Genomic DNA, 72,089 nt, shown 5'->3' on the forward strand with positions numbered 1-72,089 from the left:
GTTTTGCTTTCTCTCTCCTTTCCATTCCCTGAACCTGACTACAAAGTGAGGCTGCGTAGCAGTATCAGAAATATCAGAAATATTCAACAACTACGCTATATGAGATTTAAGGTCAGACTTAAAGGGTAAGGAAGTTAAAATAACTTTATAAAGAACATCCATTCTTTCTAACATAGTCAGATAATGTTGACAGAGGGTTTTTAGTTAATTCATAACTGCCATTATGGAGAGGCAGAGAAGAAAGGGTTTATGAAGATAGTATAGAGTAGTACTGTCATCTGGTGGTGGAGTTCTGTACGTCAAGCTGTCTGATGCCTGATCCTTTACCAACACAAAGCCCTGGGCTCTGAGGCACAGTGTGTAAAGCGGGAAGGATTGGATATGTACAGCATAGGAAAGGATTGGATGTGTACAAAATATATGCCCAGGGGATATTAGCCAGGGGTTAATTTGAGATTGGGCAGGTTATAAACTGTAATTCTCTGCCATTGCCTTCATCATAACCAAAACCACACAAAGAATTGATGTGTAGAGCAAATGAAAGGCAAATATGATTATTCCCCGCCATTCCTCCCTCCCTCCATCCTTCCATCCCTTCCTGTGCCTGCTGGGTAGTAATACAGAGCTGTCAGCCATGAGACGAACGGTGTGTGTGTGTGTGTGTGTGTGTGTGTGTGTGTGTGTGTGTGTGTGTGTGTGTGTGTGTGTGTGTGTGTGTGTGTGTGTGTGTGTGTGTGTGTGTGTGTGTGTGTGTGTGGAGGGGGTGGGGGCAAGGGGATTGTCTGAGATGAGATATGTGACCAGCATTTTAAAACACAGGTTTGTCTGCTACAGGAACCAGAATCACACACACACACACACACACACAGAAACACACAAACACACACAGAAACACACAAACACACACAGAAACACACACACCGTACAATGTTGTTTCAACCTGACATGGTTTTCTACTTCATTATAGAGTTGATAGAGAGATTTTGCCATGTTGATTTCAGACACCATCTTCTCCCTCCCACAAACACAGAATGGAGTAGGACAGGCATCAGAGTAAACAGGGTTGGGAAGTAACGGATTACATGTAACTGATTTTTTTACAATTATTAGTAATCCGTTACTTTACCAGCAAAAATATTGTATTCAGATTACAGACAATTTTGAAAAAACTAGATGATTGCTTCTAGGATTATTTTTAAATTCAGAAGGGCCGTTTGTTGAAAACAAATATATATGACACCTTTTTTTCAATGACATTCAAATTAGCATTGAAAAAAGTTTACATTTGTTCCCCGTGAGTCAGAGACCACTATGGTGACAAACCAATGCATTTGATGGATTGCGAAAAGAGCAGGAATAGGCTTCTCTTTGTGGGCTGCAGTCCAAGCCATGTCTTCCAACGGTGCGACTGCTGTCGGCATCCAAGTAGTATACATCCAATTTGAATAAACACCTGGGAGGTTAGGACGACAACAGCAGTGGATTAGCCTACTGACAATACGGATATCCCTTATTATTGATATCCACATTGCGCATTGACATGAATCACACTGCTGCTCTCTCATTTAGCTATTTGCGCCTTACAGATTGTGGTTGTTGTGGATGGCTGTTCACAGATGTATATGTGTATTTAAACCCAATAATGGTTGAATTTAAGAAGTTTACATTGCCTATCAATCATTGTTTTTGCGACCAGTGGACAGACAGTGAAAAGTGCGCTCTTGCAAGAGCTGCATATTGTGGATCCCAGTCTTCAGTATGGAATAACAGTTTGAGGGAGTCCTCTCTTCTAAACTCATCCATATTGTGCTCCACGTACAATCTAATTCATGCTGATTAAAAGAAAAAATCTCCACAGGCCTAATGAACACATCCTCAAACTTGCACACTTTTGATAGATTTAAACAGTTGCATATTTTCAAGATATCAAAGTGTCACCAACTAAAAGTTAAACAATAGGCCTAGAGCAAATGCAGCATATGACCTTCCTTTTTCACATGCAAATAGCACTTTTTGGTAGTGCTCAAAGCATGTCATTCCGTGACACCAGCATTTATTTTTTTACTCGAAGCAATGAGCCCAACCAGTCCTACACTACAACAAAATGAACAACAGTGTAGGCTAATAAACCGTTTGTTTTTGGATTACGTTTAGCTAAAATAATTAGGCTAATCTATATTGCCATACTTTCCAAGTCCTATTCTTGAAAATTAAATTAATTGGAATGACTGGAAATCTGACAGATATTGTTTTTAATGTAAAGGAATAGTCTAATCGTTGTATTATCTGTACTGAAGTAGAAAGCAATGGGTAAGAAGAAGCCTACATAACCCATAAAGTAAAATGCCAGCTATGTGAACTCTAGCATTGATTTGATTGGTCACATTCATTGTGGTCTTCTTCTAATGCCTCTTAAAGGGAAAGTAATCTAAAAGTAACGGATTGTAATCAGATTACGCTACTGAGTTTGGATAACCCAGAAGTTACTTACTGAAACTGTAATGGATTACATTTGGAAAGTAAGCTACGCAAGACTGAGTGTAAACATAACACACTAAAACATTCAGTATGGGTAGGGTTTATATGGAGGCACATTTATTCCTACACTATTTTTGTGTTTTCTCTTTTTCTTTTAGATGAGGGAGCAAAATGAGCTTTCACTCAACTCACATCAACAAACAGAGCATAACCCAGATCAATCCAGCCATGGACACACACCACATATCCCAGACCAATAGAACATTTATAGGAACAGTCGGGGGAAAGGTCATGGAAAAAAATGAAATATGGAACCTATCTATATCATTAATTAATAACAAATACCTCACATACTTTCTCATCCTCTCAGACCATATTGACACCGTGGCCATCTAGTGATTACAGAATGTATATTTCTAAACAAGCCACATGGGGGAGCCAGTACCCTTCATTTCTCTGCTGCGGGACAATGTGGTTTCTGGGTTAGTTCTATTAAGTCTGTATTTTTTCAGAACTATGTCCATGTTCATGCAAAAACAGACTAAAGCAGAGGCTACAATTCAATGACAATACTGTTCTGTTATAATCACAATACACAGCTTACATTGTCTAACATGTATACACCATTTGACAGTCTAAAGAAGTTCAATAAGATTCATTTGACAAATACAACTGAATTTAAACACCAAATTTGACAGTTTTCATGCACTATCATATCATGACAGTAATCTCAAAAGACTAAAAGCCACTGCAGAGTTGATTAAGAACTAAATATATAGTTAGTTATATTATTGACATACATTATGCTCCAGTAAAGCACCACACCACAAGCAACATGGCAACACGTGAACATCATGTGTTACAGACACAGTCCTAATCGCTTTGAGAAACACATACTGTATATAATGTACACGTTGATTAGCAAATCTCTCACTCCATCTTCAATGATGAGCCTATGGAAGGCTTAAATACATACTGTCATTTACACCATGATAACAGAGGCTCAGAGACTAGGAATAATCGAATGATTTATAGATGCTTCAATTTACACAGATTACTTAATTTCTAGACTACCGAACTGGAGTGAAAACCTATGGCACTAAATAGGGCAAACTCAAGTTTTGACACTACCATTGAATGCATGATTTACGAGTTACGCATGGAATGTATATCTCAAATGAGTATTTTGCCCATCGAACAGACTTTCTGTAGTTTTTTGTAGTTGTTATTCGCTGGTTGGGTGCTGTACACTCAGGGGGAGGGTTCCGGGTACGTCTTTGTGGAAGGCGGAGCCAGCAGGAAGGAGGGGCTTGAAGTTGACTTGATAATCTATGGACCCTGAGGAGGAGACGGGATAGGAGTGTCTGGAGACGCTGTGAAGAGAGAAGAGGGAGGGAAAGGGGGGAGATGGGGGGAGAGAGATAGGGAGAGGGGGAGAGAGAGAGGGAGAGGGGGAGACAGAGATGGAGGGGGGAGAGAGAGAGAGAGAGAGATGAGCCACACCAGAGGGACAGAGAGAGCGAGAGAGAGATAGAGAGAGATGAGCCACACCAGAGAGAGAGAGAGAGAGAGAGAGTGTGAGAGAGAGAGAGAGAGAGCGAGAGAGAGAGAGAGAGAGAGAGAGAGAGAGAGAGAGACAGAGAGACAGAGAGACAGAGAGGAGCCACACCAGAGGGACAGAGAGGGTAATATGGAGCAGTCATGGTTGCTTGCCAGTGAATTCCCATGAATCTTGCCTATCTGAGGAACAACTTCATGCATGTGTGTGTGTGTGTGTGTGTGTATCTTACCTATCTGAGAAGTGTGTGTAGCAGGCATGGGGCTGATGACCAGTGTGTGTCCAGTCAAAGGGTCCTGGGCTAACTGGGTGTGGCCTGGTTGGTGCAGGTGGGCGGGCTCTGATGCCAGACCTGGATACAGGCAGACAAACCAGCCAATCAGGACGCATGAGAATATATTTACCATTAAATGTGCACTCTACTACTCACCTCCAAGTAGCGTCATAACATCTATATTACTTAACAATATTATTAATGTGATGTTATCATACAGCCACCTCCCAGCAGCATCTCCTGCAGTAGGTTGTCTATCTTGGCCAGACCACAGAGTTTAACAAGCTGCAGTTGTTCTATCATCTGCCAGGTGATGGACTGTAGAGTAGGAAGCAGTAGCAGCAGCTCTCCAAACCTCCCTCTGGAGTCATACTGACGGTCGTTAATATAGTCCTCTAGACTCATCTGGACCTGCAGACGCATCGCCTTGATCTTACACGGATCCCGCAGAGACTTGGCATCTGGAGAGAAGATGAGATGGACGGATGAAGGGATGGATGGAGAGGGAGAAAATGTATTGATGAATGATATGAAATGAATGTGTGAAGACTTTTGGTGTCCGGGTGGAACAAAAGGAACAGAGAACAGTCACATGTCAATGATTAACAAAACTACCATTCAAAGTAACTTTATTCAGTTGAGTAAATAAAGCTATTGTGTAGTGTGTGTGGTGTGTGTGGTGTCAGTGATGTGTATGAGTGTGTGTGGTGTGTGTGGGTGTGTGTGGTGGGTATGTGTGTGTGTGTGTGTGGTGTGTAAAAGTGTGAAAATACAGTATGGAAGGTTGTCTGGTTCGGGAAACATTCAAGTGCTTTACCAGGGTCAAAGAAGACGAGTGCCTTGAGAGCAGCGTACTCATGGTCATCTATCTGGATGTCCTGGAAGGGCAGGACCAGCTCACCTAGAATACGGTTAGCTACACGACCAATCTCTGGCTCTGCACTACTACCATGGATCACACACCCATTACCTGGAGAGGGAGAGAGGGGAGGGATCCATGTATGTTATGGGAGGGGGGTTGAGTGTGTGTTATGGGAGGGGGGTTGAGTGTGTGTTATGGGAGGAGGGTTGAGTGTGTGTTATGGGGGGGGGGGTTGAGTGTGTGTTATGGGAGGGGGTTGAGTGTGTGTTATGGGAGGGGGGTTGAGTGTGTGTTATGGGGGGATTGAGTGTGTGTTATGGGAGGGGGGTTGAGTGTGTGTTATGGGAGGAGGGTTGAGTGTGTGTTATGGGGGGGTTGAGTGTGTGTTATGGGAGGGGTGAGTGTGTGTTATGGGAGGGGGGTTGAGTGTGTGTTATGGGGGGGGTTGAGTGTGTGTTATGGGAGGGGTTGAGTGTGTGTTATGGGAGGGGTTGAGTGTGTGTTATGGGAGGGGGGTTGAGTGTGTGTTATGGGGGGGGGTTGAGTGTGTGTTATGGGAGGAGGGTTGAGTGTGTGTTATGGGGGGGTTGAGTGTGTGTTATGGGAGGGGGGTTGAGTGTGTGTTATGGGGGGGGGGTTGAGTGTGTGTTATGGGGGGGTTGAGTGTGTGTTATGGGAGGGGTTGAGTGTGTGTTATGGGAGGGGGGTTGAGTGTGTGTTATGGGGGGGTTGAGTGTGTGTTATGGGAGGGGGGTTGAGTGTGTGTTATGGGGGGGGGTTGAGTGTGTGTTATGGGGGGGTTGAGTGTGTGTTATGGGAGGGGTTGAGTGTGTGTTATGGGAGGGGGGTTGAGTGTGTGTTATGGGGGGGTTGAGTGTGTGTTATGGGAGGGGGGTTGAGTGTGTGTTATGGGGGGGGGTTGAGTGTGTGTTATGGGAGGGGGGTTGAGTGTGTGTTATGGGGGGGGGGGTTGAGTGTGTGTTATGGGGGGGTTGAGTGTGTGTTATGGGAGGGGTTGAGTGTGTGTTATGGGAGGGGGGTTGAGTGTGTGTTATGGGGGGGTTGAGTGTGTGTTATGGGAGGGGGGTTGAGTGTGTGTTATGGGGGGGGTTGAGTGTGTGTTATGGGAGGGGGGTTGAGTGTGTGTTTTCCATGTGTTATGAGGGATGTACTATTTGTGTGTGGCTGTTAGTGATTAGATTAATTTATTTTATTTGGTTCACTGCTAGTCTTTCTAGGGTCCGACATAACGAAAAAAACATTACAGACAAAAACCTATACAATTTACATACAGTTCATTTAAAAAAATAAATGTAGTGTGTGTGTGTGTGTGTGTGTGTGTGTGCATCTATCAGTTACACATACTGCACATGTCAGTACATACACACAAGAAGAAGGTCACATGTCAGTACATACACACAACAAGTAGGTCACATGGGGTAGAGGCGTTGTGCCGTGAGGTGTTGCTTTATCTGTTTTTTGAAGCCAGGTTTGCTGTTCACTTGTGCTATATGAAATGGAAGGGAGTTCCATGCAATCATGGCTCTGTATAATACCGTACGTTTCCTTGACCTGGGGACTGTGACAAGACCCTTGGTGGCATGTCTGTTGGGATAAGTCTGTGTGTGTCAGTGCTGTGTGTAAGTTGACTATACAAACAATTTGGAATTTCCAACACTTTAATGTATATAATATATGTATGTTTCTTATAAAAAGTAGAAGTGACACAGTCAGTCTCTCCTCAACTCTCAGCCAAGAGAGACTGGCATGTGTAGTATTAATATTTACCCTCTAATTACAATGAAGAGCAAGACGTACCACTCTGTTCTGGGCCAGCTGCAGCTTAACTAGGTCTTTCTTTGCAGCACTTGAGCACAAGACTGGACAATAATCAAGATAAGATAATACTAGAGCCTGCAGGACTTGCTTTGTGGAGTGTGGTGTCAAAAAAGCAGAGCATCTCTTTATTACGGACAGACCTCTCCCCATCTTTATAACCATTGAATCTGTTTTGACCATGACAGTTTACAATCTAAGGTAACACCAAGTAATTTAGTCTCCTCAACTTGTTCAACAGTCACACCATTCATTACCAGATTCAGCTGAGGTCTAGAACTTAGGGAATGATTTGTACCAAATTCAATACTCTTAGTTTTAGAGATGTTCAGGACCAGTTATGGTCAATAATATCAGACTGCACTGAAATCTAACAGTACAGCTCCCACAATCTCCTTATTATCAATTTCTTTCAACCAATCATCGGTCATTTGTGTCATTGCAGTACATGTTGATGCCCTTCTCTATAAGCATGCTGAAACATTTGTGTCAGTGCAGTACATTTAGTCTGTTATTAATGTGTACAATGTGTGTCTGTTAGTACCTGCGTTGTGTGTATGTACCACTACTTACTAACTCATTATTTGGATAGTTTTACCATCTACAAATCATCTGTAGGGTCAATCCAAGTAAAGTGTCGTCCATGTATTTATCTCTGATAAGAAGTGCTTAAGTCAGAGGCCTCCATAGATAAGCCTTGGTCAATGATTATCAGGGTATATAACAGTCTTGCAGGGCAACGACCTGTTAGACTTAAAACAAGCTTGGCAAAGGAGTATGGCAGGTTTTGACTGGGTGTTACTGAGGCATGAAGGAGAGGTGATTGGTCAGTTCTTACCAAGGAGCAGGAAGTCCTTATAAGGCATTGACCTCTTGGCGACCCCAAGTAGAAGGTGTTCCCCTGCATGAGCTCTGAGCAGACTCACCTGGACAAACACACACACACGCACAAAACAAAACACACACACACAAAATAAAACACACACACACACGCGAAACAAAACACACACACAGCATGAGAAACAATGACATGAGTGACCAAACACCGACTACAAACATCTCAGCCTCATTTGACTCTAAACCATTAGCTACGGACTGAAGCCAGAAACATTACTTTGTGTTTGTGGAAGGTCACAGGCACATTCAAAAGGCTTTAGTTGAGTTGTGGCAAAACAACCACTGTTTTGTTTCAGTCCAGTTCCAGTCACTACTTGGTAGTCGTGTAGTTGGCCTAGCCTGGTCAGGTTGTGTACCTGGTCGTCCAGGGGCAGCTCTCCGAAGGCAGGAATGTACTTGGCCCATTCCACCAACACAAGCAGCTGTTGTCTCATGGAGTCACAGACATCCCCCACACCGGCTGACTTCTGTTCTGACACATCTACTGCACCCCTGGGACTGGACACACTGATCTAGAGAGAGAAGGAAGTGAGCTGTCATACAGATGAATGGAGACTCTCATGATGATATTAACCACCTTCTACATGATTACTTAGAGCAATTGTATTTGTCCTGTATTTGTGTGTGTGTGTGTGTGTGTGTGTGTGTGTGTGTGTGTGTGTGTGTGTGTGTGTGTGTGTGTGTGTGTGTGTGTGTTACATGTTGAGACAGGGACTCCGCCTGGGCAAGAACAGTGATAGGTAGGAGATCCTGATTGTCCTGAATGCTTCTTCTGGAGCTGATTCGATCTCTTTCATTCTGAACCGCTGAAATACACACACACACATACATCAGATGAGATATATCACTATGACATTTCTGTGTTAACATTTCCCACAGCTAGGGTGGAAGACTAACAACCGCATGGATCTGGATAGATTCAAGTCCCCCTGAATTTGCTGATACCATCCTAGCAAAAGAGCTGTGTAGAGAGGTGAAGTCAAACGTTAACCAATAGCAGCCTTGAACAACATGTCTGAAAGTCACATGATTTGGATGTCATTAAACTCTATGCCAAGGTTATAGGGCCCATAAACACACACACACACACACACACACACACACACACACACACACACACACACACACACACACACACACACACACACACACACACACACACACACACACACACAATCCAACTCTGATACACCTCATAAACACAACGTTCTCTGAATAATTACTTCTGGTTTATTGAAGAGTTAGTTTCAGCCTCCCAGACTCCCAGGGGTAGCTTCAGCCTCCCAGGCACCCAGTATCCATAGCTTCAGCCTCCCAGGCACCCAGCTTCCATAGTTTCAGCTTCTTAGCCTCCCAGAGCTAGTTTCAGACTCACAGATTCAAATACTTAGTTTCAATCTCCCAGCATCAATAGTTTCAGCCACTGAGCCTCCAATACTTAGTTTAAGACTCCCAACCAAGCAGCATCCGTATATTCCGTCTCCCAGCCACCCAACATCCATAGTTTCAGCCTCCCAGCATCCATAGTTTCAGCCACCCGGTATACATAGTTTCAGCCTCCCAGCATCCATAGTTTCAGCCTCCCAGCCACCCAGTATCCATCGTTTTAGCCTCCCAGCATCCATAGTTTCAGCCTCCCAGCCACCCAGTATCCATCGTTTTAGCCTCCCAGCATCCATAGTTTCAGCCACCCGGTATCCATAGTTTCAGCCTCCCAGCCACCCGGTATACATAGTTTCAGCCTCCCAGCCACCCGGTATACATAGTTTCAGCCTCCCAGCCACCCGGTATACATAGTTTCAGCCTCCCAGCCACCCGGTATACATAGTTTCAGCCTCCCAGCCACCCAGTATCCATCGTTTTAGCCTCCCAGCCACCCTGCATACGTAGTTTCAATATCCCAGCCACCCAGCATACATAGTTTCAGCCTCTCAGCAACCCAGTATACCAAGTTTCAGCCTCCCAGCCACCCATCATCCATAGTTTCAGCCTCCCAGCCACCCTGCATACATAGTTTCAACATCCCAGCCACCCAGCATACATAGTTTCAGCCTCTCAGCAACCCAGTATACCAAGTATCAGCCTCCCAGCCACCCATCATCCATATTTTCAGTCTCACAGTACCCAACATTTTAACCTCCCAGCCACCCAGCATCCATATTTTATACCTCTCAGCAACCCAGTATCCATAGTTCAGCCTCTCAGCCAACCAGAATCTATAGTTTCAGCCTCCCAGCCACCTTGTATCCAAAGTTTCAGCTCCCAGCCAACCAGAATCAAAGTTTCAGCCTCCCAGCCACCTTGTATCCAAGGTTTCAGCTCCCAGCCACCCAGAATCACTACATTCAGCCACCCAGCATTCAATTGTTTCAGCCTCCCATCCACCCAGTATCCTTAGTTTCAACCTCCCAGCCACACAATTTCCATAGTTTCAGCCTCCCAGCCACCCAGCATCAATCGTTTCAACCTCCCAGCCACCCAGCATCCATAGTTTCAGCCTTCCAGCCAGCCAGCATTAATAGTTTCAGCCATTTTAAACCTCCCAGCCACCCGGTATTCATAGTCTCAGCCTCCCAGCCACCCAGTTTCCATAGTGTCAACATACCAGCCACCCAGTATACCAAGTTTCGGCCTCCCAGCCTCCCAGCATCCGTATTTTATACCTCCCAGCCACCCAGTATCCATCGTTTTAGCCTCCCAGTCAACAGCATCCACAGTTTCAACATCCCAGCCACCCAGTATCCATCGTTTTAGCCTCCCAGTCAACAGCATCCACAGTCTCAACATCCCAGCCATCCAGCATCCATAGTTTCAACATCCCAGCCTTCCAGTATCCATAGTTTAAGCCTCCCAGCCACAAAGCATCCATAGTTTCAGCCTCTCAGCAACCCAATATCCATAGTTCAGCATCCCAGCGACCCCTTATCCATAGTTTCATCCTCCCAGCCACTCAAAATCCATCGTTTTTTAGCCTCCCAGCAACTCAGCATCCATAGTTTCAACATCCCAGCCACCCAGTATCCATAGTTTCAGCCTCTCAGCAACCCAATGTCCATTGTTTTAGCCTCCCAGCCACTCAGCATCCATATTTTATACCTCCGAGCTACCAAGCATCAATAGTTTCAGCCTCTCAGCAACCCAGTTTCCATAGTTTCAGCCACCCAGTTTCCATAGTTTTAGCCTCCCAGCCTTCCAGCATCCATAGTTTCAGCCTCCCAGCCACCAAGCATCCATAGTTTCAAACTCCTATCCACCCAGCATTCATATTGTCAGCCTCCCAGTTTCCATTGTTTTAGCCTCCCAGCCTCCCACCACATGGCAGGTAGCCTAGTGGTTAGAGCGTTGAACTAGTAACCGAAAGGTTGCAAAATCAAATCCACGAGCTGACAAGGTAAAAATGTGTCTTTCTGCCCCTGAACAAGGCAGTTAACCCACTGTTCCTAGGCCACCATTGAAAATAAGAATTTGTTCTTAACTGACTTGCCTAGTTAAATAAAGACACATTTTCTTTTAAATAGTTTCAGCCACCCAGCATTCATAGTTTCAGCCACCCACCATTCATACACTGGTTTCTCCTTTAAAAGTTGCAGCACACCTTGCAAGCTGCGTGTCACGTCCTGACCAGTAAAAGGGGTTATTTGTTTTTGTAGTTTGGTCAGGGTGTGGCAGGGGGTGTTTGTTTTGTGTGTTTCGGGGTTTTGATGTATGTTCTATATTTTCTATTTCTATGTTTATTCTAGGTTTCTCTTTCTATGTTGTGTTTTTTTCAATGACCTCCAATTAGAGGCAGCTGGTGGTTGCTGTCTCTAATTGGAGGCCATATTTAGTGTGTTCGTTTTCACTTGTGTTTGTGGGTGGTTGTTTCCGGTTTAGTCTGTGCACCTTACTGGACTGTTATCGTCGTTATTTTGTTTAAGTGTGTTTACCTTCAATAAGTACGAAGATGAGCAATATACCCGCTGCATATTGGTCCAATTATTTCTCCTCTTCAGACGATGAAGATTATGACACTGCTGCAGCATTCTGTGGCACGTTATTTTATTTGTAAGCCATTTTTCTGTTAATGCAAGTTAGGGCTAGTTTTACCACCAGAGGGCATATTTTAGAAGTATTTGATAGTCTTCCATATTGGCATTACAAGATAATCTAAAACCTTTTTTGTAATAACATAGTATATGGGATTGATTTTAAGAAATTTGGCTTAATTCATTTGATTAATATTATGGTGTTTCTATTCCAAGAAAAATGAAAAATTAAACCCTCAGTGTTTCCATTAGGATGGAATGAAAAATATGGCGCTGTACAACATGACGGTAGGCTACAGCATTAGAGGATTGGAGGATTCTAAATTTATATCTAAGGGGCATAATATTTCCACACCCTAATTGTAGTGTAACCAAACTTTCAGTTGAGCGTACTTGCTCTTTGCCTTCTCTACTTATCTACTGGAAGTTGATTCTGTTGCTATTCAACCTCTTGCTAGCTAGTTAGAATAACAAATGACTAGTTAGACATTTTTCAACTTTGGGTGTGTTCTTAAATTCAATCTGGAGTGCCTGCGCTAATAAATTCAAAGCATTGTCAGATTGTCAGTTTGTAAATTCAGACCGTTTCGCTCTCGGAGCGCACACTGGACATTCGGGCCGAGGAGTAGGGTTGATTTGAGCGTTCTGGCCTTACAACGGCAGTTAAGCACCCAAGCTAACGTTGGCTAGCTTGCTAGCTACTTCCAGACACAAATGAGACCACTCTGACCATTTTACTTGCCCTAGCAGAGCTGGATAGGCAATTTTCTTGTTAACCAAAGTGTTGGTGACTGTAACTGTACTGCTGGAAACAATTTAATTGCACTTTTTTGCCGACATTTACTGACACCGAACGTTTTTATTCAACGGGTGTTGAGCGCTCATGAATTCATTATTCTGAGCTCTGGTACACTCAGATGAGAGTGCTCTGAAATTGGAGTAGATAGCCAGAGCGAAATTTCGAAAGCACCCGAATGACCATTGAGAACGCACAACGACTATACCATTTAGCTATGCTAAGAATGACGGGAATAATCAAGTCAATTAAAGTTGGGTAGTTAGATTGCCTGTAGTTAATATACTGGCAAGTTTGATGTATAACTACTAACGTTAGGTAGATAGCTAACATACCTGTCACGCTCTGACCTAGGAGAGCTGTGTTTTCTCTGTTTAGTTAGGTCAAGGTGTGATAAGTGGGTGGGCATTCTATGTTTTTGTTTTCTATGTTTTGGCCGGGTATGGTTTCCAATCAGAGGCAGCTGTCTATCGTTGTCTCTGATTGGAAGCCATACTTAGGCAGCCTGTTTTTCCATTTGTTTTTGTGGGTAGTTGTTTTCTGTTTCGTTAATGTAACCTGACAGAACTGTTGGCTGTCGATTTGTTTCTTTTGTCAAAGTGTTCGTTTTCATTAAAATACAATTATGAGCACTCAACACGCTGCACCTTGGTCCCCTTCATATGACAACCGTTACAATACCGGTACATACTGCTGTAATGATATGCTATGTGGTTCGTTACTTTTGGTGCACAGTCGATAGCGCACTGGACTTCGGGCAAGAAGTTTGAGGGTTCGAAACCTGCTCCCTGTTTGTTTCATTTGAAGTCGTGCACAATTATCAGTTTATTATTTGGTTTATATTGCCCATTCATTGTCAGTTAGAGACACAGTAGTGCATTGGGACCCAAAAGCATGATCAGTGCTCTAACTCCCCCTTGGTCGGCAAATCTGGTTATTCACAGGCAAATTGTTATATGCTACGGGGGTACATTTGTGTCAATCAAAAATAATTGTTCTGAAAGCAAAAACGAGGCTTCAAAGTAAAAACTATTTTGCAATCAAATATTTGTAATAGAGCGCAAAACTTTATGCATTTTATTCCCCAAAAATACTTAGAGAACAAAAATGTATTTGAAAACAAAACTCCAATTTAATTTCGCTATCAACCGGTTTGAGAGTCAGTTTGGCTACAACAATACTGTTCAGCCTTTCTTTCCAACACAACGGAAGTCATAGCGGACACCTACAAAGGACTGTGTGATGATGGCATCTCAGGTAAGCAGCACTGGGCGGTCTTCTGTCTAACTTCTACATAGCTAGTAGTCAGCTCCTACGATTCAGTGTTGGTTCATAACATTCTACTATATTGCCTAGATACATACATACATACATACATACATACATACATACATACATACATACATACATACATACATACATACATACATACATACATACATACCGTAGAATGATAAATCATGCAATTATTATTCTCAGATTAACCAAACACATTTAGCTACGAAAGCCTGTTCTCGCCATTTTCAGTTGAACTCATCTAACTTTCTTTCATGGCAACTCATAAGCAGGCTATGTCCTATTTGTTTCAGAGTCAATATATAATCATATTTCATGACAGTGTAACGGTTAGCGTTTTTTACAGAAGGATGAAAGAACAAAATGTCTGTCATGAAATGCTAATCTGATACATCAGATGAAGAGTTAGACCAGAAAGTCAGCGCCATTAAGGCAAGGATGCCCCATGCGGGCTTTAGAATGGTCAAATGAAGTCTCAGAGCAATGGGCCATCGTGTACAATGGCAAAGAGTTTAGGGAGTCTTTGCAGCGTGTAGACGGTGCAGGTATCATTGCCAGAATGATCCAGCTTCGTTGCATTGCTTGGCAAAAATACTCTGTTCCTTCTCCCCTGTCTCTCGTCCACATTGATACAAATCATAAATTGATAAGGTACTAAGATGTATAATGTCTCCATCAAATCTAAGAAGTTAGTTTAAAAATGTGTCAAAAAATGTGTCATTTTTGGGTCAAAAATTTAGATATTGCCAGATGTATGTTCACTGTCCGAGGAACAGGCTGTGGAAGCTTTATTGCTGGCAAAAGTGTCCATAACCAGAGGTAATTAAACTGTTCTGTGTTCTTTTTCTCTCTTCCTCTCTGCCTGTCTTGTTGTACATGGAATCTGTCTCACATTGATTAATTAAAAAACCCTTAAGATGTCAGCTGCTAATTTTCAGATTTACACCACATAAACACTCAGCCATTTTCACTGGACTTTCAAGCTCCTGTTGCTGCCAAGTCATGATTTCCCTGGTGAGTCTCAAGTGGTGAGACACATAGCCCTCTATATTTAAATGTTTCACATACACTCAGATAGGTGTCTGTGTTACATACAGTCAGTAACCACTCACAGAGGCACACACAACTTGCATTTCTATAACCTCGGACCCACCTCGGTGTTTAGTATTCATGGAGGAAGACCACAGAACCACAGAGATTAGCCCCCCCCCCCCCAAAAAAACTTTTCTTTCTCTCTGTTAGAGTGGAACACTTATGGAGAGATGTTTGGAGTGCTGTGACATTTCAGTACTACAACTTGCTGCACAGTTTGGAGGAAGAAGGCTACCTTGACCTGTCGAATTCTATCCCCCTCTTCTGTGTGGGATATGTGTTCCTACCTCATCTGCGGGCAGATCTGCAGCATTTCACGGAGAGTTGGAATTATCACCCTTTAAGTACAGAGGTGAACCTGACACCTCACCAGCTGTTGTCTTAGCACTACACAACTGATTCAAATGATCAGGTCATCATCAAGCTTCAAGTGGTATTTATGTATTCATTTGTGATCTGATAATGTAAAAGTCTAATAATGATATTATCTTCTATTGTTTGTCCTCATGTGTCTGTTTTTCAGCATAAAGTACTCTGTAGCCACTTAGTGTGGACACCAGGTGAGACTACACACACACAGATTCCTGTTGAACACTGTCTCTTTAACTACCTTATTTTCTCAATAACAGTCTCTCTCCTTCACTTCATCCCTCTGCCCCTTCTCCCTAAATCCTCTAGGTTATATCAGCTGTGTTGGTGAACCCCTCCCGCATCTGAACTGGCTGACACAGAGGGCACAGCATGATCATAGGTGAGAGGTCCCATTGTCGGGTCAACATGAAGTATAATTAAAGATATGCTTTACATTGAAATACAGAGAGATGTAGTAGTCCCAGAGTTAATGATCCAAGGTCAGTTTTGCATTTCACCTCCTGATGATTATGATGACTGACTGTGCTAGAAAAAAAAACAAAGCTTAATCATGCTCTCTCTCTATCCATCAGTCTCTCTTCTAGGGGTATGTTTTGTTGTGAGAGAGGAAGCCAGTCCCATCATTGCCACCTCACCCGCACTTAAGATAACTTTCGGGCCGACTGGGAGCCGAAGGCTGGTTAGAAGACACCACTAGAGGCACTATTATGTAATCGTGATGAACTGAGAGAATATTAGGGTAGTACTGTAATTCATTAATCATATGCTGTCTTCCCTGCTCCTCTGTTTTACCTCTCTCCCCACCTCCTCTTTCTTCCTCTTTTGTTTATAATGCACACCATATGTGCATTGAAGTACAGATTGAACTTGTATTTATAATATAATATTACAATTATAATATTTATAATGCATGTATTATATATTTATAACATCTGGATAAAGAACTTCTCTCAATAAAGCGTTTCACATTCTCCACTGGTTGAAATTAAGTATCTCATTGAAATACTATCCTGTGTCCTCAGATTAATGCAGATGAAGGGAGTTAGATATGTATAGGAAGTGTAGTGTACTGTTTTTATCTGTATATATGAATTACAAATCAGCCTTTACTTAAATCATGTTTCTAGTCTTTTGCATAGTTACAATGTGGAATCATTGATGTCCCAGGAGCAGGAGTGGTAAACACTGTTTTAGTGTATAATTGTAATACATACATGCAGACACAGCATCATTCAAAGAATGGAGTTTGATACAGCTGGTATTAGATATGACTGAAAAAGAATGTCTCACAGAGATTCATTCCTGAACCGCACCTTTATTTGCCAAGGAAGAGTACATGATCAGTGAATATATTCAATGTACAGGCTACAATGTGGGGATCTCATGCGTGGTAATAACTACAGTACATGTATATAGGACTTGAATCCTTGGCACAATAAACTTATTATATTCTACTCAATCCATAGGCTTCATTAATGTCAATCAGACTTGAAGTCGATACATCAACTATGATAGCTGAGGTTCATAAGTTCTGAACTAATATTCATACCAAATGTTTTAGGGTCCATAAACAGATCGGCTACATACTGTAGCTCGCTACACATCCATAGGCATAGAGTTATTTTTATCCTCCACTACACAATAAGAAACTAAATAGTTAGCTAGCTATGTTATTTCAGCTGCATTGCATGGCAAATATAAGCAAGGCAAGCTTACACAATTGTACATTCAATTTGCAGTAAATGCTTTAGTTAGCTAGATTCTTTACAGCCACTATTTTACAAGATGACAGCCTGGTTTGCTGGTTTTCTCAGGAGTCCCTAAAACATTAAACAACACAAATTACAATTTCATACTCATGTCATAACACTAGCTAGCTAGGTGGCTAATGTTAGCAAGTCAGCTAACTTGCTAAATAGCGATTTTCGTAAATTAACTTCATGACCAAAAAATATGCACAATCATTTGCACAATATGCACAATCATCATATTCCTCTCAATTCTAAATTTTTTGCTTGACTTGTTATGACATTATAATTACTTACATTTGCATCCATGGTAATGTTTTGTCAGCCATCTTCACTGAAGAAAGTCACCAGCGACGGATGGCTCGCATCAAATTCGTCATTGGAACCACTTGATATGATTGGTCATATGAAAGCCTTGGGACCCAAATGCATAATGAGTGCTCTAACTCCCCCTTGCGTTGGTCTGGAGCAATGAAGCAGTGACGCTGGATACCTCTAAGTGGATACCTCTAAGTGGATACCTCTAAGTGGATACCTCTAAGTGGATACCTCTAAGTGGATACCTCTAAGTGGATACCTCTAAGTGGATACCTCTAAGTGTAAGCTCACAACTTTTAAAGGAGGAACCACTGTAGTTTCAGCCTCCCAGCCACCCAGTAAACATAGTTTCAGCCTCCCAGTATCCATCGTTTCAGCCTCCCAGCCACCCGGTATACATAGTTTCAGCCACCCAGCATCCATAGTTTCAGCCTCCTAGCCTCCCAGTATCCATAGTCTCAGCCACCCAGCATCCGTATATTCCGCCTCCCAGCCACCCAACATCCATAGTTTCAGTTTGTGAGTACAGAGTTAGTGCTGGGCTGGAACAAAAGTCTGTATATTGATGGTATTGTATTGATATTCAGTAGTACTGGTTTGATGTGGCCAACCTTCTTTCTTCATGCCAGCTCTGAAACACTGGTGGAGCCTGCAGAACCGACACTGGTTCCTCTTGTCCTTGTCGACCACACACTGACGGTTAAACCTGGAGACACACAGACAGATACACATACAGGATCCCTGTCAATATTTGAACTCTATGGGCCTTCCTTGTAGTTCTGTTCATTCCAGCACCACCAACTAGTGACTTCTCTACCTGCAGCAGCGTAATGATTACTGTGACGTTAACATCTCATATTATGTCTGATGTTATCGTAGACATAGGCTCTGGTGGATGCAGCTGTAGGCTGAACACACACACCTACCTGCAGGAGTAGATGTGGTTCTTGCGTATGGAGCGTCTGAAGAAACCTTTACATCCGTCACAGCTGGAGGCGCCATAGTGTTTCCCTGTAGCTTTGTCTCCACAGATAGCACAGTTACCGTTCACTACATCTGCCTGGGACAGGCCCGGCTCCGCTGGCATACTGTCTAGAACACACATTACCAAAAGACTGGGTTAGCCTGCTGAGCTTAAGTCTAGGTGTTAGTGCAGGGGAGCTAATGCACGTTTTATGGTCACAGTAAAGGTTGCACGCACAGACGCTCTCACCAGACACACACATCCTTCTGGCATCAGAAAAACCTCTTCAGTTCAAATAGAGAAATCAGTAATTAGTTTTGTGCATGGGAAATCAAGGCGTCTAGACAGAGGAAGAGAAGGACAGAGACTCTGTAGCTTTGTGCTAGCTGACTGCTATCTGCCTATTACAGTATGGTGGACAGTGGGAACTAGTTTGATTCGGACAGCTTTCATCTGGTTTATTTGTTGAAATTGTGGTGTTGAGGTTGTGCCTAGTGGTTACTTTTTTTATTCTTCTTGTTTTATATGTAATGTAATTTTTTCTTCCTGTTTGTGTGAAAATGTTTGTACTCAGGGTACTACTGGGAATGACACTCTGGTCTCAATTGGGCTACCCTAAATAAATAAAAGTTAATACAAGATCTGAGATACATGTGAAAGACAGCAATAATTTTAAACCACACTCCAAAGCCATGTTATCTAGGTTTTTTGTATCTACATGGCATCAGATAGGAAGTCAAGAGAAGGGACCTCAAAACTCTAGAATCAGGCCAAGTCACAACCCCTGCAGACCCAGGCTGAGAACAAGAACCAGTGTTTTTAGACAAAGACCCAGGCCACATGTGATTTGAAGTGGTCTCAAGACCAGAACCATCAGATCACATAACAACAAAGACAACAAACACAGGAATATATCTAATCTAAAGTAATCTGTGCAGTCATATCTCAACTCACACCAGACATTTTCCTGCATACACCAACCATGTCCAAGTTGGAAGAATACATCTTGACAATGCCAAAGAGAATAAAGTAAATGTTTGACCAACTGCCCTTTAATATTCCTTTAATCAGTCGTGTTGAGATGACATCAGTCGATGTCCCAACTTCTTCTCATACTGTAGGCCCACAATAAACCTGTCTTTACGACACACTGCAGATTCCTATCAAAACAGACCTCTTATCATTCATGGATTATGAATGAATGGATAATACAATATTCAACAGTTTTTTTAAATTGCATTAGGGATTGTGAGTGTATAAGCAGAATGACAAATGACAATCATCAATGTTATTCAGACAAGTGAAGCTGATCTAATTTAGCCCAATGGAGCTGGATGGCAAAAAGAATTGTGTGCATATTTTGGCAATTTGATTGTGTTCTCCACACCGCATTTCTCCACACCACCTTTTAAGCCACCAGTGTGCATTACAGAGCAATTATCTATGGAAATACAGCCATGGAGCTGGTTGGCGGCCATATTGGAAAACTGTCGCCCTAGAAAATCAAATCAAATTGTATTTATCACATGCTTCTTAAACAACAGGTGCAAATGCTTGCTTAATTAATGCTTACTTCCCAACAATGCAGAGAGAAAAATAATGAAAACTTTTGTTAAACAAGAGGAATAAATACACAATGAGTAATGATAAGTTGGCTATATACACAAGGTACCAGTATCGAGTCGGTGTGCATAGGTACGAGGTAATTGAGGTAATATGTACATCTAGTTAGAGGTAAAGTCACTATACACAGATAATAAACCGAGAGTAGCAGCGGCGTATAAATGGGAGGTGGGGGGGTCAATGCAAATAGTCACCCCCTGACCAGTCCACTCCTCCCAAATACCTAGGCCTGATTCGTGTCACGGTAGACCCTGGACTGTAGGGCGACTCATTCGGTTCCGGGCCGTAGGCAGACTCACTCGGTGCCAGACTGTAGGCCGTCTCACTCGGTGCCGAACTGTAGGCCGTCTCACTCGGTGCCGAACTGTAGGCCGTCTCACTCAGTGCCGAACTGTAGGCCGTCTCACTCGGTGCCAGACTGTAGGCCGTCTCACTCGGTGTCGGACAGTAGGCCGTCTCACTTGCTTCCGGACAGTAAGCCGTCTCACTCGGTTCCGGACTAGACACTGTCGTCGGGCACTCTGGACGAGGTACTGTCGTCGGACACTCTGGACGGAGTACTGTCGTCGGAAGCTCGGGACTGAGCTGACGCACTGGAAGCTTAGTGCATGGGGCTGGTAGTGGAGCTACCAGACTGGAGACACGCACTTTAAGGCTAGTGCGAGGAGCGGGAACAGGCTGAATTGGATTGGGCTAACGCACTGGAGGCCTGGTGCGTGGTGCCGGTACTGGATTTACCGGGCCGTGGAGGCGCAGTGGCGGTCTCGATCGCACCTCCTGCACAACCCGTCCTGGCTGGATGGAACTAGTAGCCCTGTACGAGCGGAGTGCTGGTACAGGGAGAACTGGGCTGTGCAGGGGCCTGATGATTGCCGTGCGTAGAGCCGGCGTAGGGTAGCGTGTACCTAGGAGGCGCACCGGTGACCAGATGCGCTGCGCAGGCATCCTCCTACCAGGCTGGATGCCCACTCTAGCACGGCACTTGCGAGGGGCTGGGATCACTCGCACCGGACTGTGCGTGCGTATGGGCGAGATCGTGCGCACTTCAACATACCTCTGCGCTCTCCACTCCATACGTTCCCCATAATAACCACGGGGAGCTGGCTTAGGGCTCACCCTTGGCCCAGCCAAACTACCCGTGTGCCCCCCCAAAAAAATGTATTGGGGGTGCCTCTCCGGCTTCCTCACCAGCCGTGTTCCCCAGTAGCGTTCCCGGTCCTCACCAGACTTCCTCCATGGGCCCTCTCCGGCCAGAATCTCCTCCCAAGTCCATGACTCACGACAGTCCACCCATTGCTCCTTCCTCCGCTGCTTGGTCCGTGTTTGGTGGGTAGTTCTGCCATGGCTGTCGAAGTGATTAGACCAAGGTGCAGCGGGTTGCGTGCTCATAATTATATTTATTATAGCGAACACGGAAAAACTATAAACAAAGAACAACAGCTAACAGATTTGCAGGCTAAACAGCAGCAGTGCAAATACAACTACCCACAATCAACCAGGTGAAAACAAGCTCCCTATATATGACTCACAATCAGGAACAAAGATGTACAGCTGTTCCTGATCGAGAGCCACACAGACCAACAAAGAAATACACAAACTAGAAAAACCTAGAATACCAAAACAAGAACATACACCAAAACCCCAGAACACATAAATAAAACACCCCTCTACATACACACAACCCCCGAACCACATAAAACAAATACCCCCTGCCACGTCCTGACCAAACTACAATAACAAATAACCCCTATTACTGGTCAGGACGTGACATAGAGATACAGTTTAAGTTGGAAGTTTACATACACCTTAGGCAAATACATTTAAACTCAGTTTTTCACAATTCCTGACATTTAATCCTAGTAATAATTCCCTGTTTTAGGTCAGTTAGGATCACCACTTTATTTTAAGAATGTGAAATGTCAGAATAACAGTAGAGAGAATGATTTATTTCAGCTTTTATTTCTTTCATCACATTCCCAGTGGGTCAGAAGTTTACATACACTCAATTAGTATTTGGTAGCATTGCCATTAAATTGTTTAGCCCGGTTCAAATGTTTCGGGTAGCCTTCCACAAGCTTCCCACAATAAGTTGGGTGAATTTTGGCCCATTCCTCCTGACAGAGCTGGTGTAACTGAGTCAGGTTTGTAGGCCTCCTTGCTCGCACACACTTTTTCAGTTCTGCCCACAAATTTTTGATAGGATTGAGGTCAGGGCATTGTGATGGCCACTCCAAACCCTTGAATTTGTTGACCTTAAGCCATTTTGCCACAACTTTGGTAGTATGATTGGGGTTATTGTCCATTTGGAAGACCCATTTGCGACCAAGCTTTAACTTCCTGACTGATGTCTTGAGATTTTGCTTCAACATATGCACATAATTTTCTAACCTCATGATGCTGATCTATTTTGTGAAGTGCACCAGTCCCTCCTGCAGCAAAGCATCCCCACAACGTGATGCTGCCACCACCGTGCTTCACAGTTGGGATGGTGTTCTCAGATTGCAAGCCTCGCACCAAAGTGTGTTCATCTCTAGGAGACAGAACGCATCTCCTTCCTGAGCGGTATGAGAAAAACATAAGCAACATGGTGTTCGCCAAAAGGCATGTGGGAGACTCCCCAAATCACTGTATTTAACTAGTGTAAAAAGATACTTTGAAAATGAAAATATCCCAATTTTACTGCGAAATCTGTTGATGGTTTTTCATCATTGGTGTGCTCATCAAGGTAAAAACAAAGACTATATGGTTTTTGTTGTTGATCAAATTTGCTCCTCTAAAACCAATATAAAATTGTTAAGCTATTTTGGGGCCATGTAGACCCAACAAAAAGGAAGTCATGACCCAAAACGCATTATCACCATTGACCTTTAAGGCCGACGCAAGCCTTTGCTGAAATGGCACTATATCAGGTTTTGTTCAGCAAGACAAATTATACAGGTGTGCCAATTTTCACGCTTTTATACCAAATTGAACAATATGGTCTTTTTTGGGAGCTTATCTACTGGACTAAATGCACAATATCATATTTTAATGTCTATATGAAGCTTACAAGGAAAAAGGTCAAGTTGACTTTAGGCTTTTTACTGAAGTCAGAATTCAGATATTGTATTTCTACAAATCATTTATTGACTGCTGGTAGAGGGATCAGGATGAAGAATATCTGACCTTACATTTCAGAAGACACAAACTGACCACACAGATATGATGCCAGCACCTGTTAACCTGTCATTTTAGTAGACCGTGAGTGTGTGTCCAGTCCACTCACCTCCCCCACCATATAGGATGTCAGCGTGTTCGAAGCCCAGGGTGCTGTACGTTGGGTCCAGTCCCTCACTGTAGTTGGCTACATTCATGTCCAACAAGGAATTACTCACTGACACAGACAGATACTTCAACCCTCACTTTCTATCCCTCTGTCACTGTCATTCTCTCTCCCTCGTTCTCTCTCTTTCTTTCTCTCTCTCTCTTTCTCTCTCTAACTCTTTTCCTCTGCCTCCCTTTTCTCTGTCTCCCTTGAATTTGTTCCAATGTATTTTCCTAACACTATTTCTATTCCTTTACCACTTCTTGTCTGGCTTGGTCTCCCTACTCTTCTCTTCCTCTCTCTTTTTCATATTCCTCTGTCACATTCAGTTCTTCCACCGTCTGGAGTGTAGAAGGTAAACTAAGTTCCCTGCCATTTGATTGGTACTTTTCTAAGAAAGTGGGTGGGGCCTTGGCAAAGACTTCTCACCTTATCGCTTCTTATTTAATCTGTCCTTCTTTCCCTCACTTATCACAGGGCTGGAGAGATGGATATTCCCTTCCCTCTCCAATCTCTCTCTTTTCCTGAGGCATATTGGCAAGTTTGACAGGGTGGAGACGGTGTCATTAAGGGGGTGTGTGGGCATGCGTGTGTTGGTGTTTGTGTCGCCAGTATGCTGTGGCCTACATAGTCTGCCTAATCAAATCAATAGTCAAGCAATACAACAGCCTCTACCATGATCACATCTAATCTCCAGGGAGGCAGAGCACAGAGAAAAACACCACTGATAACTTCCATTGATTAAGCAGACTCTCTAAGTGAAACTAGGGAATACCCATTGACTCCCATTAACTTCCCTCTATGGAAGCCACTGATCAAATCCTTCTGTACAGACAACACATAGTTATCTCCCTACTCTTACTACCAGTCACATAGTTTCACTGCACTAAATTCAGTGCCTTGCAAAAGTATTCACCCCCTTGGCGGTTTTCCTATTTTGTTGCATTACAATCTGTAATTGAAATGGATTTTTATTTGGATTTCATGTAATGGACATACACAAAATAGTCTAAATTGGTGAAGTTAAATGAAAAAAATTACTTGTTTAAAAAAAAAAGAAAAGTGGTGGCTGCATATGTATGCTATGAAGCCCCTAAATAAGATCTGGTGTAACCAATTACCTTCAGAAGTCACATAATTAGCTAAAGAAAGTCCACCTGTGTGCAATCTAAGTGTCACATGATCTCAATATATATACATCTGTTCGGAAAGGCCCCAGAGTCAGCAACACCACTAAGCAAGGGGCACCACCAAGCAAGTGGCACCATGAAGACCAAGGAGCTCGCCAAACAGATCAGGGACAAAGTTGTGGATAAGTACAGATCAGGGTTGGGTTATAATAATATATCCGAAACTTTGAACAGCCCTCGGAGCACCATTAAATCCATTATTAAAAAATTGAAAGAATATGGCACCACAACAAACCTGCCAAGAGAGGGCCGCCCACCAAAACTCAGGCAAGGAGGGCATTAATCAGAGAGGCAACAAAGAGACCAAAGATAACCCTGAAGGAGCTGCAAAGCTCCACAGCCGAGATTGGAGTATCTGTCCATGAAACCAATTTAAGCCGTACACTCCACAGAACTGGGCTTTACGGAAAAGTGGCCATAAGCAAATACATTTGGTGTTTGCCAAAAGGCATGTGGGAGAGATTCCCCAAACATATGGAAGAAGGTACTCTGGTCAGATGAGACAAAAATTTAGCTTTTTGGCCATCAAGGAAAACACTATGTCTGGCGCAAACCCAATACGTCTCATCACCCCGAGAACATGATCCCACCATGTTTTTCATTGGCAGGGACTGGGAAACTGGTCAGAACTGAAGGAATGATGGATGGTGCTAAATACAGGGAAATTCTTGAGAAAAACCTGTTTCAGTCTTCCAGAGACTTGAGACTGGGACTGAGGTTCACCTTCCAGCAGGACAATGACCCTAAGCATACAGCTAAAGCAACACTCAAGTGGTTAAAGGGGAAACATTGAAATGTCTTGGAAATGCCTAGTCAAAGCTCAGACCTCAATCCAATTGAGAATCTCTGGTGTGACTTAAAGATTTCTGTACACCAGCGGAACCCATCCAACTTGAAGGAACTGGAGCAGTTTTGCACTGAAGAATGGGAAAAAATCACAGTGGCTAGATGTGCCAACCTTATAGAGACAAACCCCAAGAGATTTGCAGCTGTAATTGCTGCAAAAGGTGGCTCTACATAGTATTGACTTTGGGGGGGTGAATAATTATGCACGCTCAAGTTCAGTTTTTTTGTTTTATTTCTTGTTTGTTCCACAATAAAATATATTTTGCATCTTCAAAGTGGTACAGTAGGCATGTTGTTTAAATCAAATGATACAAACCCCCCAAAAATCTATTTTAATTCCAGTTTGTTAGGCAACAAAATAGGAAAAATGCCAAGGGGGTGAATACTTTCACAAGCCACTGTAGCTGTTTGAGACATGCAATCTGATTGAGGAACTATAATGGACATAAAATAATTGAATCGCCTGCATCATTCAGTTTATGAGTTGGGCAAAAGGCATGAGGGTAGTGAGTAAAGTGTAGGGATATATACCTGATTGCTGTGCAATTAGTTAAGAGCGAGAGAGAGCAAGTGAGAGAGAGCGTGAGAGAGAGAGAGCGAGTGAGAGAGAGAGAAAGATAGAGAGAGAGCGAGAGAGAGAGAGAGAGAGAGAGAGAGAGAGAGCGAGAGAGAGAGAGAGAGAGCGAGTGAGAGCGAGAGAAAGATAGAGAGAGAGCGAGTGAGAGAGAGAGAAAGATAGAGAGCGAGTGAGTGAGAGAGAGAGAGCGAGTGAGAGTGAGAGAGAGAGAAAGATAGAGAGAGAGCGAGTGAGAGAGAGAGAAAGATATAGAGAGAGCGAGTGAGAGAGAGAGAGAAAAAGATAGAGAGAGAAAGATAGAGAGAGAGCGAGTGAGTGTACACTACCCACATATTTCCCTCAGAATACACAGATCCACAAAAAATGTGAAAACAAACCCAATTTTGATAAACTCCCATATCTACTGGGTGAAATACCACAGTGTGCCATAACAGCTGCAAGATTTGTGACCTGTTACCACAAGAAAAGGGCAACCAGTGAAGAACAAACACCATTGTAAATACAACCCATTATTATGTTTATTTTCCCTTTTGAACTTTTACTATTTGCACATCATGTTAATTTTATTGTTTATTTCACTTTTGTTTATTATCTACTTCACTTGCTTTGGCAATGTTAACTAACATGTGTTTCCCATGCCAATAAAGCCCTTGAATTGAAATGTAATTTCATTGAGAGAGAGAGAGAGAGAGAGAGAGAGAGAGAGAGAGAGAGAGAGAGAGGGGACAGTGACCATGAGCCAAATTATGCTTTTCCAAAAGACAAATCATAAGGAAATAAATATCACTTAAAATCTTAGGTGCACATAAAAATGCCTTTTGGGATATAAAAAAAAAAAATTCAACTGTTGTCACCTTCTCACCAAGCTGCTTGGCAATGGTCTTGTAGCCCATTCCAGCCTTGTGTAGGTCTACAATCTTGTCCCTGAAATCCTTGGAGAGCTCTTTTGGTCTTGGCCATGGTGGAGAGTTTGGAATCTGATTGATTGATTGCTTCTGTGGACAGGTGTCTTTTATACAGGTAACAAACTGAGATTAGGAGCACTCCCTTTAAGAGTGTGCTCCTAATCTCAGCTCGTTACCTGTATAAAAGACACCTGGGAGCTAGAAATGTTTCTGATTGAGAGGGGGTCAAATACTTATTTCCCTCATTAAAATGCAAATCAATTTATAACATTTTTTACATGCGTTTTCTGGATTTTTTTGTTGTTATTCTGTCTCTCACTGTTCAAATAAACCTACCATTAAAAACCTCTCTGGGGTATGTGGGACGATTTCGTCCCACCTACGTAACAGCTACTGAAATTCCAGTGGCGCGATTTTTGAATCGTTAGAAATACTATTACTTCAATTTCTCAAACATATGACTATTTTACAGCTATTTAAAGACAAGAATCTCGTTAATCTAACCCCACTGTCCGATTTCAAAAAGGCTTTACAACGAAAGCAAAACATTAGATTATGTCAGCAGAGTGCCCAGCCAGAAAAAATCATACAGCCATTTTTCAAGCTAGCATATCATGTCACATAAACCCAAACCACAGCTAAATGCAGCACTAACCTTTGATGATCTTCATCAGATGACACACCTAGGACATTGTGTTATACAATACATGCATGTCTGTTCAATCAAGTTCATATTTATATCAAAAAACAGCTTTTTGCATTAGCATGTGACGTTCAGAAAACGCATAACCCCCGGCAAACTTCCGTTGAATTTACTAACAGTTTGCTAAATTACTCACGATAAACGTTCACAAAAAGCATAACAATTATTTTAAGAATTATAGATACATTACTCCTCTATGCACTCGATATGTCCGATTTTAAAATAGCTTTTCGGATGAAGCACATTTTGCAATAATCTAAGTACATAGCCCGGCATTACAGGGCTAGCTATTTAGATACCCACCCAGGTCAGCCTCCACCAAAATCACATTTCCTATAAGAAAAATGTTCTTACCTTGCTTGTTCTTCATCAGAATACACTGCCAGGACTTCTACTTCAATAACAAATGTTGGTTTGGTCCCAAATAATCCATCGTTATATCCAAACAGCGACGTTTTGTTCGTGAGTTCTAGAATGCTTCTTCACGGTCTCGCGCATGGCGCATTGGCGTGTCAAAAATGTCTAAATATTCCATTACCGTACTTCGAAGCATGTCAACCGCTGTTTAAAACCAATTTTTATGCCATTTATGTCGTAGAGAAGTGATAATATTCCGACCGGGAGTATGCATTGAGCCTAAACAGCCGAATAAAATTTCTCCTCAGAAGCGACTCATGCACGCGCATCATTCAAAGGTCCTCGGAGCAGCCACTTACAAAAGGCGATAATCTGTTTCAACCTGAGGCTCCCTCGTAAACCTTCAGGTTTTTCGCGGGCTCTGAGAGCCTATTGGAGCCCTGGGAATTGTCACGTTACAACTAAGATCCTTACTTTTCAATAAAAAGATGCAAGACGCACGACTCCTTGTCAGACAGGGTACTTCCTGCTTGAAACCTTGTCAGGTTTTTGCCTGCCATAGGAGTTCTGTTATACTCACAGACACCATTCAAACAGTTTTAGAAAATTCAGAGTGTTTTCTATCCAAACCTGAACAATAATATGCATATTCTAGCTTCTGAGTTGGTGTAGGAGGCAGTTAAAAATGGGAACATATTTTTTCCAAAATTCTCAATACTGCCCCCTAGCCCAGACAGGTTAAAAATTATAGACTGATAATTTCTTTGCCAGTGGACAAACGTACAAAATCAGCAGGGGATCAAATACTTTTTTCCCTCACTGTATGGGCACCATTATTGCAGTGAAATATGGGGACCACTATTACAGTGAAATATGGGGACCATTATTGCAGTGAAATATGGGGACCACTATTACAGTGAAATATGGGGACCACTATTACAGTGAAATATGGGGACCACTATTACAGTGAAAACATGGGGACCACTATTACAGTGAAATATGGGGACCACTATTACAGTGAAACATGGGGACCACTATTACAGTGAAATATGGGGACCATTATTACAGTGAAATATGGGGACCACTATTACAGTGAAATATGGGGACCACTGTTACAGTGATATATTGGGACCACTATTACAGTGAAATATGGGGACCATTATTACAGTGAAATATGGGGACCATTATTCCTGTGAAATATGGGGACCACTATTACAGTGAAATATGGGGACCATTATTACAGTGAAATATGGGGACCACTATTACAGTGAAATATGGGGACCACTATTACAGTGAAATATGGGGACCATTTGTACAGTGAAATTCGGGGACCATTATTACAGTGAAAACATGGGGACCACTATTACAGTGAAATATGGGGACCATTATTACAGTGAAATATGGGGACCACTATTACAGTGAAATTCGGGGACCATTATTACAGTGAAATTCGGGGACCATTATTACAGTGAAAACATGGGGACCATTATTACAGTGAAATATGGGGACCACTATTACAGTGAAATATGGGGACCATTATTACAGTGAAATATGGGGACCATTATTACAGTGAAATATGGGGACCATTATTACAGTGAAATATGGGGACCACTATTACAGTGAAAATATATATCATGGGACAAAACACCCACAGAAAAACATCTGCATACAGGGCAGAACTAGGAAGACTTCCTCTTCTACTGCCCATTGAAAAAAGGTTATGCAAATTCAGGGTGCACCTAGCCCAATCACATGAAGGATCATACAAACACAGAGCATTTATAGTCAACAGTCTCTGCCCAGAGAGTGACCCCTCAACAAAACTGGCCCAAAAACAAAACATTGACATTAACAGAAATTATCTGAAATTATCTGGTCACATGCAGGTAGTCACATGTATTGTTGGTGTGTTAGCAACTAAAACCCTACCGCAGGGCCATAAAGCTTACCGCTAATTAATTAATTAATTAGGTCTGTCTGTCTGTCTGTCTGTCCGTCCATCTGTCTGTAGCCCTAATGGACAGGAATGATAAGACCTTCCTACCTGCATGGTGACACCTTTAAACAACAGAGATGCAGTATTAAAGCCACAATCCTGAGTGGATTTCAGCCCATCTGCAGCCCGACGTCCCTTGGTTGGGTATAATGCTACTTTAAAGCCATTGGTCTAATATAAGGAAGTCATGCACAATGAGGTTGACTACAGCCATGAGCAAACAAATGTTTTATGGAACTGTATGAGGAAGTTCTCACACAATTATTGAATTCATGCAAGTAGCATTAAAGTAAGCTATTGTATAGCCCACCTGCCACATTACATGCATAATCACGTTTGTGTTCGCTTTTGATAATGGTGTTTTCCCACTAGTTGAACATTCACGCTTATAGCCAATAGCCTACTAAAAAAAATAAAACAATTTATAGCCTACGTGTGCACACTGCTGCACTTATAATGTGAAGAAATACCATAATAGTTTATCAACATTTTAAGTTAAACATTCTGATCTGTTGCATCAGCCTGATTTTGTAAAAAAGTTTTTTTGATGTTAGTGGTTATATTAATCTGGGATCTATCGCATCCCACAACTCTCCCAGACTATGTTTGGAATATTAATTTATTGCACAGAATAGAAGAGGTAAACTTTTGTACTAAGGGGGATAGTAGATTGACATAGGCTTGTGTTTTTGCTGTTCGTTAGGCCAACTCAGTGAAGGGGTGGCTCTCCCATAGGCACCACTGCAACAGCAGCTGGGCCTGTTCTAGCCTCTGATCATGACTGGCATTTCATTTTCACATAAAAGTAATTAGAAGAAGGCACCTTCTGTATGGGGGGGGGGTTGTTAAGAGCCGCAACGCTCGGCCTGAACATTAACACGCATTGCTTGCGGTACTTTTTTGGAAGCATAAGGACCTTATCTTTCATATTGGTGAGAAATCATTTTCAAAAAAACAAAGGTTAAATTGATACGCACCTTTATATAGGGTTAGGGTTCCCACACGGCCCTATCTCTGTGTTACAGAGCTTGTTTACGGAAAACAAACGGAAGACAAAGTAGACTACCTGTGCTAATTAGCTATCTGCATTTCCGAACACCTGTGTGTAAACAGAAGACAGATGCCACAAACGTATTGTCACTGAAAAATAGGTTAGACTGTAACTGTGTTAAAACTGGTTAAATCAGTACAGTAAGTGTGTATTTTACATTTGTGAAATTATTTTGATGTGATATGAGAGTAGACGGCTTTATGTTTCTATAACAGTACCACAAATGACAATCGATTCACGTTTAGATGGAGTATTTGGCTGTTTTGGCTGAGAGCCAATTCACATCTAAACAGAACATGGAAGGTCCTTCAACTATAAGGAGTAACGTTAGGATGTTAGGCATCCTTTAGTGTTTAAAGCTGTCATCAAGGCAAAGGGTGGCTACTTTGAAGAATCTCAAATATATAAAATATTTAGATCTGTTTAACACTTTTTTTGCTTAATACATGATTGCATATGTGTTATCTCATAGTTTTAATGTCTTCATTGTTATTCTACAATGTACAAAATAGTAAAAATAAAGAAAAACCCTGGAATGAGTATGTGTCCAAACGTTGGACTGGTACTGTATATACAGTGCATTTGGTGCATAAGTATTCAGACCCTTTACTCAGTACTTTGTTTAAGCACCTTTCGCAGTGATTACAGCCTTGAGTCTTCTTGGGTATGATGCTACAAGCTTGGCACAGCTGTATTTGGGAAGTTTCTCCCATTCTTCTCTGCAGATCTTCTCAAGCTCTGTCAGAGCATCGCTGCACAGCTATTTTCAGGTCTCTCCAGAGATGTTCGATAGGGTTCAGGCTGGGTCACTCAAGGATATTCAGAGACTTGTCCCGAAGCCACTGCTGAGTTGTCTTGGCTGTGTGCTTAGGGTCGTCGTTCTGTTGGAAGCTGAACCTTCGCCCCAGTCTGAGGTCCTGAGCGCTCTGGAGCAGGTTTTCATCAAGGATCTCTCTGTACTTTGCTCCGTTCATCTTTGTGATGTTGTCTGTGCGATATATTGGTGTACCATGTTTTGTGCTGCTACCATGATGTGTTGCTACCATGTTGTTGTCATGTTGTGTTGCTGCCTTGCTATGTTGTTGTCTTAGGTCTGTCTTTATGTAGTGTTGTGTCTCTCTTGTCGTGATGTGTGTTTGTCTTATATTTATATATGTTTTTTTATTTTTTTAATCCCACGTCCACACAGGAGGCCTTTTGCCTTTTGGTAGGCCGTCATTGTAAATAAGAATTTGTTCTTAACTGACTTGCCTAGTTAAATAAAGGTTAAATAAAAAAATAAAAAAATAAAAAAAAATATATATATATCTTTCCCTTGATCCTGACTAGTCTCCCAATCCCTGCTGATGAAAAACATCCCCACAGCATGATGCCGCCACCACCATGCTTCACCATAGGGATGGTGCCAGGTTTCCTCCAGATGTGACGCTTCGCATTCAGGCCAAAGAGTTCAATCTTGATTTCATCAAACCAGAGAATCTTGTTTCTCATGGACTGAGAGTCCTTTAGGTGCCTTTGGTAAACTCCAAGCGTGCTGCCATGTGCCTTTTACTGAGGAGTGGTTTCCGGATGGTCACCCTACCATAAAGGCCTGATTGGTGGAGTGCTGCGGAGATGGTTGTCCTTTTGGAAGGTTCTCCCATTTCCACAGAGGAACACTGGTGATCTGTCAGAGTGACCATCAGGTTCTTGGTCACATCCCTGACCAAGGCCCTTCTCCCCCGATTGCTCAGTTTGGCTGGGCGGCCAGCTCTAGGAAGAGTCTTGGTGGATCCAAACTTCTTCCATTGAAGTATGATGGAGGCCACTGTGTTCTTGGGGACCATCAATGCTGAAAAACATTTTTGGTACCCTTCCCCAGATCTGTGCCCCGACACACTCCTGTCTTGGAGCTCTACGGAGAATTCCTTCGTTCACATGGCTTGGTTTTTGCTCTGACGTGCACTGTCAACTGTGGGATCTTATATAGACAGGTGTGTGCCTTTCCAAATCATGTCCAATCAATTGAATTTACCACAGGTGGACTCCAATCAAGTTGTAGAAACATCTCAAGGATGATCAATGGAAACAGGATGCACTGAGCTCAATTTCGGGCCTCATAGAAAAGGGTCTGAATACTTGCAGTATGTAAACAAGGAATTTCATTTTTTTTTTCTTACATTTGCAAAGATTCTAAAAACTTGTTTTTGCTTTGTCATTATGGGATATTGTGTGTTGATTGATGAGGGGGAAAAAACTATTTAATCAATTTTAGAATAAGGCTGTAACGTAACAAAATGTGGAAAAAGTCAAGGGGTCTGAATACTTTCCGAAACGTTTGTTGGTCTGAGCACGCCTCTACAGTCACCGGAGGAGCGCATATTAATCCCCTTCACATTGAAGTTGACATTTTAGAGCTGCAATATTTAACTTTTTCGGAGCCTAAGTCTAAGAAGAGGCAGATCTGTTCTGTGTGTGCTATTTATATGCTTCCCATTCTTAAGATTTATTTTTTCATACTTTACTTTAGGTTTTGTACCCCTGCTTCAAACAGCTGAAAATACAATATGTTTGCTTATGGAAAAGATTCGTCACAGCGGTTTAAATGGTACAAAGGTTATCTACACTATATTTGCTTGTTTTGTCACATAAACTGAAATTAGACAAACTATCAGAATTGTAGCAACCAGGAAATGGTTGAGCAATTTCTGCATAGCGCATCTTTAAAATTGTTAAGGTAACAGTTAAGGTTAGGGTTAGGTAAGGGTTATGGTAAGGGTAGGGGTTAAAGATAGGGTTTAGGGTAGGGACGTCCCAAGGATCCCTGATAGCACGACTAATTCATTGCGGACGATAGGTCAAACGAAAGACCAAAATGAACGAGTCACAGAACCATATAAGATTTAGGCAACAAACATCATATGTTAATTATTTATTATTTCAAAGGAGACCGCTTACCTTTCTCTTGGTCCGTCAGTGATGTGCATTAATCCAACAGGACGCTAGTCCACCTGTAAACTAGCCACCAGTTTTGACACTTGTCCCCCTTGTCACCACACGAAATGAGAGAGTCGTGGGCGAGTAGTTGCAACAACACACGGAGGGTTGGAAAGGAAAGCTATGGGCCTATAATTCATTGAGCGACACATTGGAGGGTGCCGGCTTCGGTTGTCATTAGATCGATTTACTAAACAAACTGAAAGTAGGGTGGGGACGTTAAACAGTAACTGGCCTCCATAAAACTGAGAGGGGAAATAATATAGGTGTGTGTGTGGTCAGCCTTGCCTATTCTGTCGAGACGAGGGTAAAGGGTGAGGAGGAGGTAATGTTTCACAGAATAATAGTAGAACAGTAACATTTTAGCCATTTATTTATTTATTACAATATTTACATACTCTGTAGCCTTACACAAAGTTTTTTCAAAGATTGAAATCGACATATTGAGAGAAATGTCATTGGCACGACTTACTGTATTTTAAATTCCAATATGAGACAAAATACATGTTAGTCCAATATAGTCAAACTGCAATAGACCTACAGTACAGTAGACTATGTTGTGTAGCAATATAAATAAGCAGATGGTGCTAAAGTACTGTTTAAAAGGTAAGTAATATTACAGCGAGGTTTTGGCTCTGAGTTCATAGTTTAGGTAATGTGAGAAGAGGTCACACATATAGCAGTGTCCCCTCCTTAGGAAAGTAAACATGTCGAGACAGCTGAGGGCCGTGAGACTGAGGAACACCTCGTTAGTGTGCTCCAGCTGCTGCAGGTGTTCCAGGTAGTAATTCCTGAACATGTGATAGGACATGAAAAACACCAGCAGCACCACAGCAAAACACAAGCTCTTCAGCTGAGCCCAGAATTCCTGGTGAAACATGCAGTCTAGCCAGTACTTCCTGGTCAGAAGGCCATGACGTGACAATGCAGTGCCGTCTGCACACAGGCCACGATGACGATCACAGAGCTCATGATGTAGTTCAGCTTTTTCACGCCAGAGTGATTTTTCAGGTGGCTGCCGAACTGGAAACAGTGAGAGTCATTGGAGGCCATTTTGCTTGTGTGGTTGTTGTTGGTGTTTTCATGGACTTCCTTGCCGTAGTTGAAATGGAGGATTGGGAAAATGACCACAAAGGTCACCCCCCACACCGGCGATTAAAGCAATTTACTGGAAAAGAGCAAAGAAGAGAAGAGAACTTCAGTGATTTTGTGAGAAACTGATATTTGCCTTTCCCATACCATATGCCACGACACACATTGAGAGGTATATGGTCCAACCCTCTAACCTCTACTTCTAGAACACTGTTAACTACAAGTATAACATGGTCGGTTAACTACCTGTAGAACAGTCTATATCTAAGTAATATAATAAAACAATTCCCATAAAAATACATCAGTTTAAATTAGAGATATACATTTTTTTTGCATGGGCTGCGTGTCAATCCACCGCATCCGCCCTTGTCGGATGGAGGTCGTTTTGGACTCGTCTGAAGGTAACCCATACTAACGAATGGAGGTAGTTTTGTGCCAACAAAAATAAAGGGTCAAATATGTTTACAAAAAAACTTAAATATTTCCTGAGACTTCTTATATCTCCTAAATATAGGACAGACACTTCAAAAGCGTATTCCTTATGATTATTCTTTTCCATGAACATGGTTATGCCTAACATTTTTAGAAGCATTAGATCAGAACCTTGATACTGTTTGACATCTAAGTTTGAACATTAGTAATGAAGTTTGTCCGGTTAACCAGATCTAGACAGAGCCTTGGTAGTTCCAAACTTCTTCCAATTAACAATGTTCTTGGGGACATTCAATGCTGCAGAAATATGTTGGTACCTTTTCCCAGATCTGCGCTTCGACACACTCCTGTCTTGGAGCTCTAAGGAGAATTCCTTTGATCACATGGCTTGGTTTTTGCTCTGACGTGCACTGTCAACTGTGGGACCTTATATAGACAGGTGTGAGCCTTTCTAAATCATGTCCAATCAATCAATTAAATTTACCACGGGTGGACTCCAATCATGTTGTAGAAACATCTCAAGGATGATCAATTGAAACAGAATGCACCTGAGCTCAATTTTGAGTCTCATAGCAAAGGGTCTGAATACTTATGTACAATGCCTTGCAAAAGTATTCATCCCCCTTGGTGTTTTTCCAGTTTTGTTGCATTACAACCTGTAATTTAAAAAGATTTGTATTTGTATTTCATGTAATGGACATACAGAAAATAGTCTAAATTGGTGAAGTGAAATGAAAAAATTCAAAAAAATGTAAAACTGAAAAGTGGTGCGTGGATAAGTATTTACCCCTTTTGCTGTGAAGCCCCTAAATAAGATTTGGTGCAACCAATTACCTTCAGAAGTCACATTATTAGTTAAATAAAGTCCACCTATGTGCAATCTAAGTGTCACATAATCTGTCACATGATCTCACTATATATACACCTGTTCTGAAAGGCCCCAGAGTCTGCAACACCACTAAGCAAGAGGCACCACCAAGCAAGCAGCACCATGAAGACCAAGGAGCTCTCCAAACAGGTCAGGGACAAAGTTGCGGAGAAGTACAGATCAGGGTTGGGTTATAAAAAAATATCAGAAACCTTAAACATCCCACGGAGCACCATCAAATCCATTATAAAAAAATGGAATGAATATTAAACCACAACAAACCTGCCAAGAGAGGGCCGCCCACCAAAACTCACGGACCAGGCAAGGAGGGCATTATTCAGAGAGGCAACAAAGAGACCAAAGATAACCCTGAAGGATCTGCAAAGCTCTACAGCGGAGATTGGAGTATCTGTCCATAGGACCACTTTAAGCCGTACACTCCACAGACCTGGGCTTTACAGAAGAGTGGCCAGAAAAAAGCAATTGCTTAAAGAAAAAAATAAGCAAACACGTTTGATGTTCGCCAAAAGGCATGTGGGAGACTCCCCAAACATATGGAAGAAGGTACTCTGGTCAAATGAGACAAAACTTCACCCTGGGGAAGTTTTTCATCGGCATGGACTGGGAAACTGGTCAGAATTGAAGGAATGATGGATGGCGCTAAATACAGGGAAATTCTTGAGAAAAACCTGTTTCAGTCTTCCAGAGATTTGAGACTGGGACGGAGGTTCACCTTCCAGCAGGACAATTACCCTAAGCATACAACTAAAGCAACACCCAAGTGGTTAAAGGGGAAACATTGAAATGTCTTGGAAATGCCTAGTCAAAGCCCAGACCTCAATCCAAATGAGAATCTGTGATAAGATTTAAAGATTGCTGTACACCAGAGGAACCCATCTAACTTGAAGGAGCTGGAGCAGTTTTGCCTTGAAGAATGGGAAAAGATCCCAGTGGCTAGATGTGCCAAGCTTATAGAGACATACCCCAAGAGACTTGCAGCTGTAATTGCTGCAAAAGTATTGACTTTGGGGAGATGAATAGTTATGCACGCTCAAGTTTTCTTGTCTTATTTCTTGTTTGTTTCACAATAAAAAAAATATTTTGTATCTTCAAAGTGGTAGGCATGTTCTGGAAATCAAATGATACAAACCCCCCAAGAATCTATTTTAATCCCAGGTTGTAAGGCAACAAAATAGGAAAAATGCCAAGGGGGGTGAATACTTTCGCAAGCCACTGTAAAAAAGGTATTTCTGTTGTTTATTTTTAATACTTTTGCAAACATTTCTAAAAACGTGTTTTTGCTTATTCATTATGTGGTATTGTGTGTGGATTGATGAGGAAAAACATTTATATAATCCATTTTAGAATAAGGCTGTAATGTAACAAAATGAGGAAAAGTCAAGATGTCTGAATACCTTCCGAAGGCACTGAATGCACGCAGGCAAAATAGTTCATGCTGCAGGCATGTTTACAACTGATAATTGATGGCATGGTGCAAGAATGAATGCAATTAATTGATCATTGAATGCTATGGTCACAGCCAGTGGTGTAGTGGAGGGTATACGCAAGTATATGCCGTATAACCACTTATTTTGCAGTGGGCATTGTATATACTCACTTCTTATTACCCACTGATACGTATCAAAGTAGTGGTCTTGGAAGTATACGCCGTATAAATTAATAGGCCTGATGGAACAGATCGGAATGTTGATAAAATAGTATTTCTTAACTTTTTAGGCGCAGAAATATATACACGGCAGTAGGCCTAGGCTTCAATGTTTCTAAATGCAATTTGTGCGAAAACACAGTTTTAAAATGCGCAACGTACAGGTAAGTGGGTTTATGGACAGAGATGGAAATATCTGTTAGAAAGAGGGGGGATTTCAAGATGCAACAAATATCATTGGTTGCTAATATGATCAGGATAATGCCTTTGGCTGCTAGACAATTAACGAAAGTTGAAAGAAAACCAATAGAACAGGGGAATGCATCTGAGTACGTCTTTATATATATATAAAAACCCACTATGTTTCTATGGTGGGATTTTGGCTATAGGCTCCTTTGAATCAAGGTAAGACATACCTCATAATATGAAGTAAAACGTCCTGGTTTCAAACAATTCAGGAACAGGAAAAACATAGCGATGCTAATGATTGACCTAACCGTCTTCTGGTAGATGGAAAGACTTTCCCAAAAACCTTCTCTATCAATAAACTAGCTACAAAGTAGCCTATGCCTACCTGTCAGAATGATATCATGATTATTTGCATCAATCCAGCAGCCATTTGTTTTGCAAACTCTATCTCATGTGCTACACAAACACTGCAAGCCAACCAACAGTACTAGGTGCCTGCAAAGTTGAATTAAAGGGTAACTACACTCCAAAATCAAAATGTCAATTTTTTTCATTGATTTAATCAATTTTAGAATAAGGCTGTAACGTAACAAAATGTGGACATTTTGAATGGGTCTGAATATTTTCCAAATGCAGTGTATTGGCAAGGGTGTTGCTTGGCCTGAGACATTTTCATAAAAAAAAATATTTTGATAAATTTGTTCATACTATTTCATCCTTCCACGAGATATAGTCCCGACACAAATCAAAGGTTGCTACCCAAGCCAGCTGGTCGTTCGTTCTATGTACTGACTTAACCATAGGCTACTGTACTGACGTTACCATAGGCTAATGTACAGATGTAACCATATACATCTGTACATTAGCCTGTACTGATGTTACCATAGGCTAATGTGCTGACATAACCATAGGCTACTGTACTGACGTAACCATGGGCTATTGTACTGGCGTAACCATGGGCTACTGTACTGACGTAACCATAGGCTACTGTTCTGACATTACTATAGGCTACTGTACTGCCATTACAATCGTGATTCAGAAGATCGGGAGTGAGATAGTTATTTGATGGAGAAAAATGGATTAACTTTTCAATGCCAGTTAAGGATACTATAGGCTTTGTTATCACATTTAATGTTGTATTTATTAACTACAAAAAGGTAAGATGTATTTTTAATTCTGGTGCCGCTCTGCACACACAAGCTACACTGAACAAAACGTAACATTAAACAATTTCAAAGATTTTACTGAGTTACAGTTCATATAAGGAAATCAGTCAATTGAAATAAATTCATTAAGCTCTAATCTATGGATTTCACGTGACTGGGAATGCAGATATGGTCACAGATACCTTAAAAAAAAGTAAGGGCGTGGATCAGAAAACCAGTCAGTATCTGGTGTGACCACCATTTGCCTCATGCAGCGCGACACATAGAGTTGATCAGGCTGTTGATTGTGGCCTGTGGAATGTTGTCCCACTCGTCTTCAATGGCTGTGCGAAGTTTCTGGATATTGGTGGGAACTGGAACATGCTGTCGTACACGTCGATCCAGAGCATCCCAAACATACACAACAGGTGACGGCTGCTGAGTATACAGGCCATGGAAGAACTGGGACATTTTCAGCTTCCAGGAATTGTGTACAGATCCTTGCGACATGGGGTCGTGCATTATTATGCTGCAACATGAGGTGATGGCGGCAGGTGAATGGCATGACAATGGGCCTCAGGATCTCGTCACGGTATCTTTGTGTATTCAAATTTCCATAGATAAAATGCAATTGTGTTCGTTGTCCATGGCTTATGCCTGTTGTGGCAGACCAGGGGGTTTGATCTAGACGTTTACACAGATCAGACACGGACACAAGAGTGATACCTCAGTTTCAAGAGTGTTTATTTAAACCAATAAAGGAAAAGAAAAGAAACAGTCTCCCCCAGGAGACCTCTTCCGGGTTACCGCCGGGGAATGCTGTCTCCTCCGGGGTAGAACACAAAGCCTCTCGGTTTGAGCAGACCGTGAGGATGTTACGAACCGCCTGGACCTTCCTCTCCTGGGGATTGATGTTCTCCCGTCCAATCAAATACCCCAGGTATTCCACCTCCTCGAACCCCAGCTTGCATTTCTTGGAGTTTGCTGTCAACCTGGCTTGTCTGAGCAAGTCCAGTACTGCCTGGCGTTAGGTGCTTTCCTAACCTTGGCTGTGGAGAATGATGTCATCCAAATAGGCCAGTGCGTACTGTTGGTGGGGTTGGAGGACTCGGTCCATCAGGCGCTGGAACGTGGGCGGGGCTCCATGTAGACCGAATGGGAGGACCCGGTATTGGTATAAGCCGTCCGATGTCGAGAATGCCGGCTTCTCCCAAGAGGAGAAGGGTACCTGCCAATATCCCTTGGTCAGATCCAGGGTGCTGATGTATCAGGCCTTTCCCAACCGGTTGATGAGCTCGTCCACTCTCGGCATGGGGTAGGAGTCGAACAAACTGATGTCGTTCACCCCCTGCACCATGTTCTGTGGGAATCCTCAATGACTCCCATCCTCAGCATAGTCTCCACCTCCTGCTTCACAGCCTTCCTTCAGGCCTCGAGGATCTGGTATGATGAGCTCCCGGAGCGCTTGCTTCTGAGCTGGTCCGAGGTCCTCATTGCTCAGAACCACCACTGGTTCCGTCGATGTCCTGGTTTTGACCACAACACGGCCAAGGCTGTCCTCACGTGCCACCTCTTCAATAGGTTCACATGGTAAATCTGTTGGGGTTCCCGTCTCCCCGGCTGCCGGAAAACCCAAATGGAACTCTTGGTTTGGGCACGCTGGGCCTTCTCCATATGTTCCCTTACCATATGGCTGCCATCTGCTCCCTCATCATCACATCAGCTGGGCGTCCCACACCTCCTTGGTGAGATCCAGTAGGCTGGGTGGTCTCCTCCCGTCTCCCCCGGGTGGCTTGTCCACGGTACGCCGACAACAATGAGACAGCCTATAGGGAAGAGGTCAGATGCCTGGCAGTGTGGTGCCAGGACAACTACCTCTCCCTCAACATCAGCAAGACCAAGGAGCTGATTGCGGGCTACAGGAAACGGAGGGACGAACGCTCCCATTCACATCAATGGGGCTGTAGTGGAGCGGGTCGAAAGCTTAACATGGTCCCCACACAGTTGTGAAGAGGGCATGACAGGGCCTCTTCCCCCTCAGGAGGCTGAAAAGATTTGGCATGGGCCCTCAGATCCTCAAAAAGTTCTACAGCTGCAACATTGAGAGCATCTGACCAGCTGCATCACCGCTTGGTACGGCAACTGCAAGGCACCCGACCACAAGGCGCTACAGAGGGTGTTGAATACAGCCCAGGACCTCTAGACCAGGCTGTGTCAGAGGAAAGCCCAAAAGATTGTCAAAGAGTCCAGCCACCCAATCCATAGACTGTTCCCTATGCTAAGCGGTACCAGTGTACCAAACCTGGAATAAACAAGACCCTGAACAGCTTCTATCCTCAAGCCATAAGACTGCTAAACAAGACTGCAAAACAAGACAGCTAAATATCTAATCAAATGGGCTACCCGGACTGCCTGCATGACCATTTTTTGCACTAACTCTCCTGCACTGACTATGCACACACACTGGATTCTACTCACACACACAGACACCTAAACACACACACTACACATGGCCGCACACACATAGCACGCCCACACATGCACACTGACTCCACACCACAGGAGGTTGGTGGCACCTTAATTGGGGAGGACATGCTCGTGGTAATGGCTGGAGCGGAATAGCTGGAATGGTATCAAATACATGGTTTCTATGTGTCTTATGTCATTCCATTCGCTCGTTCCAGCCACTATTATATAGCCTTCCTGCCTTCAGCAACCTCCACTGAACCACTCACACACACTTTCACACTCACCACATACACTGCTGTTACTGTTTATTATCTATCCTGTTGCCTAGTCACTTTACCCCTACCTACATGTACATCTCTACCTCAATGACGTCGTACCCCTGCATATAGCATGCTATTTTTACTCGTTATTGTTATTCACTGTGTATTTATTTCTCGTGTCGCTATTTTATATTTATTTGGTTTTGTTATCTTTAACTCTGCATTGTTAGAAAAGGACCCGTAAGTAAACTTTTAACTGTTAGTCTACACCTGTTGTCTACGTGACAAATACAATTGAGAATTGATTATTTGACTATCACCAGGATTAAACTAGCATCACCTAACAGGTCATTAAGAGACATAGCAGTGTCACCTGGGAAAAAGATTCAGAGAAGGTGGATCTTCTGATGTCATCCAGCTTCAGTTGTCTGAAGTCAAGGGTGGACAGCTGAAAAACAATGACATACATTCATTTCATAATAATAATAAAGACACAGTGACGTAATACAGTGTAAGACTGCACAGTAAAAGGCTACACCAGACATTCTACACCAATAGGGTTTTTCCCTACACTCAGAGGATAAACCTTGGCATTGTGCCCGAGCAGAGGAACTAGTGGTTACCTTGTTTACCAGGAAGTAGCTGTATTTGATGGGGTGATTAACATGATACTGACACTTGATAATGTGGCAGTGCATAGAGGTTGTTGTGTACAGTAGTCACATTTCTGTTTGCAACGTTCTGAAAGGACAAGATGGCGCCGACAGAGAGGGCTGCCTCACTTCTAGTCCTTTGGAAACTTTGCAGTATTTAGATTTTTCATGTATTATTTCTTACATTGCTAGCCCAGAAAATCTTAAGTGTTATTACATAGAGACGGGAAGAACTATTGGATACTTTTATAAGCATTTCGCTACACTCGCAATAACATCTGCTAACCATGTGTATGTGACCAATAACATTTGATTTGATTTATATATGTAGATTCATTTTCATATTTCAGTCATTTAGCAGTCAGTCTTATCCAGATCAACTTCCAAAAGGAACATTCAAGTAGAGTGAAGAACAAAACAGTACTAAACAGTCAATAGTGTAAAGGTATGTATCTCCTGTCTCCCAGAGATGCCCTGAGAGTCCATGGCTTCCTGCTTTATGTTGATCCACAGCCTCAGACCTGACTCACACTCAGACACACACATGCAAACCATACACAGAATTAGTATGGAGCTTGACTTGCTACTGGATCTTTGCAAAGCGTGAATGGCTACCTGTGGACCTAGCTAGAGAACCTATTGATGTCTGGAGTATGTAGAATGTAAGGGTTTGTGTGTAGAGATAGGTGGCTGTGAGACAGTGGTGTAAAGTACTTAAGTAGTACTTTAAAGTATTTTTACTTAAGTACATTTTGGGTATATGTACTTTACTATTTATATTTTTGACAATTTTTACTTTTACTTCACTGTATTCCTAAATATAATGATGTACTTTTTACTCCATACATTTTCCCTGACACCCAAAAGTACTCTTTACAGTTTGAATGCTTAGCGGGACAGGAAAATTGTCAAATACACATACTTATCAAGAGAACATCCCTGGTCATCCCTTCTTCCTCTGATCTGGTGGACTCACTGAACAGAGAACATCCCTGGTCATCTTCTTCCTCTGATCTGGTGGACTCACTGAACCCAAATGCTTCATTTGTAAATTATGTCTGAGTGTTGGCTATCCATAAATAAATAAAAACAATAAACGATGCCGTCTGGTTTCCTTAAAATAAGGAATTTGAAATGATTTATACTTTTCCTTTTGATACTTAAGTATTTTTTTAGCTTTTACATTTACTTTTGATACTTAAGTATATTTAAAAACAAATACTTGTAGACTTTTACTCAAGTAGTATTTTACTGGGTGACTTTAACTTTTACTTGAGTCATTTTCTATTAAGGTATCTTTACTTTTACTCAAGTATGACAATTGAGAACTTTTTACACCACTGCTATCATGGCTCAGGATGAGACCCAGATGCAGACACAGGAGGCGGATAGTTAGAATCTCAGATATTTATTATAACACAGGGGGCGGGTTGTTAGAATCTCAGATATTTATTATAACACAGGGGGCGGGTTGTTAGAATCTCAGATATTTATTATAACACAGGGGGCGGATAGTTAGAATCTCAGATATTTATTATAACACAGGGGGCAGATAGTTAGAATCTCAGATATTTATTATAACACAGGGGGCGGATAGTTAGAATCTCAGATATTTATTATAACACAGGGGGCGGATAGTTAGAATCTCAGATATTTATTATAACACAGGGGGCGGATAGTTAGAATCTCAGATATTTATTATAACACAGGGGGCGGATAGTTTGAATCTCAGATATTTATTATAACACAGGAGGCGGATAGTTAGAATCTCAGATATTTATTATAACACAGGGGGCGGATAGTTAGAATCTCAGATATTTATTATAACACAGGAGGCGGATAGTTAGAATCTCAGATATTTATTATAACACAGGAGGCGGATAGTTAGAATCTCAGATATTTATTATAACACAGGGGGCGGATAGTTTGAATCTCAGATATTTATTATAACACAGGGGGCGGATAGTTTGAATCTCAGATATTTATTATAACACAGGGGGCGGATAGTTAGAATCTCAGATATTTATTATAACACAGGGGGCGGATAGTTTGAATCTCAGATATTTATTATAACACAGGGGGCGGATAGTTTGAATCTCAGATATTTATTATAACACAGGGGGCGGATAGTTAGAATCTCAGATATTTATTATAACACAGGGGGCGGATAGTTTGAATCTCAGATATTTATTATAACACAGGGGGCGGATAGTTAGAATCTCAGATATTTATTATAACACAGGGGGCGGATAGTTAGAATCTCAGATATTTATTATAACACAGGGGGCGGATAGTTAGAATCTCAGATATTTATTATAACACAGGGGGCGGATAGTTAGAATCTCAGATATTTATTATAACACAGGGGGCAGGCAAACAGCAGGTTGAGGGCAGGCAGAAGTTGGTAATCCAGGGCAGAGTCAGGCAGGTACAGGACGGCAGGCAGGATGGCAGGCAGGCTCAGGCAGACTAAGGGTCAGGACAGGCAGGCTCAGGACACGCAGGCTCAGGGTCAGGACAGGCAGACTCAGGGTCAGGACAGGCAGGCTCAGGACACTCAGGGTCAGGACAAGCAGGCTCAGGGTCAGGACAGGCGGGCTCACGACAGGCAGGCTCAGGGTCAGGACAGGCAGAAAGGTCAGAACCAGGAAGACTAGAAACAAAACTTGAGAACAGGCAAACTGGAAACACTCTGGTACGACAAGGCAAACTAGAAACACTCTGGTATGACAAGAAAAACTGGAAAAACTCTGGTACGACAAGACAAACTGGAAACACTCTGGTACAACAAGACAAACTGGAAACACTCTGGTACGACAAGACAAACTGGAAACAGACAAACAAAACGCAGGTATAAATACACAGGGGATAATGGTGAAAATGGGAGACACCTGGTGGTGGGTGTAGACAAGCACAAGACAGGTGAAAGATCAGGGTGTGACAACTGCTATGAGGGGGGACTCTCTCTTACCCAGTACTCAGTAGTAGGAAGGTGGCTGTGAGGGGTGACTATCTCTTACCCAGTACTCAGTAGTAGGAAGGTGGCTGTGAGGGGTGACTCTCTCTTACCCAGTACTCAGTAGTAGGAAGGTGGCTGTGAGGGGTGACTATCTCTTACCCAGTACTCAGTAGTTGGAAGGTGGCTGTGAGGGGTGACTCTCTCTTACCCAGTACTCAGTAGTAGGAAGGTGGCTGTGAGGGGTGACGCTCTCTTACCCAGTACTCAGTAGTAGGAAGGTGGCTGTGAGGGGTGACGCTCTCTTACCCAGTACTCAGTAGTAGGAAGGTGGCTGTGAGGGTGATTCTCTCTTACCCAGTACTCAGTAGTAGGAAGGTGGCTGTCATGGGTGAATATCTCTTACCCAGTACTCAGTAGTAGGAAGGTGGCTGTCATGGGTGAATATCTCTTACCCAGTACTCAGTAGTAGGAAGGTGGCTGTGAGGGTGATTCTCTCTTACCCAGTACTCAGTAGTAGGAAGGTGGCTGTGAGGGGTGACTCTCTCTTACCCAGTACTCAGTAGTAGGAAGGTGGCTGTCATGGGTGAATATCTCTTACCCAGCACTCAGTAGTTGGAAGGTGGCTGTGAGGGGTGACTATCTCTTACCCAGTACTCAGTAGTAGGAAGGTGGCTGTGAGGGGTGACTCTCTCTTACCCAGTACTCAGTAGTAGGAAGGTGGCTGTGAGGGGTGACTATCTCTTACCCAGCACTCAGTAGTTGGAAGGTGGCTGTGAGGGGTGACTATCTCTTACCCAGTACTCAGTAGTAGGAAGGTGGCTGTGAGGGGTGACTCTCTCTTACCCAGTACTCAGTAGTAGGAAGGTGGCTGTGAGGGGTGACTCTCTCTTACCCAGTACTCAGTAGTAGGAAGGTGGCTGTGAGGGGTGACTATCTCTTACCCAGCACTCAGTAGTAGGAAGGTGGCTGTCATGGGTGAATATCTCTTACCCAGCACTCAGTAGTAGGAAGGTGGCTGTGAGGGGTGACTCTCTCTTACCCAGTACTCAGTAGTTGGAAGGTGGCTGTGAGGGGTGACTATCTCTTACCCAGTACTCAGTAGTAGGAAGGTGGCTGTGAGGGGTGACTATCTCTTACCCAGCACTCAGTAGTAGGAAGGTGGCTGTCATGGGTGAATATCTCTTACCCAGCACTCAGTAGTAGGAAGGTGGCTGTGAGGGGTGACTCTCTCTTACCCAGTACTCAGTAGTTGGAAGGTGGCTGTCATGGGTGAATATCTCTTACCCAGCACTCAGTAGTAGGAAGGTGGCTGTGAGGGGTGACTCTCTCTTACCCAATACTCAGTAGTTGGAAGGGGGCTAAGCGAGAGAGTTGGTACCCACCCAGTTTAGTGCAGCTGATGATCTGGCTGATGAGAGGCAGACCCTGTTTCAGCTGCAGACTGGAGTGGATGCTGGTCGACACATAGGCACACACACTGTTACATGAAGCATCTAGAGATATAGGAGGAACGAGACTGATTAACACACACAGGCATCCAGACACATACACACTTTACCTGGGAGATGAAGAGGTAAAGGTCAATCAGGTGTAGTGTAGTCTGTTTCATTGCCGACCAGAGGTAAAAGGCAGAGATGAACCCCTGCACAGGAACGAGAGATGGATGGATGGATAGAATGCTGATTTAGAAAGAGTGCCATGAAGCATTAGTGTAATGTTGTAGGGAGAGAGAGAGAGAGAGAGAGAGAGAGAGAGAGAGAGAGATAAATGACACAAATGATACATTTACATTTTACAGTTCTTTGTACTCCTGCCATATTGCTTGCACGTATCCACTCTTTTCAGATTTGTGCACATCGAAGAGGAAGGGGCTGAGAACTACAGTCGTGGCCAAAAGTTTTGAGAATTGTGCTAGCCCTCTATACGACTGACCGTGTAAGCCCTCTATACGACTGACCGTGTAAGCCCTCTATACGACTGACCGAGTAAGCCCTCTATACGACTGACCGTGTAAGCCCTCTATACGACTGACCGTGTAAGCCCTCTATACGACTGACCGTGTAAGCCCTCTATACGACTGACCGTGTAAGCCCTCTATACGACTGACCGTGTAAGCCCTCTATACGACTGACCGTGTAAGCCCTCTATACGACTGACCGTGTAAGCCCTCTATACGACTGACCGAGTAAGCCCTCTATACGACTGACCGTGTAAGCCCTCTATACGACTGACCGTGTAAGCCCTCTATACGACTGACCGAGTAAGCCCTCTATACGACTGACCGAGTAAGCCCTCTATACGACTGACCGTGTAAGCCCTCTATACGACTGACCGAGTAAGCCCTCTATACGACTGACCGTGTAAGCCCTCTATACGACTGACCGTGTAAGCCCTCTATACGACTGACCGTGTAAGCCCTCTATACGAATGACCGTGTAAGCCCTCTATACGACTGACCGTGTAAGCCTTCTATACGACTGACCGTGTAAGCCCTCTATACGACTGACCGTGTAAGCCCTCTATACGACTGACCGAGTAAGCCCTCTATACGACTGACCGAGTAAGCCCTCTATACGACTGACCGAGTAAGCCCTCTATACGACTGACCGAGTAAGCCCTCTATACGACTGACCGAGTAAGCCCTCTATATGACTGACCGAGTAAGCCCTCTATACGACTGACCGTGTAAGCCCTCTATACGACTGACCGAGTAAGCCCTCTATACGACTGACCGAGTAAGCCCTCTATACGACTGACCGAGTAAGCCCTCTATACGACTGACCGAGTAAGCCCTCTATACGACTGACCGAGTAAGCCCCCTATACGACTGACCGGTAAGCCCTCTATACGACTGACCGTGTAAGCCCTCTATACGACTGACCGAGTAAGCCCTCTATACGACTGACCGAGTAAGCCCTCTATACGACTGACCGAGTAAGCCCTCTATACGACTGACCGAGTAAGCCCTCTATACGACTGACCGAGTAAGCCCTCTATACGACTGACCGTGTAAGCCCTCTATACGACTGACCGTGTAAGCCCTCTATACGACTGACCGAGTAAGCCCTCTATACGACTGACCGAGTAAGCCCTCTATACGACTGACCGAGTAAGCCCTCTATACGACTGACCGTGTAAGCCCTCTATACGACTGACCGAGTAAGCCCTCTATACGACTGACCGTGTAAGCCCTCTATACGACTGACCGTGTAAGCCCTCTATACGACTGACCGTGTAAGCCCTCTGTACAACTGACTGTGTAAGCCCTCTATAGGACTGACCGTGTAAGCCCTCTATAAGACTGACAGTGTAAGCCCTCTATACGACTGACCGTGTAAGCCCTCTGTACAACTGACTGTGTAAGCCCTCTATAGGACTCTATAGGACTGTTCTGGTTAAAAAAGGCACTAATGATTTATGCTATACAACGTTTGACATGTTTGAACGAACGTAAATATTTTTTTTCCCCTCGTTCATGAAGTGAAGTCCGGCGGGCATAGATCATGTGCTAACAACACGGAGCTTTTTGGACATAAATTATGAGCTTTTTCGAACAAAACTACATTCGTTATGGACCTGGGATTCCAGGAAGTGACATCTGATGAAGAGAATCAAAGGTAATGGATTATTTACATAGTATTTTCGATTTTAGATCTCTCCAACATGGCGGTTAGTCTGTATCGCAAAGCGTATTTTTCTGGGCGCAGTGCTCAGATTATTGCAAAGTGTGATTTCCCAGTAAGGTTATTTTTAAATCTGGCAATCCGGTTGCGTTCAAGAGATGTAAATCTATAATTCTTTGAATGACAATATAATATTTTACCAATGTTTTCGAATAGTAATTATTTAATTTGTTGTGCTGATTTGACTGGCGGTTATTGGAGGGAAACGATTTCCTGAACATCAACGCCATAGTAAAACGCTATTTTTGGATATAAATATGAACTTGATAGAACTAAAAATGCATGTATTGTCTAACATAATGTCCTAGGAGTGTCATCTGATGGAGATTGTTAAAGGTTAGTGCATAATTTTAGCTGGTTTTCTGCTTTTGGTGACGCCTGTCTTTGAATTGACCAAACATTACACACAGCTATTGTCAATGTACTCTCCTAACATAATCTAACTTTATGCTTTCGCCGTAAAGCCTTTTTGAAATCGGACAACGTGGTTAGATTAAGGAGATGTTTATCTTTCAAAGGGTGTAAGATAGTTGTATGTTTGAGAAATTTGAATTATGACATTTAATTGTTTTCAAATTTGGCGCTCTTGATATTTCACCTGTTGTTGATAGGGTGTACCAGGGGTGGCACGCTTGCGTCCCACATAGCCCCTAGAGGTTAAATTGAGTACGTTTTTCATCCGGCCGTGAAAATACTGCCCCCTAGCCCCAACAGGTTTTAATAAACTCTGCCTGGCGTGACTCTGTCAGCAACCTGAGGGACAGACAGACCAGAGGACACACTGGAGTTACGCACGACTGGTCATGTCACTCTCTATATACGAGTTGAACTAAAGAATGACTATAATATTTACTAGTTCTCTCTCTATGATTGGCACTTACTGGTATGGAGTGAAGAGAAAGGATAAAGTTTCTGAGCCATTTTCACCTGGAAACAGTGCAGAGTAGAGATGGTATATTAACAAATAAATGTGTTTATGTTATGCAGTGCCGATTTTAGCATGTAAATCTTGGTGGGGCAAAAAACAAATGTATGCATGCCAGCAAGCCACTACATTACACAACGCAACACAAAACAATACATTTATTGCACTATAACGGTGACAAACGGTGCCCACAAACTGTGAGAGCCTACATAAAGCTGTCCCAACAGCAGAGTCCCAACGGCAGAGTCCCAACGGCAGAGTCCCAACGGCAGAGTCCCAACGGCAGAGTCCCAACGGCAGAGTCCCAACGGCAGAGTCCCAACGGCAGAGTCCCAACGGCAGAGTCCCAACAGCAGAGTCCCAACAGCAGAGCTTACCACTGCTACACCTGGTTATCAGCAGAGCCTTGTCCGGCAGCAAAACAGTTAATTCAGCCTCATTTACTGCCTTTAAAAAACATAGCTGATATGGCTGACTTGCTTAAACAAATGTGGTTTCTACTGTCAATTGAGGTGTAAAGACTGTGGCATAAGGGACGACGAGCGGATAAGAGGCAATCTGTAATTTCAAATAAGACAATAATGAGCGAGCTAGGACGGAAGTTATCAATATAACTATTTGTTCAGCACTTTTGAAATGTACAGCGACATAATTCAGAACATGGGCCGTTCTTACAGTGTTCTCCCTGTACACCAAGTCAGAACGGTGGGATAAATGAAGCGGGTGTACAAACAGACAATGAATGCTCTTTCAATATTCAATGACTACATTTCTCTAAAACAGGCTATAGGCTACATGTGCACTACCAAGTCAGAACTGTGTCACGGAGGCTCTCCGCACTGCTAAAGCTAACTCTCTCTCCTCTGCTCTCATCCTTCTAGACCTATCTGCTGCCTTTGATACTGTGAACCATCAGATCCTCCTCTCCACCCTCTCCGAGCTGGGCATCTCCGGCGCGGCCCACGCTTGGATTGCGTCCTACCTGACAGGTCGCTCCTACCAGGTGGCGTGGCGAGAATCTGTCTCCGCACCACGTGCTCTCACCACTGGTGTCCCCCAGGGCTCTGTTCTAGGCCCTCTCCTATTCTCGCTATACACCAAGTCACTTGGCTCTGTCATATCCTCACACGGTCTCTCCTATCATTGCTATGCAGACGACACACAATTAATCTTCTCCTTTCCCCCTTCTGACAACCAGGTGGCGAATCGCATCTCTGCATGTGTGGCAGACATATCAGTGTGGATGACGGATCACCACCTCAAGCTGAACCTCGGCAAGACGGAGCTGCTCTTCCTCCCGGGGAAGGACTGCCCGTTCCATGATCTCGCCATCACGGTTGACAACTCCCTTGTGTCCTCCTCCCAGAGTGCTAAGAACCTTGGCGTGATCCTGGACAACACCCTGTCGTTCTCCACTAACATCAAGGCGGTGACCCGATCCTGTAGGTTCATGCTCTACAACATTCGCAGAGTACGACCCTGCCTCACACAGGAAGCGGCGCAGGTCCTAATCCAGGCACTTGTCATCTCCCGTCTGGATTACTGCAACTCGCTGTTGGCTGGGCTCCCTGCCTGTGCCATCAAACCCCTACAACTCATCCAGAACGCCGCAGCCCGTCTGGTGTTCAACCTTCCCAAGTTCTCTCACGTCACCCCGCTCCTCCGCTCTCTCCACTGGCTTCCAGTTGAAGCTCGCATCCGCTACAAGACCATGGTGCTTGCCTACGGAGCTGTGAGGGGAACGGCACCTCCGTACCTTCAGGCTCTGATCAGGCCCTACACCCAAACAAGGGCACTGCGTTCATCCACCTCTGGCCTGCTCGCCTCCCTACCTCTGAGGAAGCACAGTTCCCGCTCAGCCCAGTCAAAACTGTTCGCTGCTCTGGCACCCCAATGGTGGAACAAGCTCCCTCACGATGCCAGGACAGCGGAGTCAATCACCACCTTCCGGAGACACCTGAAACCCCACCTCTTTAAGGAATACCTGGGATAGGATAAAGTAATCCTTCTAACCCCCCCCCCCCCTTAAAAGATTTAGATGCACTATTGTAAAGTGGTTGTTCTACTGGATATTATAGGTGAATGCACCAATTTGTAAGTCGCTCTGGATAAGAGCGTCTGCTAAATGACTTAAATGTAAATGTAAATGTAATAACAGTAGGCTAAGTTAAGAGGGGGAAAGGGACAAATGATTAGGGTGAGGCATATGTGCTACTAACAGCTTACTACACAACACACTTAGTATTACTTTCTTAGCTACAGTATACATATCTCCCTGGCATATTACATCATTTATGCAGCAGCATACAAGAGATTTTGGGACTCATGTTGTTGTGCTGTGCTCAATTGAACAGGGAGGTGGCACAGCGTTCCATCTTGTTGGCAAATTTTGTCATCAAAATTAGATTTTTCGAGCTCTCCCCATAGATTTTGCGGTGACGTAGTATCCCCATGAGTGACAGAACACTGAGCCAATCACAGCATAACTAGAGAACATTACCAACCCCTACGCTTTGTATTTTCCACTGACTGCCCACCACCACAGAAAGCACTGAGCTAGGCTGAAACACCTACATTTTGGAGCTGCCTGACTCAAGAAAGCAAAAAAGAGACCATGGTTGTATGCGGCTTTATTGACAAAAAAATAAAATATTCACACTGTTTGCAAACTGATATGTGACACGTATTAAAGCCAAAATAACATGCAAAAGTTTGGACACACCTACTCATTCAAGGGTTATTCTTTATTTTTACAATTTCTTCTACATTGTAGAATAATAGCGAAGACATCAACACTATGAAATAACACACATGGAATCCTGTAGTAACCAAAAAAGTGTTAAACAGATCAAAATATATTTTATATTTGAGATTCTTCAAAGTAGCCACTCTTTGCCTTGACTACAGCTTTGCACACTCTTGGCATTCTCTCAACCAGCTTCATGAGGTAGTCACCTAGAATAGATTTCAATTAAAAGGTGTGCCTTGTTAAAAGTTCATTTGTGGAATTTCTTTCCTTCTTAATGCATTTGAGCCAATCAGTTATGTTGTGACAAGGCAGGGGTGGTACACAGAAGATAGCCCTATTTGATAAAAGACCAAGTCCATATAAAGGCAAGAACAGCTCAAATAAGGAAAGAGAAATGACAGTCCATCCTTACTTTAAGACATGAAGGTCAGTCAATCCAGAAAATTTCAAGAACTTGTTTCTTCAAGTGCAGTCGCAAAAACCATCAAGCGCTATGATGAAACTGGCTCAAATGAGGACCGCCAAAGGAAAGGAAGACCCAGAGTTACGTCTGCTGAAGAGGATAAGTTCATTAGAGTTAACTGCACCTCAGATTACAGCACAAATAAATGCTTCACAGAGTTCAAGTAACAGACATGTTCAGAGGAGACTGCGTGAATCAGGCCTCCATGGTCGAATTGCTGCAAAGAAACTACTATTAAAGGACACCAATAATAAGAAGAGATTTGCTTGGGCCATGAAACACGAGTAATGGACATTAGACCGGTGGAAATCTGTCCTTTGGTTTTATTAGTCCAAATTTGAGAACGGATGATCTCTGCATGTGTGGTTCCCACTGTAAAGCGTGGAGGAGGAGGTGTGATGGTGTGGGTGTGCTTTGCTGGTGACACTGTCTGGGATTTATTTAGAATTCAAAGCACACTTAGCCAGCATGGCTACCACAGCATTCTGCAGGGATATGCCATCCTATCTGGTTTGCGCTTAGTGGGACAATCATTTGTTTTTCAGCAGGACAATGACCCAACACACCTCCAGGCTGTGTAAGGGCTATTTGACAAAGAAGGAGAGTGATGGAGTGCTGCATCAGATGGCCTATATATATATATATATATATATATATATATATATATATATATATATATATATATCATTGTTTTTGCTTAACATTACAAAGATACAGTTATGGGATGTGGGTGACTCACCACAGAGTTGAGACGGATAGGTACTCCAATAAGAGATGACATCAAGTGTGGTACTGTATGTCTGCCTGTAACACACATCTAGCGTCAGACTGGGAACAGATCACTGTTGCTTTCTGACTATTTTCAACACAAAGAGGAAATACGTGGTTGTGACATCATCAGTCAGGGCCAAATGCTGTGAGGATACATTGGTGTCTCACCTGATTGACATCAACCCAAATGCTGTGAGGATACATTGGTGTCTCACCTGATTGACATCAACCCAAATGCTGTGAGGATACATTGGTGTCTCACCTGATTGACATCAACCCTGCAGAGTCCCTCCAGCTGCCACTCTGACACCAATAGAGACATCAACATCATGTCAGCATTATGACATTGTTATACAGGTAGAACAACTGATGGTTAGAGTAAAGCATTACTAGAGTTCAGAATCATACAATCTCTGACCAACTCTTCTAGATAAGAACGAACATCTTCCTCATTGAGGACTATCCTGAAGCTGAGTGCCAGAAGAGGAAAGTACTTATCCCAACCATGAAAGTTGCCAGAGCGCATGGGGACATTGCTTACATCCGCTATGACAGGTTCATTGTCCACCCTCCCTCCAAAAAGCCTGGAAGGGATTAGCGAGCCAAGCCTATGGGTTTGTTTCTTCAACCCCGCAGCACACACTGTCACACCCTGATCTGTTTCACCTGTCCTTGTGCTTGTCTCCACCCCCTCCAGGGGTCCCCCATCTTCCCCATTATCCCCTGGGTATTTATACCTGTGTTTTCTGTCTGTCTGTGCCAGTTCGTCTTGTTTTGTCAAGTCAACCAGCGTGTTACCAGCGTCCTTTTCTCTGTTTTTTTGCTAGTCCTCCAGGTTTTGATTCTTGCATGCCTTGACTCTGAACCCACATGCCAGACCATACTGCCTGCCCTGACCTCGAGCCTGCCTGCCACTCTGTACCTCCAGGACTCTGACCTTGTTATGATCTTTTGCCTGTCTACGACCATTCTCTTGCCTGCCTCTTGGATTATAATAAATATCAGAGACTCGAACGATCTGCATCCCGTGTCTGCATCTGGGTCTCGCCATGTTCCCTTATAGTACAAACTGGCCATGACAGACCCAGCAGACTTGGACCAGCGCCGCCACGCTGTCTCCCTGCAGGGAGCCACCATTGGGAGGCATGAGGAGCTACTGCTGTACGTTTTGGAAGGGCTTCGTTCCCTGACGGAACACCACGACTAAGGGTTCAAGGCAATTATGGAGCAAATCAGTGAGTTAGCTCATAGACAGCCCGCCACCTCTGAGACCTCCCAACCTGTAACCTGTCTACTATCAGTGGTGGGTTTGTACAGCCTACCCCGGCTCCCCGAGAACCCCGCTTACCACCTCCGGAGCAATATTCTGAGGATCCTGGAACCTGAAGGGGTTTTCTTTCTCAGTGCTCCCTTATTTTTGAGCTACAGCCATCTTCGTTCCCTTCGGACCTGTCGAAGATAGCATATATTATTGCGCTAATGTCGGGAAGGGTGCTCTCCTGGGTGATGACTGTTTGGGAGCAACAATCCGCCATTTGTCGTCATCTGGAAGATTTCATGGCAGAGGTGAGGAAGGTGCTCGATTCTCCGGTATCCGGGGGAGAGGCGGCCCGAAAATTACTTGAATTTCGCCAAGACTCCGTAGTGTGGCAGACTACGCAGTAGATTTTCACACGTTGGCCGCCGAGAGTGCCTGGAATCTGGAGTCCCTATTCGATACCATCCTTCAAGGACTTTCAGAGGAAGTAAAAGATGAGCTAACAGCTCGGGAGTTATCGCTGGGCCTCGATTCCCTTATCGCCCTTACTCTTAGGATTGATGGGCGTCTACGGGAATGCAGGAGTGAGAGAAGGTCTGGTCTTGGGCACACTCATTCATCCGCTGCTGCTCGTTCATCTCCGAAGGAATCCGGAAGTCCCCGAAGGCTGTATTTCCGAGAAGACCCGAAGCCATGCGAGTTCCCTCGAGAATCATCGGCGACAGGTGAGTCAGATACACTGGAACCTATGCAACTGGGCAGAGCTAGATTATCGCCTAGGGAAATATCACATAGGCTAAGTTCCAACAGTTATCTGTACTGTCGGGCTGTGGGACAATATATAGCCACCTGCCCGGTTAAGAGACCTATTTCTTTAGTTGGTACTCTGGTGAGCCTGACTGGGAATCCTCTGCATCCCTTCTTTTGTGATACTGCTGTGGGAAGACCAGTCTAAGTCTCTCTGAGTGCTCATTGACTCTGGGGTGGATGAGAGTTTTATGGACGCTACCCTAGTTTCTGAATTAGGTATCCCCACTCAACTCCACTCTGTTCCTATGGACGCTAGAGCACTGGATGGCCGCTCCATTGGTAGAGTTACCCACAGCACTGTTCCTGTTAATCTGCGGGTTTCAGGAACTCACAGTGAGGCTATACAGCTTCTCCTCATTGAGTCCCCCCATGTTCCTGTTGTTTTGGGATTTTTCAACCCCATTATTGACTGACCCATGAGTTCAATCCTGGGTTTGAGTCCGTTCTGCCATTCCTATTGCCTCAAAGCAGTGCAGCCTTCCCCGTGACGGCCTCCTCAGGGCATAAGTCAAGCCTCGGATTTCTCTGCCGTCCCCACAGAGTACCATGACCTCCTGGAGGTCTTCAGCAAGGCACGGGCTACTTCTCTTCCCCCGCATCGTCCTTATGATTGTGCCATTGACCTTCTCCCAGGCACCACACCGCCTCGTGGTCATCTATATTCGCTATCTAGCCCGGAGACCAAGGCCATGGAGGAATGAGTATATTGAGGACTCTCTGGCTGCTGGAGGCATCCGTCCTTCTGCATCTCCTGCCGGCGCAGGGCTTCCTTTGTGGACAAGGAGGGCAAGACCCTGTGTCCGTGCATTGACTACCGGGGCCTTAATGGCATAACGATCAAGAATCGTTACCCCCTACCACTCCTCTCCTCGGTTTTTGATCCTCTCCAAGGGGCTACCATCTTCTCCAAGCTGGACCTTCGGAATGCCTACCACCTGTTTCGGATACGCGAAGAGGATGAGTGGAAGGCAGCCTTCAACAGTGGACATTATGAGTACCTGGTCATGCCATTTGGACTCACCAACGCCCCCGCGGTCTTCCAGGCCCTGGTAAACGATGTGTTCCGGGACATGTTAAATTGTTGTGTTTGTCTACCTTGACGTCATCCTGTTTTTTTCCCCCGTTCTGCCCAAGAACACGTCCTTGTGATTTTATGAAAGTTAAATATTTATAATTCTGTAGTTTGAATTTTGCACTCTGCAATTTCACCGGATGTTGGCCAGGTGGGATGCTACCGTCCCACCTGCCTATAAGAAATTAAACCTGACACCCTTTCTCGCCTGTACAGTCCTGCTGCCACATCCTCTGACTCTGAGCCCATCCTCCCTTCCTCATTCCTTGTGGCTGCTGTGGGCTAGGGTATTGAGACCTTGGTCCGCAAGGCACAACGTTCCCAGCCTGCCCCTGGAGGGGGCCCGGCTAACCGGTTGCTCATCCCTAATTCAGTCCAGTCCCAGGTCCTGGAATGGGCTCATTCCTCCAGGCTTACCTGTCATTCGGATTCCCGTCGAACCCTGGCCTTCCTCCGGCAACGTTTCTGGTGGCCCACAATGGTTCCTGACGCCTCTGCCTTGGTCGCCGCATGCACCATTTGTGTTCAGAATAAGACTCCGCGGCAAGCCCCTTCCGGCCTCCTTCAGCCACTACCTGTCTCTCATCGTCCCTGGTCCCATATCTCCCTGGTCTTTGTCACTGGGCTCCCTCCATCTGATGGCAACACCATCATTCTGACGGTAGTGGACCGGTTTTCCAAGGCTGCCAATTTCATCCCTCTCCCCAAACTACCCTCTGCCAAAGAGACGGCCCAGCTCATGGTGCAGCACGTCTTCAGGATCCACAGACTCCCGGTGGACATGGTCTCCAACCGGGGTCCTCAGTTCTCGTCTCAGTCCTGGAAGGCGTTCTGCATCCTTATTGGGTCGTCGGCCAGCCTGTCCTCCGGATTCCATCCCCAATCCAATGGCCAGTCGAAGTGAGCAAACCAACACCTGGAAACAACCTTAAGATGCCTCGTCTCGACCAACCCCACTACCTGGAGCCGACAACTGGTCTGGGTGGAGTATGCCCGGAACACTCTTCCCTGTTCGGCAACGGGACTCTCACCTTTCGAGTGCTCCATGGGGTATCAGCCTCCGCTCTTCTGAGAACAAGAGCAGGAAGTCAACATACCCTAGGCCCAGAAGTTCGTCCGCCGCTGTCGGGCGGCGCTTCTCAAGACCAACTCCAGGTACGTGACGAGGTTAATTCGTCTACAACAGCAACACGTACTAAATGACTACTCTAAACTTGCCACAGTTTTGAAATTAGAATGTAGTGGTTCTGCGACTCGCAAACACGATAGCTCACTGGCTAACACGGTCAAACATGCTTGGAACGAACACCCACAAGCTTACTATCATAGGCTTCGTTCAGCTTACTTTGGCCTACTCACTGAAACAGGAATGGAAGAGCTGTTACCATTCAAACAAATGTTTCTGTCGAACATGTATCCCACCTTCATTACCTACTTGGGCCCTGCAGCCCACGTTGGCTTGTCTATCTTACAACTCAGAGAGCTTGCAAGCACAGTTTTTGAGGCATCAAAAGCTCGCAACGCTAAGAGCCCTGACCACTCGGTTTTGAAGTTTGACCAGGAGCACTTGCACCAGTTAGAGGGTGCATTATCAGGTATTGGAGCGTTGAGAGATGACGCACAACAATGGTTTCTACCACGAAACCACAAATCCAATAACCATTTTACAATTTTTGGTAAATTGAAATTTGCTATTGTAAATGTTTAATGAAGTGTTGGCTTTGGGGATGACCAGTGAAATATACCTGCTGGAGTGCGTGGTACGGGTGGGTGTTGCTATGGTGACCAGTGAGCTGAGATAAGGCGGAGCTTTACCTAGCAAAGACGTATAGATGACCTAGAGCCAGTGGGTTTGGCGATGAATATGTAGCGAGGACCAGCCAACGAGCGCATACAGGTCACAATGGTGGGTAGTATATGGGGCTTAGGTGACAAAACGGATGGCACTGTGATAGACTGCATCCAATTTGCTGAGTAGCGTGTTGGAGGCTATTTTGTAAATGACATCGCCGAAGTCAAGGATCGGCAGGATAGTCAATTTTACGAGGGTATGTTTGGCAGCATGAGTGAAGGATGCTTTGTTGCGAAATAGGAAGCCGATTCTAGATGTAATTTTGGATTGGAGATGCTTAATATAAGTCTGGAAGGAGAGTTTACAGTCTAGCCAGACACCTAGGTATTTATAGTTGTCCAAAATCAAATCAAATCAAATTTATTTATATAGCCCTTCGTACATCAGCTGAAATCTCAAAGTGCTGTACAGAAACCCAGCCTAAAACCCCAAACAGCAAGCAATGCATGTGAAAGAAGCACGGTGGCTGGGAAAAACTCCCTAGGAAAAACTCCTGAGAAAGGCCAAAAACCTAGGAAGAAACCTAGAGAGGAACCAGGCTATGAGGGGTGGCCAGTCCTCTTCTGGCTGTGCCGGGTGGATATTATAACAGAACATGGTCAAGATGTTAAAATGTTCGTAAATGACCATCATGGTCAAATAATAATAATCATAGTAATTGTCGAGGGTGCAACAAGCACGTCCGGTGAACAGGTCAGGGTTCCGTAGCCGCAGGCAGAACAGTTGAAACTGGAGCAGCAGCATGGCCAGGTGGACTGGGGACAGCAAGGAGTCATCATGCCAGGTAGTCCTGAGGCATGGTCCTAGGGCTCAGGTCCTCCGAGAGAAAGAAAGAAAGAGAGAAAGAGAGAATTAGAGAGAGCATATTTACATTCACACAGGACACCGGATAAGACAAGAGAATACTCCAGATGTAACAGACTGACCCTAGCCCCCCGACACATAAACTACTGCAGCATAAATACTGGAGGCTGAGACAGGAGGGATCAGAAGACACTGTGGCCCCATCCGATGATACCCCCGGACAGGGCCAAACAGGCAGGATATAACCCCACCCACTTTGCCAAAGCACAGCCCCCACACCACTAGAGGGATATCTACAACCACCAACTTACCGTCCGAAAACAAGGCCGAGTATAGCCCACAAAGATGTCCGCCACGGCACAACCCAAGGGGGGGGCGCCAACCCAGACAGGAAGACCACGTCAGTGGCTCAACCTACTCAAGTGACGCACCCCTCCCATGGACGGCATGGAAGAACACCAGTAAGTCAGTGACTCAGCCCCTGTAAAAGGGTTAGAGGCAGAGAATCCCAGTGGGAAGAGGGGAACCGACAAGGCAGAGACAGCAAGGGCGGTTCGTTGCTCCAGCCTTTCCGTTCACCTTCACACTCCTGGGCCAGACTATACTTAATCATAGGACCTACTGAAGAGATAAGTCTTCAGTAAAGACTTAAAGGTTGAGACTGAGTCTGCGTCTCTCACATGGGTAGGCAGACCATTCCATAAAAATGGAGCTCTATAGGAGAAAGCCCTACCTCCAGCCGTTTGCTTAGAAATTCTAGGGACAATTAGGAGGCCTGCGTCTTGTGACCGTAGCGTACGTGTAGGTATGTACGGCAGGACCAAATCGGAAAGATAGGTAGGAGCAAGCCCATGTAATGCTTTGTAGGTTAGCAGTAAAACCTTGAAATCAGCCCTTGCCTTAACAGGAAGCCAGTGTAGGGAGGCTAGCACTGGAGTAATATGATCAAATGTTTTGGTTCTAGTCAGGATTCTAGCAGCCGTATTTAGCACTAACTGAAGTTTGTTTAGTGCTTTATCCGGGTAGCCGGAAAGTAGAGCATTGCAGTAGTCGAGCCTAGAAGTAACAAAAGCATGGATTAATTTTTCTGCGTCATTTTTGGACAGAAAGTTTCTGATTTTTGCAATGTTACGTAGATGGAAAAAAGCTGTCCTTGAAGCAGTCTTGATATGTTCTTCAAAAGAGAGATCAGGGTCCAGAGTAACGCCGAGGTCCTTCACAGTTTTATTTGAGACGACTGTACAACCATCCAGATTAATTGTCAGATTCAACAGAAGATCTCTTTGTTTCTTGGGACCTAGGACAAGCATCTCTGTTTTGTCCGAGTTTAAAAGTAGAAAATTTGCAGCCATCCACTTCCTTATGTCTGAAACACAGGCTTCTAGCGAGGGCAATTTTGGGGCTTCACCATGTTTCATTGAAATGTACAGCTGTGTGTCGTCCGCATAGCAGTGAAATTTAACATTATGTTTTCGAATGACATCCCCAAGAGGTAAAATATATAGTGAAAACAATAGTGGTCCTAGAACGGAACCTTGAGGAACACCGAAATTTACAATTGATTTGTCAGAGGACGAACCATTCACAGAAACAAACTGATATCTTTCCGACAGATAAGATCTAAACCAGGCCAGAACTTGTCCATGTAGACCAATTTGGGTTTCCAATCTCTCCAAAAGAATGTGGTGATCGATGGTATCAAAAGCGGCACTAAGATCTAGGAGCATGAGGACAGATGCAGAGCCTCGGTCTGACGTCATTAAAAGGTCATTTACCACCTTCACAAGTGCAGTCTCAGTGCTATGATGGGGTCTAAAACCAGACTGAAGCGTTTCGTATACATTGTTTGTCTTCAGGAAGGCAGTGAGTTGCTGCGCAACAACTTTTTCTAAAATTTTTGAGAGGAATGGAAGATTCGATATAGGCCGATAGTTTTTTATAATTTCTGGATTTCAGTCCACATATTCTAAGTCAGAACCGTCCAGAGTAGTGATGCTAGGCAGGCGGGGGCAGGCAGCGATCGGTTGAATCTTGAATGAATGAAAGGCTTGAGTTTCAATTCATTCAAACACAGACACACACCTGCTACTGTCTGCTGTCTAGCGACCCAAGTCATCAACAGACCTTAGTGTCAGGTGAACTGAATTAAGAAGCACACCTATATTTCCCAAAGACAGTGTGTCAAGCTTATCTACCGGTGCTACATAAATTAAAAAGGTCATTTTCGCTATTTTGGATTCACAAGGTTATATTTATATAGCAATGGTCCATTCATGCTTTATTTTTTTGTGATGGTGAGAAAATTATCGCTCTCCACTAGCTAGCTGTCCGATGCTGCCAGCCGTCAAATCTCCTACCCTGCCCAGCCCAGTTTCTCCCTGACCTTAATGTAGCAGGCGTAGTGTCCAATAGTCTGTGATTGCGACCCGCAATTTAGCATTCCCCTCCGAGCATCCCATTGGTTCCTTCATGAACGCCACCCCTCGAAGCTACCCGTTGGTTCATGCATGAATGATTTTTGGTTTGAACCGCCGTGTCTTTGTAAGACGCGGTGTGGGTGAACAGATGATCTCTGCATGTGTATTTCCCACCGTAAAGCATAGATGTGAGGGTGCTAAAGCATAGATGTGAGGGTGCTTTGCTGGTGACACTGTCTGTGATTTATTTAGTGTTTTAGGCACACTTAAACAGCATGGCTACCACAGAATTCTGCAGCCATACACCATCCCATCTGGTTTGGGATTTTTAAATTAACATTTTTAAATGTAACTTTTATTTAACTAGGCAAGTCAGTTAAGAACAAATTCTTATTTACAATGACGGCCTACCGGGGAACAGTGGGTTAACTGCCTTGGTCAGGGGCAGAATGACAGATTTTTACCTGTCAACTCGGGGATTCGATCCAGCAACTTTTCGATTACTGGTCCAACGCTGTAACCACTAGGCTGTGGGGCCCCAGGTGGGTCATTATCCTGTTTTTCAAAAGGACAATGACCTCCAGGCTGTGTAAGTGCTATTTTACCAAGAAAGAGAGTGATGGATTGCTGCATCAGATGACCTGGCCTCCACAATCCCCCAACCTCAACCCAATTGAGATGGTTTGGGATGAGTTGAACCGCAGAGTGAAGGAAAAGCAGCCAACAAGTGCGTATTCCTCCAAAGCTCAGTTGTCCTGCACAACTCTGCCAGGACCTAGGATCAAGGGAGACGCTCAAGTGTTTTAGTACTATATCTCTTGACACAATGATGAAAATAATCATGGCCTCTAAACCTTCAAGCTGCATACTGGACCCTATTCCAACTAAACTACTGAAAGAGCAGCTTCCTGTGCTTGGCCCTCCTATGTTGAACATAATAAACGGCTCTCTATCCACCGGATGTGTACCAAACTCACTAAAAGTGGCAGTAATAAAGCCTCTCTTGCAAAAGCCAAACCTTGACCCAGAAAATATAAAAACTATGGGCCTATATCGAATCTTCAATTCCTCTCAAAAAAAATTGAAAAAGCTGTTGCGCAGCAACTCACTACCTTCCTGAAGACAAACAATGTATACGAAATGCTTCAGTCTGGTTTTAGACCCCATCATAACACTGAGACTGCACTTGTGAAGGTGGTAAATGACCTTTAATGGCGTCAGACCGAGGTTCTGCATCTGTCCTCGTGCTCCTAGACCTTAGTGCTGCTTTTGATACCATCGATCACCACATTCTTTTGGAGAGATTGGACACCCAAATTGGTCTACACGGACAAGTTCTGGCCTGGTTTAGATCTTATCTGTCGGAAAGATATCAGTTTGTCTCTGTGAATGGTTTGTCCTCTGACAAATCAACTGTAAATTTCAGTGTTCCTCAAGGTTCCGTTTTAGGACCACTATTGTTTTCACTATATATTTTACCTCTTGGGGATGTCATTCGAAAACATAATGTTAACTTTCACCTGTATATTATAATGAAACATGGCGAAGCCCCAAAATTGCCCTTACTAGAAGCCTGTGTTTCAGACATAAGGAAGTGGATGGCTGCAAACTTTCTACTTTTAAACTCAGACAAAACAGAGATGCTTGTTCTAGGTCCCAAGAAACAAAGAGATCTTCTGTTGAATCTGACAATTAATCTTGATGATTGTACAGTCGTCTCAAATAAAACTGTGAAAGACCTTTGCGTTACTCTGGACCCTAAACTCTCTTTTGACGAACATATCAAGACTGTTTCAAGGACAGCTTTTTTCCATCTACATAACATTGCAAAAATCTGAAACTTTCTGTCCAAAAATGATGCAGAAAAATTAATCCATGCTTTTGTTACTTCTAGGTTAGACTACTACCCGGATAAAGCACTAAATAAACTTCAGTTAGTACTAAATACGGCTGCTAGAATCCTGACTAGAACCAAAAAATTTGATCATATTACCCCAGTGCTAGCCTCCCTATACTGGCTTCCTGTTAAGGCAAGGGCTGATTTCAAGGTTTTACTGCTAACCTACAAAGCATTACATGGGCTTGCTCCTACCTATCTTTCCGATTTGGTCCTGCAGTACATACCTACACGTACGCTACGGTCACAAGACGCAGGCCTAATTGTCCCTAGAATTTCTAAGCAAACAGCTGGAGGCAGGGCTTTCTCCTATAGAGCTCCATTTTTATGGAATGGTCTGCCTACCCATGTGAGAGACGCAGACTCGGTCTCAACCTTTAAGTCTTTACTGAAGACTCATCTCTCCAATAGGTCATATGATTGAGTGTAGTCTGGCCCAGGAGTGTGAAGGTGAACGGAAAGGCTCTCGAGCAACGAACCGCCCTTGCAGTCTCTGCCTGGCCGGTTCCGCTCTCTCCACTGGGATTCTCTGCCTCTAACCCTATTACAGGGGCTGAGTCACTGGCTTACTGGTGCTCTTCCATGCCGTCCCTAGGAGGGGTGCGTCACTTGAGTGGGTTGAGTCATTGACGTGGTCTTCCTGTCTGGGTTGGCATCCCCCCTTGGGTTGTGCCGAGGCGGAGATGTTTGTGGGCTATACTCGGCCTTGTCTCAGTATGGTAAGTTGGTGGTTGAAGATATCCCTCTAGTGGTGTGGGGGCTGTGCTTTGGCAAAGGGTTATATCCGGCCAGTTTGGCCCTGTCCAGGGGTATCATCGGATGGGGCCACAGTGTCTCCTGACCTGTCCTGTCTCAGCCTCCAGTATTTATGCTGCAGTAGTTTATGTGTCGGGGGGGCTAAGGTCAGTCTGTTATATCTGGAGTATTTCTCCTGTCTTATCCGGTTTCCTGTGTATTTAAGAATGCTCTCTCTAATTCTTTATTTCTTTCTTTCTTTCTCTCTCAGAGGACCTGAGCCCTAGGACCATGCCTCAGGACTACCTGGCATGATGACTCCTTGCTGTCCCCAGTCCACCTGGCCGTGCTGCTGCTCCAGTTTCAACTGTTCTGCCTGCGGCTATGGAACCCTGACCTGTTCACCGGACGTGCTACCTGTCCCAGACATGCTGTTTTCAACTCTCTAGAGACAGCAACTGAAAAGCCAACTGACATTTACTCTTGAGGTGCTGACTTGTTGCACCCTCGACAACTACTGTGATTATTATTATTTGACCATGCTGGTCATTTATGAACATTTGAACATCGTGGCCATGTTCTGTTATAATCTCCACCCGGCACAGCCAGAAGAGGACTGGCCACCCCTCATAGCCTGGTTCCTCTCTAGGTTTCTTCCTTGGTTTTGGCCTTTCTAGGGAGTTTTTCCTAGCCACCGTGCTTCTACACCTGCATTGCTTGCTGTTTGGGGTTTTAGGCTGGGTTTCTGTACAGCACTTTGAGATATCAGCTGATGTAAGAAGGGCTATTTTTATTTGATTTGATCTATAACTCAAATTTCTATGTGAATTTGGTCGTCACCTAAAAAGTGACATATTGCAGCTTTAAATTATTAGGGGGGGGGGTTGGCCGGGGTAGACCATCGTTGTAAAATAAGAATTTGTTCTTAACTGACTTCCCAAATTAAATAAAGGTAAATAAAATGTTTTCATAATAACGGTCAAGTGCAAGTATAAAGAGGGGTTCCTGCAGACGCAGAAATGACCACATGCAGGAACGCCCCGAATTGCCGACCACTCTCTCGTAGTTTATTTTTAACCTCTCCCGTATCCAATCTAATCCCACTATTCAATGGAGAAGGCGGGTGCTGGAATGACATTCAACCAAACCCTTCCCTGCATTCATCACCTTTCATGCTGATCGGGGAAGGAAGGGCAGATACCTTAAAAGTGGATCCCTCTTGCTGGACGGATGGCTATCTAGCTAGGTTAAATCTTCATATTAGAAAAATGGCGGCGGGTAGCGTCAATCCGTTTAATCTGAGCGATTCTGAGGATGAGGCAGAGCAGAGACCAGAGGACGGGGTTGATGCCGAAAGGAGCCTTAGCGCTGGAGCGCCAGGGCTCCCGTCCAACAACCCTTTCTCCCCGCAGGCGGACGCCGAGCCCCCGGTCCTTCTGCTGTCCAGCACCCGGGCCAGCCCAAGTGTGGAAGGCATCTCGGTAGCGGCCGCAGCTGCCGCAATGGCAAGAGGCTTGGCAGAGACTCGGGTATCTGTAGATGTGATTGCTGCTCAGCTAATACGGGATCAATACATCCTCACCGCTCTTGAATTTCATACCGAATTGTTGGAGTCAGGGAGGGAGCTTCCCCGGTTGCGGGATTATTTCTCCAACCCGGGCAATTTCGAGAGGCAAAGCGGCACTCCACCAGCTTGTAAAGACCAAGGACTGGGGCCAGGTGGACCGCTAAGTAAGTAAATAGCTATTTGCTCATTTATAACCAAAATGCATTATAAATTAGATGGCTTTATGTGCTAGCTACTTAGCAGACAGCCTGTTATTCAATGGGGAAACAGTGTTGGCACTGTGCTTGTCAGCCAACATTGCTCTTGCTATGCGGAATAAACGAAATTCGATACGACACCTGTCTTTCTCTCTCGCTAGCTAACTAGATTAGACAATAGCAATGGAAACGACGGATAATTGACTAATCATACGGAGTTAGCTCACCTACCCGTGTTAGCCTGTGAGAAGAGTTTCTCCCCTAGGTGCCAGCTGGCTTGGAACAGATGGAACCAAATCACATTTTATTTGTTACATGCTTCGTAGGCAACAGGTGAAAGCTAACAGTGAAATAGTTAGTTATGGGTCCTTTTCCAACAATGCATTTTAAATAAGAATAGAAATAGTGACACAGTGAATAACGAGTAAAAGTAACATGGCTATATATAGGGAGTAGAAGAAAAATAAACACATCGATGTGCAGGGAAGCAAGGCAACTGAGGTAGTTATGTACTGTACATATAGGTAGGGCTAAAGAGACTAGCAGCAGTGTGTGTGGCTTCAGTATGCATGTGTGTGTTGGCGTGTCAGTGTGTGGGTAGAGTCCAGTGTGTGTGCATAGTCAATGCAAGAGAGTTGGTGCTTAAAGAGGTACATGCAGGCTGTCCAGGTAGCCATTTGATTAGCTAACTAGCAGTCTTGTTTAGAACGCTTATGGTGTGGTGGTAGAAGCTGTTCCGGTTCCTGTTGGCTCCACTTGCCCTGCTGTAGCAAAGAGAACAGTCTGTGGCTGGAGTCTTTGACCGTTTTTTGGGGCCTTCGTCTGACACCGCCTGGTATAGAGGTCCTGGATGGTAGGGAGCTTGGTTCCAGTGAGGTATTGGTCTGTACCCACCACCCTGTAGCTCCAAGCAGTTGCCATACCAAGCGGTGATGCAGCCAGTCTGCATGTTCTTGATTGTGTAGCTGTTGAACTTGTTGAGGATCTGAGGGCTCATGCAAAATCATTTCAGCCTCCTGAGGCGGAAGAGGCGTTGTCGTGCCCCCTTCACAACTGTGTTGGTGTGTTTGGACCATGATAGATCCTTAGTGATGTCGACACAGAGGGACATGAAGACCTCCACCCGCTCCACTGCAGCCTGTCGATGTGAATGGAGGCATGCTTGGCACTCCATTTCCTGTAGTCCACAAACCAGAATAGTAGTGACTATGACTAGCTAGCTGGCGACCTGACTATGACTAGCTAGCTGGCGACCTGACTATGACTAGCTAGCTGGCGACCTGACTATGACTTGCTAGCTGGCGACCTGACTATGACTTGCTAGCTGGCGACCTGACTATGACTTGCTAGCTGGCGACCTGACTATGACTAGCTAGCTGGCGACCTGACTAGCTAGCTGGCGACCTGACTATGACTTGCTAGCTGGCGACCTGACTATGACTAGCTAGCTGGCGACCTGACTAGCTAGCTGGCGACCTGACTATGACTAGCTAGCTGGCGACCTGACTATGACTAGCTAGCTGGCGACCTGACTATGACTAGCTAGCTGGCGACCTGAAAAGACCTATCAGACAACCTTCTTTATACCAGTCTAGTAATTGAGATATTCGCATCCTGGCGTCATGTAGGCTGCTGCTGAAGATGGCTATACAGGCTGCTTACTCAAACACTAACTAGGCCTATCTCTCTTCTGTCTATCTCTAACTGCCTGTAGCTGTCATTATCTGCCTATACAGTGCCTTCAGAAAGTATTCATACCCCTTGATTTATTCCACATTTATTTGTTTTATAGACTGAATTCAAAATAAATAAATAAATAAAACAAATTCTCACCCATCTACACGCAATACCCCATAATGGCAAAGTGAAAACATGTTTTTAGACTTTTTTGCATATTTTGTGAAAAATTAAATACAGAAATATCAAATTTACATACAGTACCAGTCAAAGGTTTGGACACACCTACTCATTCAAGGGTTTTCATTTATTTTTGCTATTTTCTACGTTGTAGAATATTAGTGAATACATCAAAACTATGAAATAACACGTGGAATCATAAAGTAACCAAAAAATTGTTAAATATATATTTTATATTTGAGATTCTTGATGACAGCTTTGCACACTTTTGGCATTCTCTCAACCAGCTTCGAGGTAGTCACTTGGAATGCATTTCAATTAACAGGTGTGCCTTGTTAAAAGTTCATTTGTGGAATTTCTTTCCTTCTTAATGCATTTGAGCCAATCAGTTGTGTTGTGACAAGGTAGGGAGGGTATACAGAAAATACAGTAGCCCTATTTGGTAAAAGACCAAGTCCATATTATGGCAAGAACAGCTCAAATAAGCAAAGAGAAACGACAGTCCATCATTACTTTAAGACATGAAAGTCAGTCAAAACGGAACATTTCAAGAACTTTGAAAGTTTAAGGCGCAGTCGCAAAAACCATCGAGCTCTGAAACTGGCTCTCATGAGGACCACCACAGGAAAAGAAGACCCAGAGTTACCTCTTCTGCAGAGGATAAGTTCATTAGAGTTACCAGCCTCAGAAATTGCAACCCAAATAAATGCTTCAGAGTTCAAGTAACAGACACATCTCAACATCAACTGTTCAGAGGAGATTGTGTGAATCAGGCCTTCATGGTTGAATTGCTGCAAAGAAACCACTACTAAAGGACACCAATAATAAGAAGAGACTTGCTTGATCTAAGAAACACGAGCAATGGACATTAGACTGGTTGGAATCTGTCAGTTAATCTGATGAGTCCAAATTTGAGATTTTTGGTTTGAACCCCACCGTGAAGCATGGAGGAGGAGGAGTGATGGTGTGGGGGTGCTTTGCTGGGGATACTGTCAGTGATTGATTTATTTAGAATTCAAGGCACACTTAACCAGCATGGCTACCACATGCATTCTGCAGCGAGAACGACCATCCCATCTGGTTTGCACTTAGTCCCACTCATTTGTTTTTCAACAGGACAAGGACCCAACACATCTCCATGATGTGTAAGGGCTATTTGACCAAGATGGAGAGTAATGGAGTGCTTAATCAGATGACCTGGCATCCACAATCACCCGACCTCAACCCAATTGAGATGGTTTTGGATGAGTTGGACCGCAGAGTGACGGAAAAGCAGCCAACAAGTGCTCGGCATATGTGGGAACTCCTTCAAGACTGTTGGAAAAGTTTTCCAGATGAAGCTGGTTGAGAGAATGCCAAGTGTGCAAAGCTATCAAAGGCAAAGGGTGTCTACTTTGAAAAATCAAAAATATATTCTGACTTGTTGAACACTTTATTTTATTTTTTAAATTTTTTGGGGGTTACTACATGGTTCCATATGTGTTATTTCATAGTTTTGATGTCTTCGCTATTATTCTACAATGTAGAAAATAGTAAAAATAAAGAAAAACCCTTGAATGAGTAGGTGTGTCAAACTTTTGACTGGTACTGTAAGTATTCACACCCCCGAGTCAATACTTTGTAGAAGTACCTTTGGCAGCAATTACAGCATTCAGTTTTTCTGTGTTAGTCTGAGTTTTCCACACCTGGATTGTGCAACATTTGCCTATTTTATTTGTTTCAAACTGTTCAAGCTCTGTCTAATTGGTTGTTGATCATTGCTAGACAGGTCTTGCCATAGATTTTCAAGCAGATTTAAGTCCACACTGTAACTCGGCCACCGAGCAACATTCACTGTCTTCTTGGTAAGCAACTTCTGTGTGGATTTGGCCTTGTTTTAGGTTATTCACCTGCTGGAAAGTCATTTAATCTCCCAGTGTCTGGAGGAAAGCAGACTGAAATTGCCTGAGGTTAGCTCCATTACATTTATCTTTTTATCCTGAAACCTCCCCAGTCCTGAATGATTACAAGCATACCCATAACATGATGCAGCCACCACTATTCTTGCAAACAGGATGCACACTTCCTCCTTTTCACTTGGTCAATTAGGTTAGAATTGTGGAGTAACTACAATGTTGTTGATCCATCCTATGTTTTCTCCTATCACAGCCATTAAACTCTGCAACTGTTTTATAGTCATCATTGGCCTCATTGTGAAATACCTGAGTGGTTTCCTTCCTCTCCAGCAACTGAGTTAGGAAGAGCGCCTGTATCTTTCTAGTCAAGTGCAATTAATAACTTTACCATGCTCAAAGGGATATTCAATGTTTCCTTTTTTTTTTACCAATCTACCAATTGCTTCCCTTTGAGGGGCATTGGAAAAGATCCTTGGTCTTTGTGGTTAAATCGGTGTTTGAAATGCACTGCTCAACTGAGGGACCTTCCAGATAATTGTATGTGTGGGGTACAGAGATGAGGCAGTCATTCATAAATCATGTTAAACACCATTATTGCACACAGAATCCATGCATCTTATTATGTGACTTCTTAAGTACATCTTTACTCCTTAACTTATTTAGGTTTGCCATAACAAAGGGGTTGAAAACTTATTGACTCAAGACATTTCAGCTTTTCATTAACTAATTTGTAATAATTTCAAACATAATTCCCTCTTTCTAAAATTATCCGCCGACATTGTTTCAACCCCTATTACCAGTCTGTTCAACCTCTCTTTCGTATTGTCCAAGATCCCTAAAGATTGGAAAGCTGCCGTGGTCATCCCCCTCTTCAAAGGGGGAGACACTCTGGACCCAAACTGTTACAGACCTATATCCATCCTGCCCTGCCTTTCTAAAGTCTTTGAAAGCCAAGTTAATAAACAGATCACTGACCATTTTGAATCCCACCGTACATTTTCCGCTGTGCGATCCGGTTTCCGAGTTGGTCACGGGTGCACCTCAGCCACGCTCAAGGTACTAAATGATATCATAACTGCCATTGATAAAAGACGGTACTGTGCAGCCGTCTTCATCAACCTGGCCAAGGCTTTCGACTTTGTAAATCACCGTATTCTTATCGGCAGACTCAACAGCCTTGGTTTCTCATATGACTGCCTCGCCTGTTTCACCAACTACTTCTCAGATGGAGTTCAGTGTGTCAAATCGGAGGGCCTGTTGTCCGGACCTCTGGCAGTCTCTATGGGGGTACCACAGGGTTCAATTCTCGGTCCGACTCTTTTCTCTGCATATATCAACGATGTCGCTCTTGCTGCAGGTG

The 72,089-nt window shown here is 43.8% G+C and overlaps 2 protein-coding genes across 4 annotated transcripts in view; one reads left to right on the forward strand and one right to left on the reverse strand.

The window, feature by feature from the left end:
• Positions 1–2,562: 2,562 nt before the first annotated feature.
• Positions 2,563–34,241, reverse strand: LOC115195407 (hepatocyte nuclear factor 4-gamma). Of its 3 annotated transcripts, none has more exons than XM_029755233.1 (10): positions 34,006–34,241; positions 18,479–18,644; positions 18,164–18,258; positions 8,605–8,711; positions 8,262–8,417; positions 7,847–7,934; positions 5,128–5,280; positions 4,529–4,771; positions 4,269–4,388; positions 2,563–3,851 (listed from the first exon to the last, which is right to left on the reverse strand). In XM_029755233.1, the coding sequence occupies exons 2-10, from the start codon at positions 18,637–18,639 to the stop codon at positions 3,808–3,810; spliced, it is 1,167 nt and encodes a 388-aa protein (XP_029611093.1). In that variant the 5' UTR covers positions 18,640–18,644; positions 34,006–34,241; the 3' UTR covers positions 2,563–3,807. The 3 variants fall into 3 exon arrangements, with proteins under 3 accessions (XP_029611093.1, XP_029611091.1, XP_029611092.1); XM_029755231.1 differs by lacking the exon at positions 34,006–34,241 and adding an exon at positions 23,405–23,796; XM_029755232.1 differs by lacking the exon at positions 34,006–34,241 and adding an exon at positions 23,405–23,795 and having other exon boundaries at positions 4,535–4,771.
• A 32,056-nt stretch (positions 34,242–66,297) lies between these two features.
• Positions 66,298–72,089, forward strand: part of LOC115195409 (RAB11-binding protein RELCH homolog) — a 23,020-nt gene continuing 17,228 nt past the window's right edge. Inside the window, exon 1 of the mRNA XM_029755239.1 lies at positions 66,298–66,944. Within this exon, the coding sequence (XP_029611099.1) occupies positions 66,386–66,944 (559 nt within the window). The 5' untranslated portion in view covers positions 66,298–66,385. The remainder of the gene's footprint in view (positions 66,945–72,089) is intronic.

Source organism: Salmo trutta, chromosome 6, assembly GCF_901001165.1.
Source record: "Salmo trutta chromosome 6, fSalTru1.1, whole genome shotgun sequence".
NCBI classification, from domain to species: Eukaryota; Metazoa; Chordata; class Actinopteri; order Salmoniformes; family Salmonidae; genus Salmo; species Salmo trutta.

Bases quoted from the DNA above. Each gene is read 5' to 3' on its own strand.
- LOC115195407 (XM_029755231.1), bottom strand. From the start codon at position 23,492: ATGAATGTAGCCAACTACAGTGAGGGACTGGACCCAACGTACAGCACC. The intron at 8,712-18,163 runs GTTGGCCACATC...TGTGTATTTCAG, and splicing joins AGCTGGCATGAAGAAAGAAG to CGGTTCAGAATGAAAGAGAT. The intron at 3,852-4,268 runs GTAAGATACACA...CTCTCTTCACAG, and splicing joins TACACACACTTCTCAGATAG to CGTCTCCAGACACTCCTATC.